The following is a 59,628-nucleotide window of genomic DNA, read 5'->3' on the forward strand; positions in this document are numbered from 1 at the left end:
TATGCAATGCCGTTGCTTTCTTCGAGGAGAAAAATAATATTTTAGCTAACCTGTTTGTGGAATCCCTTGCCCATAGGAACTCAGCCATTAGCACTGTGTAAATACCTTAGGTATTAGAAGGGGGTGGGAGACAGAAGTTCCACTTTATGAAGGATTTTGAAGTTTTGCAATTTGGCTTTGTTCCAAATCAGAACGAAAACCAGCAATTTCAAAATTCCAGGGAAAAAAATCATTTGAAGTCGTTCAAAATATTTAATGGCAATGTTAACTTAAAATGTTGCATATTGCAGTACAATATGCAATATGATCCAACAGAAAAACAATTGAAGATGTTGAACCGGGATGTTGGAAATTTTTCCCCCTTCAATGGAATTCCAGTGAAATTGACCTAATTTCACAAAGCTGTTAGATTTCAACAGAACTGCCCAGTCTGGTGGAATATGGCTCCATTGAAGTTCCTTCTATTAGACACACCGATCGAAAATAGAACCAGATCTGAATAGTGGCAGGTAACCCATTCCAGTGGTTCACCACCCTCCTAGTGAAATAGTGTTTCCTAATATCCAGCCTAGACCTCCCGCACTGCAACTTGAGACCATTGCTCCTTGTTCTGTCATCTGCCACCAGTGAGAACAGCCGAGCTCCATCCTCGTTGGAACCCCCCTTCAGGAATCCCCCTTCAGGTAGTTGAAGACTGCTATCAACTCCCCCCTCACTCTTCTCTTCTGCAGACTAAATAATCCCAGTTCCCACAGCCTCTCCTCGTCAGTCATGTGCCCCAGCCCCCTGATCATTTTCGTTGCCCTCCGCTGGACTCTCTCCAATTTGTCCACATCCCTTTTGTAGTGGGGGGACCAAAACTGGATGCAATACTCCAGGTGTGGCCTCACCAGTGGGGAATAATCACTTCCCTCGATCTGCTGGCAATGCTCCTATTAATGCAGCCCAATATGCCGTTAGCCTTCTTGGCAACAAGGGCACACTGCTGACTCATATCCAGCTTCTCGTCCACTGTAATCCCCATGTCCTTTTCTGCAGAACTGCCACTTAGCCAGTCAATCCCCAGCCTGTAGCAGTGCATGGAATTCTTCCATCCTAAGTGCAGGACTCTGCACTTGTCTTCGTTGAACCTCATCAGATTTCTTTTGGCCCAATCCTCCAATTTGTCTAGGTCACTCTGGATCCTATCCCTACCTTCCAGCATATCTACCTCTCCCTCCAGCTTAGTGTCATCTGCAAACTTGCTGAGGGTGCAATCCATGCCATCAGCCAGATCATTAATGAAGATGTTGAACAAAACCGGCCCCAAGACCAACCCCGGGGGCACTCCGCTTTCCCTTTCCTGCCTCTCCCTCCCGCAGAGTACAAACCCCACCTGGGGCATGCACTGCTCAAGATGGGGTCGTGTGCTCTTGGATGCCCATCGCTGTCTGGTAGACAACCCTGCACTGTGCTTTTGCACGCAGGGCTCCTCTCTATGAGGAACAGGGCACTTCCCAGACTACCCCAGTATCCTGTCTCCAGCACCAGATGCTTCAGAGGAAGGTGCCAGGTCCCTGCAGCAGCCAGTTGTGGGACACCTGCCCCAGGACAAATTTCTTTCTGACTTCCAGCCGTTGGGGATTGGATGGGATGTAAACCCTCCGTCTTTAGAGTTTACGTCAAAGTTTTTTTTAGTATTTACCATTATAATGCCTGATGTTACAATTGTTTATAGAAGTGTTCAGTCCCTTTCTGAATCCTGCTAAGCTCTTGGCCTCAATGGCATCTTGTGGCAATGAGTTCCACGGGCTTCCCTTTCCAAGTATTTCCTTTTCCTCTGTTTTTGAATTTTCCTCCTTTCAGTTTCATTGTTTGTGGGTTGTGAGATGGGAAACAGGGGCTCCTGGGCTACCTTCTCTTCCCCATGCATTATCTTGAGTATTTTTATCACATCCCCTTTTATTCATCTCCTCTCTCTGGTTAACAGCCCCAGCCTTTTCAATCTCTCTTCATACAAATGGTTTTCAATGGCCCTCGTCTTTCTTGTTGAGAAATTAGGTTGTGTTAGAACATGACCTTGGGGCACTGTGTTAACTAAGATGATGATAATCATGACTTAGCAGTCAGTGTAGACAGGGATAAGCCATGTTTAACATCCCATCAGCTGGTCCATTTTAAGCCTTGTAGAGTTTAACCATGACTAGCTGACGTGGTGTTAAACACAATTGTACTTGTGTCCATTGAGTGTTAAATCATGATTAACATTGCGTAAGTTAACACAACTCTTCAAGGTCATGTTCTAACAAGACCTAACTTTCTAGTGAAGACAAATCCAGTGGGATTCAGCAGAGCTGGCTGAGTTATCCATTGCAAATAGATTAGCTTAGAAAATGTAGCTTTTTTGTTTCTTTTCCCAGACTGATGCTGTTTTCTATAATGTGTCTGTCATTCGTAAATCATCACCATGTAGTTCATCATGGGAACAAATTTTGGTCCACAGGTGTGTTCTGAAGTATTAACTCTGTTTGCTATTAGTGCTGTCACTTAAGTCACATGGTAGAGTTTCTGGCCCCTGACTGGACGACTGAAATTTTTAAAACAGGAAAATAATTAATAAATAGCGAGTAAGTAACAGCAAATAGGAGCATTCACACATGATGACCTTTGTTCACATGGAAATATAGACTCGTGGTTTGGAAAACAAAAGAAGCAAAGCTGGCTCATTTAGACTTTAAAGGGACTTTTACAAAACCTAGTATGGATACAAATATTTTCATGGTGTTTTTTATTAATGCACTGACAACTGTGGGCATTGCCAGATGTAGGGTTTTTAATATGTTTCATTTATATAGCGCTTTGACTAGCTAAGGTCCTGTGCAAACTTTTATCCATTTAAACAGTCCCCTGCAGTGTCGAGAAACCCAGACATGAAAAAGAATGGAAAGAAATGTCTGAACAGTCTAGTTTCACTGAGTGATGTTGAAAAGGTGAACACATCACAGAAATTATACAAAATCTATTTGATGGTTAAAACTCTTTCCAGGTCAATCTCTGAAAATATTCTTTGTGATGCGGTGTTTAAAACACAGGATTTTTGTTTTTGTTTTTAAATCTGCACAGTGAGTTTCAACAAACCCAATGTGTAACCACTGCAAACTGCAGAAAGGCGACATTTAACTCAACTTTTGCAGAGCAGTTTCCAAACCTGGGCGCCTATGCTAGCTCATCTACTTCCTTCAGGGCCTTCAAACAGGTATTTAGTGGAGATGGGGTTGAGCAACAGAGTTCAGACCCAGATCGCAGTGAGCGGAGGGTATTTATAAATCCCTACACAGGCAGACAAACAATTAGATCAGAGGTTTCCTGAAGTTCAGAGATGTTTTGAGTTGATTGGGGCCAATGTCAATTACCATACTTGGGTGCTATGGGCTCGCTTGTCCCTTAACTAACTCCATGCCAAGAGAAGCATGTAGCTGCGCCATCCCAGGATGAGCCCAGCCTCGGCAAGGTAGGTTCTTCACCGCTTTCCCCCTTGCTCCTGGGCTGGACGGGGCGCAATCTGCTCTTGGCTTTGACTAGAAGCAGGTCACTTTCTTCCTATCCCGACCTGCTGGTTTAGCTATGCTGGCTAGCACATTGGGGGGCAGAGTCACACCATTGCCTTTTCCCCACCCACTCCCTACCCATCTCTCTGGGAGCGGGGCCCGGGAGTGAGTGCTAGGAGTGCAACTCCAGAAATACAGGGAGGCTGTGCTGGGGCTGGTGGAGAAGGGTCCTTCTGGAACACGTGAACAAGGAGACCGGCGGGAGATGAGCTCAGCTGGGAATTGGGCTCTCGCGTCTATTTCTCACTCCTCTTCAGGACAAAGGAGGGGGAACGTACACGTTATTTTCCAAAGCACACATGATGCATTTTCTATACTCATCACACTCACACAAACATCACCATAGATGGGTGTGTCACGCCCCCTTTGAGCCTTGGCTGTGATTTTCAAAGGGGCCGAAGGGAGTTAGGAAATCAATGGGATTTGGGCACCTAACCCCCTTAAGCACCTTTGAAAAGCACCACCTAGATCCCTCTTGCTGGAAGCTCGCTGAGCCAGCCAGTCTATTTGGAGCTGTGCAGGTGCGTGTTGAGCATTTCCTTCGCTTGGATGAGAGCTGTCTCGGTTGGCACCTCCAGGTGCGGCGCCACCCCTGCGCCCTCCCAGGAGGTGCCATCAGCAGAGCTCACAGATCTGGAGGTGGGGATGGTGATGTAGAGGCCGGTGTCATCCACATGATATGTCTGAGGGGGGTGACAGCCGCCGCTGGTCACTTGTCCAATGATGAAAGCTCTGCCCAGCCTCTTCATGATATACACAAACTCCTCAGCTGCCCCGGCAGTCACAGCACTGGTGAGGATGATCAAGCCCTTCTGGGAGCCGTACCGCTCACCTGCGAGAGGCAAGAGCAAATGTCCTTACAAAGTTCCACTTTCAAAAAAGAGCCAAGGCACAATGCATTGTGGGGATTAAAGGTTAACCCTTTTCCGTCCCACCTGGCATTGAAGTCCCTGAAAGAGTTTTGAAACCTTCACTCACTCCCCAGCTTGAATGGCATGAATTTGCTTTTTGCCCTCAAATGACACATGGTAAGCAAGGCCGGTCAGTTTCACTTGTGGTGCTGAGTCAGTTTCCCTCTCCGGCTCTCCTGCAGTAAGAAGACTGCCACTGTGCTTGAATTGAAAGGGCTGGGGGGGCGGAGGGATGTTTTACATTCACTGGGCTTTCCATGGAATTCAAACACAATTAAAAAAAAGGCAAAACATTTCTATTGATCAGAGGTTTTGCCAAGCCCTTTTATAGAAAATCTCTAGTTGGAATCTGAACTGACCTGGTATGTCCCTTACATAACCAGATGGGAGCAGTAGATTTTTCCCTTGGTGACAGATTTTCAAAATAGTTCAGCACACTGGGTGCTGGTTGGGTGCTAAGCTCTTGGAAAATCTGGCCCTAGGTGTTGCAACAAGAGCTGAGCACTTGGAAATCTTATCCTAAGCTTCTTTAAAAATCTGGTCTTTTTAAAGCTTTTAAAGCTTCTATAAATATCTGTCTGTCATAGGTGCCCACGGTGTTATAGTTAATGATTAGGCGAGAGCCCAGGCTGTGGCACAGTTCAAAGTCAAAAAGTGTAAAAAAAAAAAAGCAGAGAACATGCAAATTGGTCGGGAACAGTCACCAAACCCAGTGATGATGGAACCTGGCGATGTTCTGAACAAAAAGTTCTCGGCCGTGCTTGTAGCCGCTTCCATCCCTTCACATGGACCGTACAGACATTCTAGGCTTCAGCGTGACACACACACAGAGTGACAATCCTGGGATCTTATTAGATAGCCAACTCTGAGTGATAAGAAAGGGGGCCGCCTCATGCTTGAGGCTTTTCTTCCAGAATTCATTTTAAAAACAACTCATGCCACCAACAAATGAACATCTCCCAGAAGATATCCCCAGTAGTCACAGTGGATACATAGGGCCGGATCCAATTCCCACTGAAGTCAATGGGATTGTGTCCATTCTTGGGGTTCAAATGATGATTCACGCTGCTCCAGAGTGCTAACCATGTCTAATTATGGCCATCAGTGCAGCACCTTGGGTCAGCACTGTCTGTGATTTTCCCCCCCTAACATTAAGATCAGTATTTAGGGTTGTTTAGAGCTCAATGGGCACTCTTATAATCACGAGGGAGCTGGCACTGCCTAATGCTGAGAGCCCTCCCCTCCCAGGGACGACAGAGTGCTCTGCTCTCCTCAGGTCAGCGCCCTAGACCGGCTCGGACATTTGGAGTATATAATTTTTCTCTGCTCATTGCTTTTCCATTCTCCATACAGGCTGGGCCGTTTGTGGTAGGGGAACATTGTCTCTGATGGATTGCTAGGAAACCAGCATTCCAGGTGTGTGGGAAATAGGTAGAGAGTACCCGTCGACACCTGAAAGGAAAAGCTCTTGCAAAGGGCAATTGACATCTCACCTGCGAGCTGCGGCTGGGTCCAGATCTCACTTGTCGTATCATTGGGTCGATTGTAGACTTTATCCAGGAGAACTGGGTGCCCTTCATCAAAGAAATAGGAGCAGAGGGCTGCTATGGAGGAAGTGGGGCCTCCGATATTGTACCTGTTTAAAAGCAAACAAAAAAACCCTCATCCAGAACATGTAAGGAAATAACTGAACACTTGTTGCAAATAGCACAACTGCCCTGCCCATCTCTCTCCCACGAGCATCTGCTTTGTAGTGCGTTGTCACCGGCTGGCTGGCTGGCCCTTCAAGCTACCCCCAAGCTGAGCCTGATCTGGTGGCTTAATTACCATTAGTGACACAGCTGTGACAGGGTCAAGGCTGACTACAAAGAGAGACAGAACCCAGTCAGCGGGAGGAGATCCGAGACAGAAGAGGCAGGGTGTTCCCCCTCTCTGGGAAGGGCATAGTGAAGATAAGCTGAAGAGGGGGGCTGCAGGGATGGAACTAGTCCCTGTGGTGGGCCCTGGCGAAGGCAGCGGGGCAGTCCTGGATATCAGCATTCCAGGGGAGGACCATGGAGCCGAGAAGACCTAGGGAAAAGGTCGAGAGGGCTGGGAGCTAGAGGAGAGGCTGTGTGAACCACAAGCTACTGGGAAGCAGTGTAAGGGTCTAAGAGGTATGATATGGCCCATGAAAGCAACAGCATATCTGAAGGAGCAGAGCTAGCCACTTAGCCCAGGGTCGGCACCAAGAGCGGAAGGTGGGTCTGAGTTCCTCTACCAGGATTTTTGCACCTGGGATCGGGCTGAGGACAGAGCCCATGGCAGGTTTTTTGAGGAGTAGCCCCAGAGGGTGAAAGGGTCTCTTGTTGGCCTGGAAGGTGACTGAGCCAGACTGAGCTCAGAGGGCTAAGATGTGGACAGAAACAGCCAAAGAGGTGAGCAACAGTGGGCTAGAAGTGAAGACCCCTGCAGTACCCTGACCTGATGGCAGGGGGTGCTGTGGCAGTGAGTGCAATTGCTTGCACACCTCCAATAATATGGCCTAGACCTCATGGCTTCTATTTACATAGTGCATTCTGCCCCGCAGTATTTGCACTCCGAACGCTGCACAACTGTGCTTCCGCTTGAGAACCTGAAAGGGAACCTGACCAGAAACAAGACGTGAAACTAATTAGGCTTATTTTCCTGACTCACCGCCTTCCCTCCCCCCCCACCCCCACCAGCCCCAAAGTAAACAAGCAGCATCAATGGGGACATGACATTCTTATAGTTCTCCGGGTTTATTAACCTAAGGCTCTTACTAGCAGAAGCAAAGGCCTTTAAAAATGAGCCAATACGCTCAAATTTTGATGTGTAAATCTAGATGCTGGATTCCATTTTTAGGCACCAGAATAAGGGGCCTGATTTTCAGCCCCTGCACTGCCCAGGAAAGCCAACTGGTGCTGTACATGTTCAGTGCCACCCAAATATGCTGCCTGATTTGATGTATCTAAATATTGATGCAGGTGCCTAACTTAGGGCATGCAAGGCTGAGAATTTTGGCCCATGATTTTTAAACTAAGAGTCTCCTTTTTAATTCTACATCAGCAGCTCAAGATATAAGTCATAGATGTGTCACCCCAGATGGAGCTCCTGCTGTAAAGACACACCATTCCTTTTAAACCCGTCACCATTAATGACACCAGCCGTTTCTCTCCTGGAAACAAATGCCATATATGTTGTACTGCTGTGACGTAAAGCGCTCCCAAGAGGGCAATCCGGAGCGCCTCTAATCTGTAAATCTGACGGTATGCACAGCAGGTGTATACACACATTAATGTAATGTGCTACAGAGATTTAACAAGAGGCTGCTACAAGAATTTCCCTTTTGCCCTGCATCCCGGGGCCGATTTCAACATGCTGGTGTAGAGGAGGAGTGAGGGCTTGAGAAGGAGTTAATTTGTTTTCCCATTTCAATCAGAACACTGTCTGGTGCACTGTATTGGAAATGTTTAGCCCTTCCTCCCCAGCTGTCATGGTAAGGTGTTCCCCTGCTGTAATTTAACAGACCTTGTAGTAGGGTCTGGAGGTAACTGATATTTAGTGCAATCCAGCCAGACCCCAACGCAAAAAAAATGGCTCTCCAGCCCAGGGAGGGGTTAGTAGAATCCAGGGGGTGACTTCATCAGAGACAGGGAAATCACCCCAGCTTCCTACACGATGTGGGAACGGCCACAGCGGACTCACGCTGATAGCCGAATCAGCCTGAGATGCAGTTCTCCTGCATGCTAGCGGATAGAGCACTAGACTGGGATTCAGAGGAGACCTGGGTTCTAGTTCTGGCTCTGCCAGGGGCCCATTGGGTAACCTTGGGCAAGTCACTTTGTGTCACTCCATGCCGCGGTTTTCCCATCTGTAACATGGGGATAATGATACCGACCTCCTTTGTAAAGCATGTGGAGATCTAGGGATGAAAAATGCTGGGGAAGAGTACAGCGAGACTCTGCTGCCAGTATATCCCAGGGACCCAGCTGTACCTGTCAGAGCCCACGCTGACGCTGCTGCAGTTGTCACTGTAATGAGGGGTGTGCACAGTGCTGGAGTGGGGTACAGGAGGCAATGCCATGGTTAATGGATGTCACTGGATAAGCCTGGACCCTTAGCTTTCCACTTGCCATGCAGCATGAACTCCATTGGGCTCCAGTCACGGTCCCTTTCCTGCAGGACTGTCATTACGAGCTCATTGCCAGCTGGGGGCAGGAGATGAGTTCCCTCCTCCTTCCCCGCATAATGAAATGAGAAAGGTCTTGGAAGGGGAATCATGGGACAAATTCTGCTGTCTGTTACAGTGGTGTAAATTCAGAATAACTCTGCTGACTTCTATGCAGATACTCCAGATTTACACCAGTGTAACACAGAGCAGAACTTTGGTCTATATCAGGCTGGCCTAGGCTGAGGAACTTACACTAAAGAGCCTCGTGGCTGCAGCAAGGGATATTGGTAATTCAGCACATGTCATTTTCCTCATCAATAAGTGTAGAGCAATCCTGAGCGCAGAACCGCGCTGCTAGAGGTGCCGGCCAGGGTGAGGCTGACGTATTGACGAGGGCAGGTCAGACCATTTCTGACTGAATGAAATATTGTTGGAACTGAGATGTTTCAGTTTGCTGAAGACTGTCAGGCTGGGGAGCGAGGGGATCTCTCACACGCTCTAGGGTGGTGGGTAGGGTGCTGCCTGGGATGTAGGAAACCCAGATTCAAGTTTCTGCTCTGTTGGAATCAGCGTGATCTGGGAATGAAAAATGGTGCCCTGCATTAGGCAGAGCTGGGATTTGAACCAGGACCTCCCCATGTGCTGGTGCCCGACTGCCCACTCTGAGGCATTTAGACTCAGCTCTGCTTTAATGCAGGCAGGTTTGGTTTGGTTCCAATGCGGAACCCAGACAAATTTGAAACCTCAAAATGTGCTGTCAATGGGAACTGGTGTCCTCTGGTCCCACTGCAGGAAGGGTGAGTCCTGGGGTGTCCACCCCACACAAACCCTGAGTGGGTTAATGTGGGTCAGGATGGGACAGTTAACCTTAGACGCTGCACCTGGAGGGGAACCAGGGCTTGATAAGCATTAATGGCAGGTGAAGCCCAGCTGGGCTAGGAGTGTAAAGCCAGGAAGTGAGAGCAGGAAGGAGGTCTGCAGTCACTCCCTAGAGGGAAAGGGAGCTGGCCAGGGACAAGGAGAAGAGCCAGGGAAGAGTAAGTGCTGGGTCCTGCCGTGGACTGGGGACTTTGACAAGTGATTGAGAGGGGTGAAGTAGCCAAGGGGAGCAGAGGAATCTCCAGTGGTAAACCCAGAGATAGGCCAGGAGAGAGAAGAATGGGGTAGGAAGGAGCCCAGGAAAACAGCTACTGTAACAGAGATTGTGCAGACCTGGATTGCTAGTCATAGGGCTGGAACAGGAGTAGTGGGGTGGGTCTGGGTTCCCCTACCAGACACTGGGAAAGTGGCACAGGACCTGGCGACCTGGAACAAAAGACCACCTGAGACAGCTTGTCTGGTGTGACTTTGTTACCCTGGAAGGGAGGGCACTAGAGTGACCTGGCCAGAGGGCCGAGTCATGTAGAGAGAGCACCCCGAGACACAGAGAGTGAGAGAGGGGCCACAGTATGAGCAACTGACGGGAGGGGGTGAGAGCTAATCCCACACCTAGCCACACGGAGGTGCACCTGCAGTGAGTGGAACCCCTTCACTAACATCCCTGATTCCAGTCTATCTCAAGCAATTACATTCTGCCTGCCTAAACTCCCTCTACAATTGCAGGAGAATTCACAGTTCTTCACTTCCTGTCTTAAACTGCCCCGTAACATTGCTGAATGTTGTCTAACAATTACAAGCTTCCCCCCCACAGGCAGCTGCCCTTCAGAGAGAGGGGAGGTGATCCTTGAAGCCAGTTTGTAAAGGCCTTTGGTGTAGGAACCTCTCTTTGTAAATGAAAGTGATTATTTTTCATATGCCATCAATCCAAGACCACTGTAATTCAGCCAAAGATCCCTGCCCGTTTCCCTTCTGATCTTTGACTATCTGAATCATTGAGGTCACTTTCTTCGGGTAGGGAGGATGACAAACGTTTCTCACCAGGATGCTATTAAGGAGAGTTCCCAGAATGCAGATCTAGAGCAGCTGGCTGGGGAAGAGAGAGACAAAGCTACAAAGCCATCCTGAAGCCAGGCAATGAGATGACAGAGCAGCTGCCTGCCCTGCAGTGTGGATTTCACATGGTGTTGAGTTGATCGAGTCTACAGGACATGGAAGGAGCAGAAAATGTCAAATGCTTCCTGTCTGTGAAAATCCGTGGGGAGACCACTGCAAATTTTCTAGCCCACTGTTGAGAGCTCTGGAATGATGAGTGTTTTGCCAAGACAATAATAATATAGCAGCACTAACTGTCTATATGCAGTGGTGGTGCAGCTGTGTCAGTCCAGGATATCAGAGAGACAAGGCAGAGGAGGTGATGTCTTTCACTGGACCAACCTGTGGTGGTGAGAGAGACAAGTTTTCTAGCCACTCAGCTCTCACCAACAGAGGTTGGGCCAATACAAGATATTACCTCCCCCGCCTTGTCTCTCTAACTGTACATATGTCCTGCTTCTAGGAAAATGAGCTGCTGTGGAAAATCCAGCCTTGAAGGGAATGGTGGTTCAGTGATTAGAGCACTAGCCTACAACTTTCAAGACCTGGGTGCAAGTCCCTCCTTGACCACAGACTTCCTGTATGACAGGAGGCGAGTCACTTAGGTCCCAATCAATAGGAGTTAGGCACCTTTGAGGATCTGGGCCTTAGTCTTTCTGTGCCTCAGTTCCTCATTTGCACTATAGCGATAACAGCCCTGTGTTGTGTGGGGATAAATCCATTAACGGTGGCGAGTGGCTCAGATAGCACAGGGATGGGGGCCAGACCTAGATAACAATGTGATTGCCAGTCCCCAGCATTCAAAAATCAGCAGTTGGGCCCCTCAAAGAAACGTGAGATTGGCTGAAAAGTTATGAGATTTCAAAACTCTCATAAACGTTGGGTCCTTTGTATCGGGTTCTGTGCCCTGACATGTGCTTGCGTCTCCTTTTCCAACTTCTCGCTGCACCAGTGAGGGCTAGAAATCTACTTTTAAAAAAATGAAAGCGGAAATGATTCTCATAGAACCACCAGACTCCAGGAGCTGGGGCTTTAAGCAAAACACCGAATACGGTGAGACTCCTGACTGTAACCGACATGTGTGTTTCTTGAGCGTTTGAAACCGTTTCTGACACTTGGTTTATTTTGTAGGTAAATATTTGCCGGTTGTATTGGGGCCCCATAAATGGTAGTTCTGGGCTGAGGCAAGAAAACCACTGAGGGGAGTGCTGTATAAAAGAACTATTTGCATCTATGTAGATGGTTGATAAGACAAAGAGCAGCAGCAACTCACACTTAAGAATATGTAGCATTTTTCATACGTTGGGCAGCTCAGTAAAGTTGCTTAAAATTAGGCATGTGATTAAGTGCTTTGCTGCAACTGGGCTTTGGAGGGCTAATGGGGGGTGGGGGGATTGGAAAGGTGGCTCTAAGCCACCTCCATGCTCCCCACTCATGGACCAATCTGCACTGATCCCCTGATGTAACTTAGTGCAGCCCATAGTAGTATCTATTTTTCTACTAGTGAATCACTTGACCATCACCTATAATAAAATATATCATTAGCCATACATGCAGGTAAGCAAAGGCATATATAGTCAATGCTTGTATAGAAATCAGAGATGGAAAACAGGCGGGAGGTCCCAGCCCTGTGTCAGTTCAAGATTGTTTCCAATGGCAATGGTTTTCAAACTTTTTTTTCTAAGGACCCAGTTGAAGACAATTGTTGATGCCTGCAACCCAATGGAACTGGGGATGAGGGGTTTTAGGTGTGGGAGGGGCTCAGGGCTGGGGCAGAGGGTTGGGATGCAGGGGTGAGGGCTGCATGGTGGGGCTGGGAATGAGGGGTTCAGGGTGTGGGAGGGGGGGTCTGGGCTGGGGCAGGGGGTTGGGGTGCAGGAGGGGGTCAGGGCTCTGGGCTGTGGGGGTGCAGGCCCTGGGGTGGGGCTGAGAGGTTTGGGGTGCAGGAAGGGGTTCTGGGTTTGGGGGAGCTCAGGGCTGGGTTAGGGATTGGAGGGTGGGGTTGGGGCATGGATTTACCTCCAGCGGTTCCCGGTCAGCAGCGCAGCCAGGGTGCAGCGGTAGGCTTCCCGCCTGTCCTGGCACTGTGGACTGCGCTGCGCCTGAAGCAGCCAGCAACAGGTCCAGCTCCTAGGCGGAGGCGCGCAAACGGTTCTGCGTGGCTCTCGCCTGCAGGCACCGCCCCCCAGCTCCCATTGGCCAGGAACCAGTCAATGGGAGTGCGGAGCCAGTGCTCGGAGCGGGGGCAGCATGCAGAGCCCCGTGGCTCCGCTGCCTAGAAGCCGGACCCACTGCTGGCTGCTTCCAGGGCGCAGGGCAGTGTCGGAGCAGGTAGGCACTAGCCTGCCTTAGCTGGGCAGCACCACCAATGGGACTTTTAACATCCTGGTCGGCGGTGCTGACCAGAGCAATCTAGTGCCTGACATACCATGACCCAGTACTGGGTCGCGACCCAAACTTTGAAAAACGCTGTCCTATGGTATATTTCCTAGGTTTCCTATCTAGTTTTCAATGTCCCAAGTGATGGAGCAATTTCCCTTGAGACATCATTCCACATGCTAATAGATCTCACTGTTAGGAAATTTTCCTTGGATATTCACCCTGAATTTTCTTTTTCTTCATTTCATCCCTTCAGTGTTAGCTGACCTGGCATGACAGTGAACCACATAAATCTAGTTCTGAAGAAAATTCAGACTGGAACTAAGGCACACATTTTTAACAATGAGAGTAATTAACCTTTGGAACAATGTACCAAGAGTCGTGGTGGATTCTCCATCACTGGCAATTTTTAAATCAAGATTTGATGTGTTTTTAAAAGCTCTGCTCTAGGAAATAGTTTGGGGAAATTCTCTAGCCTGCGTTACACAGGAGATCAGACTAGATGATCACAATGGTCCCATGTGGCCTTGGAATCTATGAGTTCACTGTTTCAAATAAAATGATACTTAAATAGAATACATGGTGAATTTCTGTCCAGAATTTACCTCATGTCTATGATTAATGCATCTGTGTGAACGATCTTCTTCCAAACATGCTCCACCAGCAGCTCAGACACCTGGGTTAGAAGATCGCAGTCTCCAAACATATCGAATCTCAGGTAGCCAATGTTGTTTTCAAATACGTTGGTGCGGAAAGAAAATTTAATCAGATCTTCAAATACTTCTGGGGAAGGGATCTGAAAGAGTTTGCAAGAAAAAATAATCATTATCTGGCATTGCACTCTTGGCATAAGATTGGAGAGAAATCACATGTGTCAGGTTTAGCCCATGTTGGGCATATGTTAGGAATCTTATGTTAAGAATGTCATGTGGTGGGCATGTGTTAGGAATGTCATGTGGGAGACTTGTTTTAAGAGTCTGATATGTTGGCCATGTATAAGGAATGTCATGTGGTGGCCAGTGTCAGGAGTATCATGTGGTGGCCATGTGCTAAGATTCCTATACGTGGTACATGTGTCAGGAATATCATGTGGTGCCCATGTGCTAAGATGCTTATATGAGGGACATGTATCAGGAATGACATATGGTGCCCATGTGCTAAGATTCTTTTATGTGGGACATGTGTCTGGAATCTCACATGCGGGGCAGTCATTAACTTTATTTTCTTCATCTGGATGTTCCAGGGCAAACATCGAAAACAAATAATGATAAGACAAGATGTGGCCAACGAGTAGAAGAAACGTGTCCACAGGTGAGGTCTGCTTGGGCCTAATTTTAGAGGACTTCTTGGCACACTCACAGCACAACGAGGTGGTAATGGCTGGCAGGAGCAGGGCATGCAGCTGCCACCACAACAACCCCACAGGCAGGAGAAGGACAGTTGACCTGAGTTGGGTCCAACAGGATCCAGTTGTTCTCCCACCCAGCACAGCCCAGACTCAACACTTGTTGTAGGGTCCTGTCAGGTTCGAGGGCAGGGCTCTAGTCCCTGTAACCCCTGTCTATAGTGGGGCCACAGCCTGCTTCTCCAGTCAGATTTCAGTGCTTTGCCTGCACGCCTCTGAGACTGGAACATGCCCTTGGGCTAAGACTCTAGATGCACGTCCCACCTCTGCCACAACATCCGTGTGACCTTGGGCAAATCCCTTATTGCCTCATTCCCCCTATTAAATGTCCCCACCCTACAGGAGAGCTGAGAGACTCCCTTTATCAATGCTGATGGGACACTCAGCTATGGCAATGATAACAAGAACCTGTCCAGACTGAATGCAGCCCAATGTTTTAAGGTAAATGCACATTATTGATAGTGTTTTTGCCTCTGCAGGTACAAACGCCCCCTTCCTGGCAGTAGCTCTCCACATGCATCACAAAGGAGTATTATTCCCATGTTACAGCTGGGGTACAGGTTGGGGAAGCAACTCACCCAAGGTAGGAATTGAACCCAGGTCTCTTGACTGCTAGCCCACTGTTTGGCCCATTAGACAATGCTACTTGGTGGCCCAGGGCTTTGCTTCCTCTTTGCTCCTGAAGCTGATATTTGTTGCCATCATCCCAGTACCTTTTACAAAGCCAAAACTTTGTCTGCTGATCCCGAGTCCCTGCTGGTACCAGCTACTGACCTAAATGCGAGAGCTGACTTGCGGATTCCCTTTCTGCCCCTCTTTCTCTCTGCGCCCTCTGGAAAACAACCCCGCTGGCTGGGCTGCAGACATATCAGTTCAATGCTGCTGACCTTGTCACTCGCGCCAGTGACAGTCATGCAAGTTGATCTTCCCAGGGTCCTTTGATTAATGAGTCACGGGTTTAAAGGAAAAAGCCAGCATTCATTGCATTGTTCTGATGCTGCTTTGGTCTGGTGCAGAAATGCTGAACCCCTCCTTGCAACAGAGAGGTCAGAAAAAAACCCATCTACAGATGTGTTTCGTCTCAGTAAGAATTAACCTACAAATAGGACTTCATCTGTAAGCACTGGTTCCTGGTATATACCTTCACAATGATCTGGCCCCATTAGAGAATAAGGGGGGGCTCTGGGCCAGCCCACCCTGTTCCTTGACATGGTCCCTTTAAGGAATAGGTATTTAAGGGAGCAGCAGACCAGCTAATGAATGGGGGCCAGGTGGTAATCAGAGAGATATCACCTGACCAGGATCAAAACCTAGCTGTTAGTTGACTTGCTGGAAGGGAAACTCTATAAAGTGGGGCTGGAATGTAGCTGTTAGGGAAGCTGGCTTGAGCTATATCACAGCCCTGGGAAAGGAGGCTGTGGAATCCCTTAACCAGGGGGAAGGGGTAGAGAAAACTGGATATTTAGAGACTCTGTAAATTGGACACCAGGTAGGGGAATGTTACTGTGAGTACTCTGGGCTGCAAACAAGTTATCTGGGAGAAGTAAGAGGAGCTGAGGGTGGGGCCCTGCTCTATATCAGGGATGACCCACTGCCCTTAAGCATGTTGGTTAAGAATAAGCTCTGTATTTGTTCACACTTACATGGTTTATGATATAGCTTCCTACCCAGGCAATGAACATGCTGTAACCAATCTGTGCCCATTTCAGAGCTCCACATTTGTTTGAAGTGTTGCCAGCTCGCCTGACTTTATTGTGAGTCTTGTGTTTAATTGATGTTTGCCTTAAAGCCCCAGATCCTGGAGTCATGTGAACAGGAGAGCATCTCAACTTGGCCTTGATGGCTGCAGAGAAAAGCTGGAAAATATGGGTATCCCAATGGCTCAAAAGCTGAAAGGCAAATAAAAAGCTTTTTCTTTCCAATTCTCATGATTTTGAGTGGCCCGATGCCTGGTTTGTTTTTAAACATGGGTGGTTGACAATAGTGGGTTATTCCCTCTTGCACAATTGGAAATTAATGACAGCTATGGCTAAATTAAAAGGGTTGAATTATTACATATAAGCTCTCTGGGCCTTAATGAAGAAGAACACCACACGCAGTGTGGATTAGAATGAAGATTTTTCCTGTGCCAACAGACCAGGCCCATGCCACCTGAGTCACAGAATTGCTATTAACTAACTGGATAGGGTCCATGGGCCCTGTCCTGTAAACACTGAGCGCCCAAGAGTAACACTACATGAATGAGACTGTGTGGCATGATGCAGGGCTAGGATGTTGGCCTGGCCTTCAAAGGAGTGGGTTCAAGTCATGGTTCTGCCACTGATCAGCTCTATGGCCTTGGGCATGTCACTTCCTTACTCCCTGCCTCAGTTTCCTCTCCCACTCTTTACCTGTCTTTGGGGCAGGGACTGCCTTTTACTATGTGTTTGTGCAGCACCTAGCACAATTGGGCTCTGATCTCCGTGCCTCTAGGTCCTTCTGTACTATAAATAAACAACATTGCCAGCTCCAGGCATCCAAAGATGATGGAACGTACCCCCTTGCAATCCTGAGATGGCTTAAAAATCATGAGATTTTAAAAAAATACATTTGGGTTCTTTTTCTCTAGCGTGTGGTTTTTAAACCTTGAGAATTACATCCAGGTTGTGTCTTCTCTGCAGCCAGCAGGGCTAGAAACGTACTTCTTTTTAAAATGAAAACTGAGGTTCTCATGTAATCCCAGCACTCTACCAGCCAGAGCGTCAAGAAAAACACATAGTTGGGCAGTTCTAATTCCACCCAGCAGGGAGCAGTGGTGCACAAACACACTAGCCAGCCCACTGCTACAGAGCTATTTTAACAGGTATCTTGTAAATTAATATTCTGGCTGGAGCTACAGTTGGCAACATTTTTATTTCCAGACAAATACAGTGGCATGTTATAATAGAAAGGAAAGCTTGCAAGTATGCTGTAGGCACCAGATTTAGGTTTTCATACAAAATCAGTTTTACAAAACCCAAAAACGAACGGGCACCTTTAAACAGACTCTTTGTTTTGTTTTTACTTTTAAAAATATGTCTCTTGCTGCGTTGTTGCAAATCCTACATGTAACTGCATTGTGCTAATGCATGAGGATCAGAAAGAGGCAAAAGCAAGGGACATAGACTCATAAAAGATTAGGGTTGGAAGTGACTTCTGCAGGTCTGGGTCAATGCATTGCCATGGTCCAGCCAGAGTGAAATGTCAAAAGGAAATAAACAGCATAAAGAGTGAAGAGTCAATTTGATTTGTATAGGAGCCAGATTCTAAGATGGTGTTAACTGGCACAGCTCCATTGATTTTAATGGGGTTACACTTATATACACCAGATGAGAACTGGGCCCACAGTTAAATTCTTTCATTTGCTGATAATACAATAGGTATTGATTTTTTACCCCTGTCCTGACATTGTCCCTTTAAGCAAAGTGCAAAGCCTTTATTCATTAGTGTGGCCAAGCAAAAAGACATAAGCAATCCTTCCCCTCTACCACTGAACTGTCCATAAACCCCCTCGTTCCTCCCCAAGAACTGACAATACCCCAGAAAGCACCCCCAGGGTTAGAGACTGTGCATACATAATATTTACCTAGGAAAGGAAAGATTTGATATGCAAGGACAGTTGCTGTTTAAAATGAATCCTCTTACTAGAGATGTGCAGTGAGGAGGCAATCAGGGGCCTCATTCTCAGCTGGATGCACAGAAAATTAAACCCCAACTTTAGAGGGTTAGTGGATGCTTGGAGTCGAGGGCCCCATCTGTGACCCTTGTCATTTGAACTTGGGACATCACATGTGGAAAAATCAGGCAGCATGTCCTTTCTGCCTCAGCCCTGTGCAACTTATAGGGCCTGGTGTTCATTCATATGGATGTCTCAGTACGCAAATGGAAAAGTCCTCGGAGACTTTGTGGTTTGGAGGAGAGAGAGATGGGAGAATCAGCCCAGAGGATAAGCCCGGGGAGTTGGAGCGAGGGTGGCTGAATGGGCATCTGTGAGGATATGGGACGATGCTTCACAACAAAAGTTTGGGCTATGTTCTGAACAGCAAATGCATACATAATGCTAGCCCCTGGGAAACCTGACTGGCAACTAGCATTTATGCATCAGGGAACTCCAGCTAGCACTGACCTTGCTGCGATCACAGAGGAGATCTCTTTACTCGCTAAATGCTGGTTTAGTGGCTATTCCAATGGGGTGGGACACATCAGGGCTACATGCAGGTCACCTGCATCCTTCCCCTTCTTCCGCCCGCACACCATCACTTTGTTCAGCTTTATTATCAGGGTCAAGCTAAAGGGAAACCCACTTTTGAGGGACTGGCTGGCTCTGAAGGTTGGTGCCTCTCGTTTTGGGAAGGATGTAGGCAGTAAGCTGGAAGGGTTATTATGGCAGTGAATGAAAATGCCCTGGGAAAGATTCATCTACTACAATCTGCCACTCGGGAGTGCAAGCTTCAACGTGACCTTGAGGTGTGTGCTCTCTGGACGGTGGCACTGGGGTTCTCAGGAAACATGCATAGACAGCACCCCCTACTGGCAGCTAGAGCAAGGCAGAGGACAATGCCCATCCTGCACAGAGGGTCAAGAGGGGAGCGGGGCTCTGCCTCAGAGTTGAGGGGGACAATGGTGCTACCCTGGGCTGAGCCCGTTCACTGCTGGCACTGGGCCAGCTGTTGTAGTTGGCTATGGAAAGAGCAAAGAGGGGACATTGCTGGAGCTTCGTGGGCCTCTTGCTGCCCCAGTGCTCTGCACAATAGCATCCCCAGCCTCTACTGCTCCCTCCCTGTCACCAGGTTGAGGCTTTCACCTCCAGCTCTTAGTCCACTCCTGTTCTCGCCTCTGGAAAGTCCCTAAGCCCAACCTCCCCTTATCCGGCCCTTATCCCTCGTACTCTACCATGAGAGAGTCTGCTCCCAGACCTTCTCTGCTCCTGAGCTACACATTCCCTCTTGGAGGCTCCCGACCCCTTTCCATTCTCCCCCTCTACTCTTACGGAGGAGCCATCCTACCTCTTCCAATCCCTGCTCTTGACAAACAGGACTGAACAGAAGCATTACTGAGTGTGGGGTGAAATCCTCACCCACTGAAGTCCCACTGGCTTCACCGGGGCTGGAATTTCACCTTTGAGGTGCTAAGTTTACATTTTTATTCTATGAATCTGCTTTCAACAATCTGGTTTCACCTCAGGCAATAATAGCCACTCATAAATAACTATTACACGCGGGGAAGGGGGTGGGGAATTGACTTGCTGGATGGCGCTTTTAGGGACCTGACAGCAGATCACCAGTGAGGCATGGCCCATATTTTAGCAAGTAGCTCCCACAAAAGTTTCCCTTTAGCCTGGGATGTGCCCCATGCCCCAGGGCCACTGGGAGGTGAATGAGCTATGGAATGGAGAATCCATTGATTGGTTTCCCCGTTTTTAGCACAAATTCTTCCTCACAGCCAAGGGAAGGGACAACACCTCTGGGTGAACAAACCTATAACAGGTGCCCTTCCCTGGAAATGCTCAATCGTGATCCCCAGGGACAGACGCTGTGAGCATGGCACAGGGTTACCCCCCACGATAAATCATACAAGCCAAAGACCTCATAGGGTGGAAGCCCAGGGATCTCCTTCCTCAGGAAGATGCTCAACCACGTGGTCTGCTCCAAAAGCAAAATAAGGCACTCTTCCAAAGGTGACATTAAGAGCTCTAGGGGTAAGTTGTCTGGGTCAGGGGTGCTATAACCATAACCAAGGAGGGGCTGAGTCCATCTGAGATGGAATTTGAACAAGTGACTCCTGGGAGTTCCCTCCAACACAATATCAAAGCAGAGGCTTTGCTGGGACACTCCACTGTATGAGGAGCTCCGCCAGGCAAACTGCACAGCGGGGGCAAAGGTGGATTATTAAAAATCAAATTCTCGTTGAGATCATCTAGCACAGGGGTCGGCAACGTTCAGCACGCGGCTCGCCAGGGTAAGCACCCTGGTGGGCCGGGCCAGTTTTATTTACCTGCTGACGCGGCAGGTTCGGCCGATCGCGGCCCCCACTGGCCGCGGTTCGCCGTCCCGGGCCAATGGGGGCGGTGAGAAGCCGTGGCCAGCACATCGCTCGCCCACGCCGCTTCTCGCCGCCCCCATTGGCCCGAGACGGCGAACCGCGGCCAGTGGGGGCCGCGATCGGCCGAACCTGCCGCGTCAGCAGGTAAATAAAACTGGCCCGGCCCGCCAGGGTGCTTATCCTGGCGAGCCGCATGCCGAACGTTGCCAACCCCTGATCTAGCATCTATCCAGCCACGTTTCCAAGGCAAAGATCAGCCAAGCTCTCTAATGTTGATTAGGAGACCAGTTAGGAGTGGATGGTCAATATAAAGGAGTTCCCTACAATCCTGGGAGTCACAGAAAATGAGATGGTGGGTACGGTCATTTTATATGTGCAGAAGGGTAGATTACAAAATGCAAAGCATGTCTCTTGTTGAAGATCCTTAGAGCAACTACTTCATCTCAGATCGAAAAATCAATGCCATCAGGGTAGGTCATGCAACTAACGTACTTACTGAGGCCAACTTAATACAACGTGGCAAAACTAGAGCATCTGAGAAGAAGTCAGAAGTCACCTGGTATGTGACATCTTCCATGTAATCAGTGGTACGCTCCCCCCCCCGGCAACTCCTCCATGTTCACACGTGAATTCACTGGTCATGGGAGAGCTCAGCTCAGCTGACCCAGAGCAGTGGCCGTGCAAGGTCCCCCTACAAAGTCCTATATGCCCTATGCCCATTTGGGCCTTCGTCTCTGTGCTGGAGCCTGGGAAACCTGGGAGGTTTAGAAATATGGGCCAGGAATGTAGCTGGGGTCCTTAACTCGCTGCACACAGTCCTAGAACCCACGTGACAGATTCTAGCGAGTCCCTAGCTGAGCATGTGAGAGCCTTACCTGCATTGGCACGATCCCCGGGATGTGGTCCTTGGAGTGCTCTGGGATGTGGGCTATTTTCAGATGCACGTCTCCAGACAGGGCTCGCAGGTCAGCCGCCACCTTCTTGGCCAGCTCCTCTTCAGAGTTAACCATCTTGTAAGTGTCCTTGGGGGCGAGGGCGGTGAGCTTGGTTGCCACGTCGGCTCCCACGTCTGCAAAGGCGTAGTTGTCCGCCACCAGCTTCCCCACCGTCTGCAGCACGCTGGGCACCTTGGTACGCAAGGCTGCGATCTGTTGGGCTGCAGCCATGGCTTCGCTCGCCTGGATGGTGATGTGCGGCTCCACCCCCGACACGCTCCACACTTTGCTGGTGAGGGGGCTGAGCACCACCTGGCTGGGGATGGAGGCATACAGGGAGCTGTTGCCAACCCGGTAGATGCCCCCCGAGAGCGAGCCACCCATGGTGGGCTCACCAATGACCGTAGCCCGGTGCAGATCCTTCATGGAGCGGGCAAAGGCTTCGGCCGCCGAGCCACTCATGTGGCTGGTCAGGATGTAGATGTCCTTAAGGGAGCCATACCTCTGGCCAGTGACCTGGGAGAGGGTCATTACCTCAATGCTGTGCGAGGTGCTGCGGTCAAAGATGGTGTAGAGGTGCTGCTGGGGTTCGGGCTCAAAGAAGTAGGAGCTGAAGATGGGCACAGCGGTGGAGTAGCCGCCCATGTTGTACCTCATGTCAATGATCATCGCGTCAGTGCCCACCAGCTTGTCCCATACCAGGTGCACTAGCTGTGGCCCAATTGCCTTCACTGTCTCTGCCTCGGCCATCATGTCAAAGCGCAGGTAGCCTAGGTTGCCTGGCAATACTTCAACCTTGAAAAGGGCCTCGATGATGTAGGCCAGCTCCTCTGGAGTGGGGATCTTGTTGGGGGACTGTTCCTCGGGGGTGGGCTCCACGTGGCTGTGGAAGACATGCAGCCGGTGGTCCCCTGAGGCCTCCTGCAGGTCATTAGTGAGCTGGGAGGCCAATGTCTCCAAGTCCACAGCTGAGCGGTAGCCACCTTGGGCCCACTTGGTGCTTAACATGGCACTGGCCTTCCCAGCTACCTCCGGGATGGCATAATGATCCTCTAATAGCTGTCCAGTGCTTTCCACAAGTGCTCCCATGACCTCGTGGAAAGCCAGCACCTCCCTGGCCTTCTCTAGCGCCTCGTCAGCCAGCACGATGGCATCCGGCACCACGCCACCACCCAGCCAGCAGTCTCCATGGTTGTCGACGAAGGTGATGACGGGCACAGTGATGGTGAGGCCCTGGGTGATGTCGTCCTCTGGCTGCAGCAGAGGGAAGGTGCGGGTGTGTGAGAGGCTGCCCGCTGTGATCTCGCCAATCAGAGTGGCGCGGCCCAGGGACTGCATGAGGTAAGCAAATTCCTCAGCAGCAGTGGCCGTACGGTGGCTGGTGAGCAGGTAGATGCCACGCTGGGCCCCGTAGGGCTGGCCCAATAGCCCAGCCCGGCTGTTGTGCTCCTGTGTGCGGTTGGTGCGCCTGTCATAGGTAGTGAAGAGGTGGACAGGGCCGGTGGTGGGGTCCTGGAAGTAAGAGAGCAGCAGGGGCACGGCGCCTGAGGATGGGCCCCCAGGGTTGTAGCGCAGGTCCACAATCAGGTTCTCAGTGGCCTGGAGGGGCTCCCACACCTTGTGCACGATGTAGGGGCCCAGCTTAGCCAGTACGGAGGCATCAGCAAACTCATCAAAGCGCATGTAGCCCACATTGTCTGGCAGCACCGACACCTGGAACACAGTGTCCACCAGGGCCCGCTGCAACTCCTCATTATCAGGCAGGTCAGCAGCCACTGGGATCTCCTCCTCCACGGGTGAGATAGCAGCCTCGCCTGGCGTGGTGACCCGAAGCAGGAGGCGTGGGTCCTCGGACACAGCCTGCAGTTCGGCGTTGAGCTTGGTGGCTAGGTCCTCGACAGACTGGATGGAGGAGTAGTCGAAGGCAGAGAGGTGCTGCAGCAGCGCGGGCACCCTCTCTGCCAAAGTGTAATAGTCCTGCAGTATGCCCATGAGGCGGCTGATCGTACCAGGCACTTCCCTGCGAACTGACAGGATGGCCAGTGCCTTCTCCAGGGCCTGCTCCATCTGGCTTGCTACACATGGCGGCACCCCAGTGACCTCCCAGCTCTGCCCACCCCCGTTCAGAGGGCTCACAGACCGCGATACGGGCACTGTCACGTAGAAATGGGAGGCACCGATCCGTAGCTTCTGAACGTCCAGCGAGCCCCCAGCTGTCCTCTCCCCCACAATGATGGCTCTGTGCATGTGCTTGAGGATGTAAGCCACATCTTCGGCCACCCCGGTGGTGTGCCGGCTGATCAGCACGACAACATCTTTGTCCTTGCCGTACCTCTCACCCAGCACCTGGGGCAGGGTCCATATCTCCGTGGTGGTGTTGGAGGGCCGGTTGTACACCGTGTCCACATGCAGCACCTTGTCAGCTTCGTACAGGTAGGAGATGATGAAAGGGATGCCGGAGACCTGCCCCCCAGTGTTGTAGCGCAGATCTAGCACCAGGGCAGAGGTCCCCATCAATGTCTTCCACACCTTGTCCACCAGGAAAGCCCCAATCTTCTGCACAACATCTTGGCCGATGATATGATCGATCCTCAGATAGCCCACGTTTCCCCCCAGCTGTTCATACTTGACCACATGCTGGATAAGATCCAGGAGCTGCTCCCGAGTGAAGGAAGTCTCATCTTCTTGCTTTGCAGCCACGGTAGCCAACGGCTCATAGGAGATCACTAGCCTTGGGTCATTCAAGGCACCTTGCACACCAGCCGTCAAGACGTTGGCCAACAATTTGGGATCTGAGATGTCCAGGATCTCCCCACTCTTGATGGCCTGTTCGATAGCATCTTGCATCCCCACCAGGTTTTCAGGGAAGCAGTAATTATCCAGAAGCACCTTGGCCATGTCCAGCACCAGATTTGGCTGGAAGATTTCCTCAGTACATACGTTGCAGAAAATCAGAGCTGATAACAACAAGAGAGGTCCCCCAATCATTTTGAATCATTAGGGGGAGGAAAATAAATTGCACCTTGATAAGAAATCAGAGATGCTTGTAGATCTAGACACGTTCAGCTCTCCACTCACCCTCTCTGTCTGTGAATCAGCACTGAAAGCCCAGTGTTAAATCTGGGAGTACTGACTAGATAAGTCTTTTATCTGCATTAAACCTCTAATCTCATTAAACTGGAGTGCATCAGCCAAAGTGCACGAATAGATGAAGTTCAGCATCATGCCACTTTTCAAACCTCTTATGAAACAGTAATGAAGTACAGTCAAGGAGATGTTTATTCCAAGTTGTTAGACTCATAGGTCTCCTTCTGACAGTTAACTGCTTTCAGTACACCCCTGCCCATTTTAAACTGGTCCAGACTTATCAACCTCAGATCATTTAAACGCAGAGCCATTTGGTGGAGAACCACAATTAGAAGAGCAATAATCCAACCTATTATTGTCATTTGTGGCAAAATAATACCTGGAGCATTTTGAATTAGCCTAGATCAGCAGATAATTTGGTATTTTTGCCCTGGTGATTACTTAGAATTCTCTGTCCTTGGTATTTTCCAGCCCATTGTCTGCAACAGGCTGTATTTACAGCCTGCAACTACAGCGTCTCAACTGGAAACACAGAACATTTGGAAACAGCCTATTAAATGCAAGGTAACAACAGCCCATTCATTTCAGTGGTGACAATTCCCATCATTTTGAATGGGACTGTGTAAAATACATTTGCCTCAACATACTGCAGCTAAATCTGAGGTGACTTTAATCTTCATAATTTGCACTCTGTGAGGATTTACTGGTAATACCACTGGGTAACATATGGTCATGTCTGGCAACAGCTTCCAGCCAATAGACATTCGACTTGATATACTAAAATAGAACTTTGTTCTCCAATGTCTTCGGAACCCTATTGTATTAAGAGTTTGAAAGCGGATCAGCACGAGTGGGATGCAGCTGCTGGTGGCATCCATTTGAACTGTCAACATGCCGAGCTACAGGGTGACATAACAAAGACACACGACGGGGCCAGATTCTGGCTTTACCTTTACGACAAGTGCTGGTTGAGTGATGATTCTCCGAGCCATGAGGCAGATGCAAGAATAGCCCAGGGAGAAGGAGTTGCAGTCCTTTCACACTGCTTCCAAAATGAAGAATGTGCATCAACCTGTTGCCATTTTCCGGTGGGTGCATAGGGGCTCTGGCCATCCCCCCTCAGTGCCATGGAGTGGTGACTGACTTCTAGCCGACCTCTGCTCTGATCAAAGGACTACTTCAAATGGGAATTATTTTGGGGAAGTTCTATGGCCTGTATTACACGGGAGCTCAGACTAAATGATCACACTGGTCCTATCTGGCCTTGGGATCTGCTTCACCATGATTCATATTCTGCCTGTGTTCTTTATGGGCAGTGGTGCAGGCATTTTCCGTAGGCTAGTATGAATGTAGTTCATTCCACAGACGAGTGTGCATTAGCTATAAGGGTAGGGCTTAGCTAATAGAATAACCAGAGCTGATAGAAAAATGCAGAAACATTTCCATGGGTTTTTTTTGCCACAAATTTGAATTCTCCACCACTCTATAAGTTGTTTGGGGGGGGGGGGGGGAAGGCAAATCATTTTCATAGACATAGAAAAAGATCATTTCTAATAATAGCTTGAGCTAATTAAAAAATACCAATAATTTTCTCTCAGGAAATTTTGTGTGTGTGTGTGGGGGGGGGGGGAATCAATGTTGTCATTTTTGTTAGAATTTCCAATGAAAATAATTTTCTTGATGAAAAGCTGAAACAAAAAACTGTTTTCAGTAAAAAAAAAAAAATCAGTGTTTGGTAACATATTTTGAGTTTCAGTCTTGAAAAATTCTTCTGAACATTTTTTGCTTTCCATTTTTTTTAGCAAAAGAATTTTGAACATATCTAATGATAGATGCATAGCTCCCAAGGCCAGAAGGGACCAGTGTGATCATCCAGTCTGACCTCCTGCACAACACAAGCCAGAGGATCTCCCCCAAGTCATTGTGTTTGAGCTAGAGCAGATCTTTTTGAAAAGCTCCAATATTGATTTTAAAATCACCAGTGATGTAGAATCCACTATGACCCTTGGTAAGTTGGTCTAATTACCCTCTCTGTAAAAAATGTACACCTGATTTCCAGTCTGAATGTGTCTAACTTCACTTCTGGTCATTGGAATCTTGGATCTTGGCTCCCTGTTGAACCTTGGCTCATGTTTAGAAATGAATGCATGAGGTCTGGAACTCTTTGGCCAGTTCATAGATTCTAGGACTGGAAGGGACCTCGAGAGGTCATCGAGTCCAGTCCCCTGCCCGCATGGCAGGACCAAATACTGTCTAGACCATCTCTGATAGACATTTATCTAACCTACTCTTAAATAGCTCCAGAGATGGAGATTCCACAACCTCCCTAGGCAATTTATTCCAGTGTTTAACCACCCTGACAGTTAGGAACTTTTTCCTAATGTCCAACCTAGACCTCCCTTGCTGCAGTTTAAACCCATTGCTTCTTGTTCTATCCTTAGAGGCTAAGGTGAACAAGTTTTCTCCCTCTTCCTTATGACACCCTTTTAAATACCTGAAAACTGCTATCATGTCCCCTCTCAGTCTTCTCTTTTCCAAACTAAACAAACCCAATTCTTTCAGCCTTCCTTCATAGGTCATGTTTTCAAGACCTTTAATCATTCTTGTTGCTCTTCTCTGGACCCTTTCCAATTTCTCCACATCTTTTTAAAAATGTGGTGCCCAGAACTGGACACAATACTCCAGCTGGGGCCTAACCAGAGCAGAGTAGAGCGAAAGAATGACTTCTCGTGTCCTGCTCACAACACACCTGTTAATACATCCCAGAATCATGTTTGCTTTTTTTGCAACAGCATCACACTGTTGACTCATATTTAGCTTGTGGTCCACTATAACCCCTAGATCCCTTTCTGCCGTACTCCTTCCTAGACAGTCTCTTCCCATTCTGTATGTGTGAAACTGATTTTTTCTTCCTAAGTGGAGCACTTTGCATTTGTCTTTGTTAAACTTCATCCTGTTTAACTCAGACCATTTCTCCAATTTGTCCAGATCATTTTGAATTATGACCCTGTCCTCCAAAGCAGTTGCAATCCCTCCCAGTTTGGTATCATCCGCAAACTTAATAAGCGTACTTTCTATGCCAATATCTAAGTCGTTGATGAAGATATTGAACAGAGCCGGTCCCAAAACAGACACCTGCGGTACCCCACTCGTTATGCCTTTCCAGCAAGATTGGGAACCATTAATAACAACTCTCTGAGTACGGTTATCCAGACAGTTATGCACCCACCTTATAGTAGCCCCATCTACATTGTATTTGCCTAGTTTATCGATAAGAATATCATGCGAGACTGTATCAAATGCCTTATTAAAGTCTAGGTATACCACATCCACAGCTTCACCCTTATCCACAAGGCTTGTTATCCTATCAAAGAAAGCTATCAGATTGGTTTGACATGATTTGTTCTTCACAAATCCATGCTGGCTGTTCCCTATCACCTTACCACCTTCCAAGTGTTTGCAGATGATTTCCTTAATTACTTGCTCCATTATCTTCCCTGGAACAGAAGTTAAACTAACTGGTCTGTAGTTTCCTGGGTTGTTTTTATTTCCCTTTTTATAGATGGGTACTATATTTGCCCTTTTCCAGTCTTCTGGAATCTCTCCCGTCTCCCATGATTTTCCAAAGATAATAGCTAGAGGCTCAGATACCTCCTCTATTAGCTCCTTGAGTATTCTAGGATGCATTTCATCAGGCCCTGGTGACTTGCAGGCATCTAACTTTTCTAAGTGATTTTTAACTTGTTCTTTTTTTATTTTATCTGCTAAACCTACCCCCTTCCCATTAGCATTCACTATGTTAGGCATTCCTTCAGACTTCTAGGTGAAGACCGAAACAAAGAAGTCATTAAGCATCTCTGCCATTTCCAAGTTTCCTGTTACTGTTTCTCCCTCTTCACTAAGCAGTGGGTCTACCCTGTCTTTGGTCTTCCTCTTGCTTCTAATGTATTGATAAAAAGTCTTCTTGTTTCCCTTTATTCCTGTAGCTAGTTTGAGCTCATTTTGTGCCTTTGCCTTTCTAATCTTGCCCCTGCATTCCTGTGTTGTTTGCCTATATTCATCCTTTGTAATCTGTCCTAGTTTCCATTTTTTATATGACTCCTTTTTATTTTTTAGATCATGCAAGATCTCATGGTTAAACCAAGGTGGTCTTTTGCCACATTTTCTATCTTTCCTAACCAGCGGAATAGCTTGCTTTTGGGCCCTTAATAGTGTCCCTTTGAAAAATTGCCAACTCTCCTCAGTTGTTTTCCCCTCAGTCTTGATTCCCATGGGACCTTACCTATCAGCTCTCTGAGCTTACCAAAATCTGCCTTCCTGAAATCCATTGTCTCTATTTTGCTGTTCTCCCTTCTACCCTTCCTTAGAATTGCAAACTCTAGGATTTCATGATCACTTTCACCCAGGCTGCCTTCTACTTTCAAATTCTCAGTGAGTTCCTCCCTATTTGTTAAAATCAAGTCTAGAACAGCTTCCCCCCAGTAGCTTTTTCAACCTTCTGAAATAAAAAGTTGTCTGCAATGCAGTCCAAGAATTTGTTGGATAGTCTGTGCCCCGCTGTGTTATTTTCCCAACATGTATCCAGATAGTTGAAGTTGTTTTTTTCCCCTGAGGACTCCGCGGTGATAGATTCAACCTGAAACTACTGAAATACAATGAAGAGGCTGTTCCTTTGGAGGGAAGGATGGTCCAGTGGTTTGGGCACTAGCTTGGGAGACCCAGATTAAATTCCCGGCTCTGCCATAGATTTCCTGTGTGACCTTGGATAAATGACTTGGTCTCTCCATGCCTCAGTTCCCCATCTGTACAATGGGGATAATAGTACTGCTCTGCCTCAAAGAGGGGCGGTGTGGATAAATATATTAAGGGCTGTGCGGTGCTCAGATGCTGTGGTGATGGGGGCAAGCAGACAAGAACCTGAGATAAAAATAGAATCAGCGTGCCAGAAATCGGGCAAGAGAGCATGTTCTTATGAAATTTCCAGTCCAGTTTTGCAGACTCAAGAGGTTGTGACTGGCAAGCCGTTGGACCCCGAGGAAGCATCTCCTCCCTGAACCTGAACTCCAATGGCCAGATCCTCAGCTTTAGTATTGCAACACTGATTGACACCAGCTGGGGATCTGGCTCATTAACTCCAGTGCTAATTTATACCAGCCACTGTAAATCAGCATCGCCCCATTGGATTCAATGAGCCAGATCCCGAGTGGATTGATATGACCCAGTATATAGGTATTCACCCCTTCTGGGTCTTAGGCCTTGTCTACACTACGAGAGTAGTTCGATTTTACTTAAATCGAATTTTTGGAATCGATATTGCAAAGTCGAACGTGTGTGTCCACACTAAGGACAGTAATTCGACTTTGTGAGTCCACACTAACGGGGAAAGCGTCGACATTGGAAGTGGTGCACTGTGGTCAGCTATCCCACAGTTCCCGGAGTCCCCGCTGCCCATTGGAATTCTGGGTGGAGCCGCAAATGCCTTCTGGGTAAAAAAAAGGTGTCCAGGGTGCTTTTGGGTAACTGTCGTCATCCGTCCATCACTCCCGCCCTTCCGTCCCTGAAAGCGCCGGCGGGAAATCAGTTCGCGCACTTTTCTAGTCAGTGACAGCGCGGACGCCACAGCACTGCGAGCATGGAGCCTGCTGCAACCATCACTGCAGTTGTGGCCGCTCTCAACGCCTCGCAACTTATCATACACCTTTCCCTGAGGCAGATGCAGAAAAGTCAGGCGAGGAGGCTACGTCAACGCGGTGATGGCCTGAAGTCTGAGAGTAGCACAGACCTCTCAGAAAGCAGGGGACCCAGCGCCGAGAACATCACGGTGGCAATGGGTCATGTTGATGCCGTCGAAAGGAGATTCTGGGCACGGGAAACAAGCACTGAGTGGTGGGACCGCATAGTGCTGCAGGTCTGGGATGAATCCCAGTGGCTGCGAAACTTTCGCATGCGGAAGGGAACTTTCCTGGAACTTTGTGAGTTGCTGTCCCCTGCCCTGAAGCGCAATGACACCCGGATGCGAGCAGCCCTGACTGTCCAGAAGCGAGTGGCCATAGCCCTGTGGAAGCTTGCAACGCCAGACAGCTACCGGTCAGTCGCGAACCAGTTTGGGGTGGGCAAATCTACCGTGGGGGTTGTTGTGATGCAAGTATCCAAGGCAATCGTTGATGTACTGCTGCCAAAGGTAGTCACCCTGGGAAACGTGGAGGCGATCATAGATGGCTTCGCAGCGATGGGATTCCCAAACTGCGGTGGGGCCATAGATGGAACTCACATCCCTATCCTGGCACCGGAACACCAGGCCAGCCAGTACATTAACAGAAAGGGCTACTTTTCCATGGTGCTGCAAGCACTGGTGGACCACAGGGGACGTTTTACCAACATCTACGTGGGATGGCCGGGCAAGGTTCATGACGCTCGTGTTTTCAGGAACTCTGGTCTGTTTAGACGGCTGCAGCAAGGTATTTACTTCCCGGACCACAAAATAACTCTTGGGGATGTGGAGATGCCTATAGTCATCCTCGGGGACCCAGCCTACCCGCTAATGCCCTGGCTCATGAAGCCCTATACTGGCGCCCTGGACACTGAAAAAGAACTCTTCAACTACCGGCTGAGCAAGTGCAGAATGGTGGTGGAGTGTGCTTTTGGCCGTCTCAAGGGGAGATGGAGAAGCTTACTGACTCGCTGTGATCTCAGCGAAACCAATATCCCCATTGTTATTGCAGCTTGCTGTGTGCTCCACAATCTGTGAGAGCAAGGGGGAGACCTTTATGGCGGGGTGGGAGGTTGAGGAAAATAGCCTGGCTGCTGATTACTCACAGCCAGACAGCCGGGCGATTAGAAGAGACCAGCGGGAAGCGCTGTGCATCCGGAAGGCTTTGAAAGCAAAGTTCCTGAGTGAGCAGGGTAACCTGTGACTGTAAAGTTTGTGTATTGAGAAGCTAAACCTGCCCCCGTTTCTTTGCCCAGTTAATGTTGACTATCCTATCCAGTTACATACCCCCTTCACCCCACTTCCAACACACGTTTCAAAATAAAAATAGTTCTACTTTGTTAAAGCACACCGTTTTCTTTAATACTGTATTCGCGGGAATTTTTTAAAACTGGGACGCAGACTGTGGTGCGGAGCGGGTGTACTGTAGTGGCGCGAATGCAGCTTCTAAACTCAAGGATTGACAGGCTCCGCTGCGGTGGGATGGTTGTTTCAACGGAGCCTGTCACCCCTCCTGATAGGGACTGTGTGTATGGGGGGGTCTATGTGACTTTGTGGCAGGGGGAGCACGGTTACAGATCCCCTGCTGTGTGGCTCTGTGATCCTGCCTAAGGACCGCCGCTTAAGATCTGTAACTGCCCTCCCCTGCCACAAAGTCACAGAGCAACCCACCCCCCACCACATAACATGAAAACAACCTCCCAGACTAACCAGGGTAACTAGTCACTGCATCACTGCACTATGTATGTGCCCTGCTGCTGTGCCTGCCCCCGACTATATACCCTGCCAAAGGTGACTGTCCTGTCGAATTACCAACCCCCTATCCCCCCCTCCTCCAAAAGAACATGATGGAAACAGTAGTTAACAGAAACGTATTTTTTATTATCAACCAAACATGGAACTGGGAAAGTGAAACTTGGACGGGGGCTTGTGTCAGGCGGGAAGGAAAGAACTTGTCAAATTTTGGGGAATGAGAGCCTTCTGCTGCTCGAGCTCTCTGCAGGGGTGGAGTGAGAGTTAGCAGGGACTCTGCCGCCTCTCCTTCTGTGCACTTTGGGTGAGGGGAGTATGGGACTTGGTGGCGGGGGAGGGCGGTTAGAGATGGACTGCAGCGGGGCTCTGTCCTCCTGCCTCCGTTCCTGCAGAACATCCACAAGGCGCCGGAGCGTGTCCGTTTGCTCCCTCATTAGTCCAAGCAGGGTTTGAGTCGCCTGCTGGTCTTCCTGACGCCACCTCTCCTCCCGATCCATGTTGGCTTGGTGCATTCGGGTCAAGTTCTCCCGCCACTGGGTCTGCTGTGCTGCCTGGGCTCTGGAGCAGGCTATAAGCTCCGAGAACATGTCCTCCCGTGTCCTCTTCTTCTTATGCCTAATCCGCGCTAGCCTCTGGGAGTGTGATGACAGGCTAGGTTGTGAGACAGTCGCAGATGGGGCTGTGGGAATGGGAAAAAGGGAGTGAATTCCTCAGAAAGATAAATGTAGTTGTGAACAAAGAACATAGTCTTTCTCTGTGAACAAGACCATGCACAGCACCTATCACATGCGCACTCAGCACAAGGTCGAATTCTCGGCCTTCGCATTCAGTGCCTGGGGTCTTCTACAGCACATTTGAGAAGCCTCTCAGGAGAACGGAATTTCTGTTGCAGGCAGACATGGTAAGCCGTAGACTTGTGGCAGCTTAAAACTTTAATATTAGCAATGGCCTCATTTCACATTGAAATCAATGTCGGTCCCTGCTGCCAGCAATTCGGCAAGCAGGAAGTCTGCTCCTGTCCCACACCCTCGCGGCTGTCCCCGGGAACGATCCCTTTCGGCTGCCCCTCTCCCGCCTCCACCGCGTGGCTGCAAACCAGCGGTTACAGTTCTGTAAAGGAACGGCAAAGCAGTCCCAACACTAACATTCCCCTACCTCATTCAAAGCAGGTCATCATGAGCGACATCACCCTCATGAGGATCTCTGACAGCGAGAAAGAGAGAATGCTCCGGGAAAGCCTGCAAAGACCAGGGCCGTATGCTGCCATGCTGTGCAGAGCAATGATTCCAGAGTACTTGATAGTCTCGTGGCGTGGCAACGTGTCCTACTACGGAGGACCCAATAAGGCCGCTCTCCCCAAGAACCTAATGCAGCGGATTTCCAATTACCTCCAGGAGAGCTTCCTCGAGATGTCACAGGAGGATTTCTGCTCCATCCCCGGACATATAGACCGCATTTTACTGTAGCTGCTGTAGCAGTGACTAACCGGTAGAGCGGCTTGGGCAGGACAATCATGCAAAACCGGACATTGCTAGATTTTTTTTCAATAGTTGCACTGCCCATGACTGAACCGTTAAGCTAATCAAACTAATCATGAGAAACCCATTTTTTAAATTGTTAATATTCCTGTTCTGTTACAAATAAATGTTTAGATTTTTACAACACTTACTGGCTGATCCTTCCCCAGATTCTGTGTCCGGGGTAACGGCTGGGGAGGGTTGGTAGGGGATCTCTGTAAGGGTGATGAAGAGATCCTGGCTGTCGGGGAAATCAGCGTTGTGAGCGCTGTCGACTGCCTCGTCCTCCTCATCTCCTTCCTCATCTTCCCCGTCCGCTAACATGTCCGAGGATCCAGCCGTGGACACTATCCCATCCTCAGAGTCCACGGTCACTGGTGGGGTAGTGGTGGCGGCCGCACCGAGGATGGAATGCAGTGCCTCGTAGAAACGGGATGTCTGGGGATGGGATCCGGAGCGTCCGTTTGCCTCTTTGGTCTTCTGGTAGCCTTGTCTCAGCTCCTTGATTTTCACGCGGCACTGCGTTACATCCCGGCTGTATCCTCTCTCTGCCATGTCTTTAGAGATCTTCTCGTAGATCTTTGCATTCCATCTTTTGGATCGCAGCTCGGAAAGCACGGACTCATCGCCCCACACAGCGATGAGATCCAAGACTTCCCGATCAGTCCATGCTGGGGCCCTCTTTCTATTCTGAGATTGCACGGCCATCACTGCTGGAGAGCTCTGCATCGTTGCCAGTGCTGCTGAGCTTGCCACGATGTCCAGACAGGAAATGAGATTCAAACTGGCCAGACAGGAAAAGGAATTCAAATTCAAATTTTCCCGGGGCTTTTCCTGTGTGGCAGTTCAGAGCATCCGAGCTCGTACTGCTGTCCAGAGCGTCAACAGAGTGGTGCACTGTGGGATAGCTCCCGGAGCTATTAGCGTCGATTTCCATCCACACCTAGCCTAATTCGACATGGCCATGTCGAATTTAGCGCTACTCCCCTCGTCGGGGAGGAGTACAGAAGTCGAATTAAAGAGACCTCTATGTCGAACTAAATACCTTCGCGGTGTGGACGGGTGCAGGGTTAATTCGATGTAACGGCGCTAACTTCGACATAAACGCCTAGTGTAGACCAGGCCTTAAGTATTTAAATGTAACATGAACTTTCATCCCACCAGTGAACTAGGGGGTTGGACCTATTGGCAGGTCCCTGAAGCAATGGGATCTCCAATTGCACAAGAGCGTCAGGACCTCCCTTTGATGCCTGGCCCTAAAATGTACGATATGCAGGCCGAGCCTCTTGCTGCAGTGGCACTCAGGGATGTGCCAACCCTAATCACAGCTAATGAAACTGCTGCAGGCTGCGAGAGCGACTGAAACAGTTGAGCCTTTTGTGCTACTTTCAGTTTGCTCGTGAAACTCAGGGCCTGCCATGTTTATCCAAACTGATAGAGAACGCTGCCATTAACAAAAAAAAATATGCTCCTTAAAAGTTAGGATACGTCTCCTGTAAATATCCAGTGTCACCCCTGGGATTTAACTAGGGAAGGGGGAAACCACAACGACACGCAGCCCTGCAGAGCAGCAGAACAGCAGGAGGCCGTTGGAGGAAGGAACGTTCTGTGGCCCAAGTGCTGAGCACAGGATGTTCCGTCTGCTGCTGTCTCAGGCAGCAGCCGGGCCAGCGTCAGTCAGGATTCAGTCCTGCTCTCAGAAAGGCAGCCGGCTGGGTCACCAAAGGCTGGACTGAGATGAGGCTAAAGCTGCTGCTGATAATTTATTAGTAATAGTGTAGGGCGAGATGCCCGGGTGAGCCAGAGCAGGGTTGGTGACTCCTGGTGGAAAGGGGCAGAGGAAGCTTTTAGTCACCTAAAAGCTGGCACAACGATACAAAACTGATTGCTTAGAAGAGGTTGCTCTTTAACTAAGAATTCTCTGATACCTTTTAATAAATGGCATTTAGAGATGGGGCAAAACCATGGTACCTTGATACCCAGGGAGCATGCTCCAGTGGATACGGCACTGGATTGGGTCTCAAAAGATCGGCATGGTACTCCCAGCACTGCCACCGACCCGTTATGTGACCTTGGGCAAGTCATTTATTCTCTTGGGGCTTCTGTTTCCCCTCTCCCATTTGTTGTCTGTCTTGTCTGTTTAGTTTGTAAGCTCTTCAGGGCAGGGACTGTCTCATTCTAGGTGTATATGCAGCACATAGCTCAATGGGCCCCTGATCACTGTAATAATAATAGTAATTACACACACAAAACTATGTTTAAAGAACTGTACTGAATGAGGCAGGGGGACTTGTGGGAAAAATATAGTACATGATCACGTAATTAACACTATCTCATAATGCATATGCACAAGAGGCCAAATTAAGGTTGCTCAGACAACCTTAATTCTGCCATGTCCTAACTTTTGAGTGCTTGACTTTGCAACCTTTAGTAATGTGTTTTAGTATAATTTTGTGTACGCAATTTCTTAGGTTTTTATAAAAAGCAAACAGAAATTCCATCATGTGAAATCATATCAACATCCACATGGATCATCAACAGGGCTGGAACCTTTAGATCCACCACATAGACCTTCGCCAGTTGAGTTAACATTGTAACTGATAGCTATAGTAGGTTATCATCTACTGGGGACCGGCACTAGAGGGGCATGGCACACACACTTTGCTGGGGGTTTCACAGCTATTTGTTGATGGAAAAGGCCATCTGACCTCTTGTCCCCCTCCACTGTTTCTAGTCCTCCTACTTCCAGGGTTGCAATCTCCTTGCCTACCCTCCCCCACGCAGTCTATCAACCACCAGCATCCAATCCCAGTCTCCTTCACTCCTAGAATCCTTGTCCCAGTCTACGCTAGCCCCAAAAGCCATGGCTGGAGAGAGAACGAGGCAGGTAAACTTAACCTCTCAGCCTTAGATGTGGTTCCTTCAGATCAGGATTGAGGCCCACTCTATGGGAAAATTGAACTGCCTTTGTCAATCGCCAGAGCATGTCAGGCTCCAGGTTTGGCAATATGGTCCCTTTTGCCTGTATTACCTTCACTTGAAAAAGAAAACACAATATTGGCCAAGGCTGATTATGAACAAGAAAAAAAAAAGATTATTAAGAACAAAATACCTGTGATCTGAATGACACGGAACATGAAAGACTAACATGTTTTCCCTCCTGGGGTTGGGTTTTCTTTCTTTCTGTCTTTCTTTCCTTTCTTTCAGTGATGCTGCTGCAGGAGGATATGCCCATGAGCCACAGAGCAGGGTTGCAAAATGGATCCATTGTGACAGGAATCAGTAAAAAAAAAGTACAATAACCCATGTCCCTGAGAATGTGTCAGCACGGATCTTTTTTCCTGTCCATCTGTACATTAGCCTGTATGCTTCAAGCATCCACCTTTCCATCCCAGAAAAAATTAATGGTGTTGCATGTTTACATACAGTGAGGTGGCTTTTTAAAATCTTTTACTGCATAATTCAGACGTGCTCATATGGGGATAGGTGATCAGTATGAGTGAGGGCAGCACAAGCGCTAAATGATTTGCCATGACAACAAGGAGAACTCAAAGTTTCCTGGTGTCTGGAGAGGTCCCATCTCTTCACCATTTAAAGCACCACAAAGTACCAAAAAATGCACAGTGCTTTCAAAAATTTCTGAGAGTTGTTGCGTTGTCACATCAAGTTACGCTCATTGTGCTCCGTCACTTCCTGCCTCTCTAGTGTAGGAGGACACTAGGTAATGTAGCATGACATCAACGCAGCATTACCTGGCTTAGCTCTACTTCAACTTGCCATGCAAAGAAGTTAACAGATTCTCCCTGTTCTTCTCTGAACAGAACAAGACACAGATGGGAGGTTGTGTGGCCTGAGCTCTGAGAGTGGCCATGCATTTTCAAACTGAACCCAAGCAGAAAAGGTGCTGTGTACCATCCTAAACCCACATGATCTCTGTCTATCCACTGTTAAACTGATTACTTAGTTTCCTGTATCCATTTGGGGCCTGGTCTCACCTGGTTCTGAATGCCTTCATCCAGCATTGCCAACTCTATAGGTTCAAAAATCATGAGTCAGGAACCAAAAAATTGTAAGATTGGCTTAAAAGCATTTGGGGTTCTTTTTATTTGCCTTCTGATAACCTTTAGGGTGCATTTGGGTTATGTTTAAAGCTTTTCTGGGCAACCATCAAAGCTAGAAAGTTACTTTAAAAAGGTGGAAGCTGAGAGTCTCACATATTCACATGACTCCAGGCACTGGTACTTTAAGAAACATACCAGATAGCATGAGACTCATGCTAAAGCTCAAGACTTGGCAACGCTGCCGTCATCTCAGTCTGCTTCATTCTTTCATTTCAGATCGTTGTCCCCCTCTTGACGTTAGAGTGTAACAGCATGCAGGCAGAACTACAGTAGTTTCACACAGGGCATGAGATAAAAATTCTACATGATGAGTGATAAAAAATTCCCCAACTTGCACAACTCAACAGCCATGACAAAGGAACAGAAGATTTTCCAGATTGGATCAGCCAATTGGTCCATCAATTCCATTGCCCTGACCCCAGCAGTCGCCAATACCTGATGCTTAAGAGGAAGGTGAAATGACCCATTATATTCATAGCCACTTATATGGGGAAATCCTTCCTGACTCCAAGGGAACACTTGTGGTCAGGAAGCACAAAATTTGACTTACTCTTTTCTTAACATATGCATCTTACTAATACTTTTATTAGAGAAAGGCCTGAACCAAAGCCCTGTTTCTGAGCATCCTGATCCAGAATCATAGAAGTATAGGACTGGAAGGGACCTCAAGAGGTCATCAAGTCCAGTCCCCTGCAGTCCCCTTACTCAAAGCAGGAGTAAGTAATAACTAGACATGGAGTTCTCAAACTTCATTGCACCACGACCCCCTTCTGATAACAAAAATTACTACATGACCCCAGGAGGGAGGACCAAAGCCTGAGCCCACCCAAGCCCCGCCATCCTCGAGCTTCGGCTTTGGCATCAGGTGATGGGGCTAAGTCTTCAGCTTCCACCCCAGGTTCCAGCAAGTCTAAGCCAGCCCTGGTGACCCCCCCACTTTGGGGTCCTGACCCTCAGTTTGAGAACCGTTGAACTAGACCATCCTTGACAGGTGTTTGTCTGACCTGTTCTTAAAAACTTCCAATGACAGAGATTTCACAACCTCCCTAGGTAATTTGTTCCAGTGCTTAACCACCCTGACAGTCAGGAATTTTTTCCTAATGTCCAACCTAAACCGCCCTGGCTGCAATTTAAGCCTATTGCTTCTTGTCCTGTCCTTAGAGATTAAAGAGAACAATTTTTCACCCTCCTCCTTGTAACAACCCTTTATGTACTCGAAAACTGTTATCATGTCCCTTCTCAGTCTTCTCTTCTCCAGACTAAACAAACCCTATTTTTTCAATCTTCCCTCACAGGTCATGTTTTCTAGACCTTTAATCATTTTTGTTGCTCTTCTCTGGACTTTCTCCAATTTGTCCACATCTTTCCTGAAAGGTGGCGCTCAGAACTGGACATAATACTCCAGCTGAGGCCTAATCAGCATGGAGTAGAGTGAAAGAATTACTTCTTGTGTCTTGCTCACAACCCTCCTGCTAATACATCCAAGAATGATGTTTGCTTTTTTTGCAACAGTGTTATTCAGCTTGTGACCCACTATGACCCCCAGATCCCTCTCTGCAGTACACCTTCCATTTGTCCTTATTGAATTTCATCCTATTTACTTCAGACAATTTCTCCAGTTTGTCCAGATCATTTTGAATTTTAATCCTATCCTCCAAAGCACTTGCAGCCCCTCCCAGCTTGGTATCATCTGCAAACTTTATAAGTGTACGCTCTATACCATTATTGGAACTCTCTATGCCATTATTGGAACTTCACAACTGAGCCTGATGTCTATGATAAGCTAAAGCAGAGACCCAGTTCTGAACTAATCTAGTTTGGATCTGAGCTTTATAGCTTAAGCTCAGCTCTAGTTTTTTATAGATCATAAAATTGTGTGACAGTTTTAAAAAAGCATCCACAAGTATTTCACCCTCTGACCTCCTGTAGGTATGATTTTCCCACATACTCAGAAAAGACTTATTTCCTTTTACCTGTCCCAAATTTCTCAGCCCAGGCACTCAACTGGTTCCACAATAGGCAGATTTAATCATTTTCAGCTCCTGTGAACTTTCATTCTCTTTGCAAACATTGCTGTCCTTTCTCTTATAAGGCCAAACCTAAGACCGTAAGTCATTCCAAAGCTGCAATAGCAACAGAGTCATCTGAAGGTGGCAGAAAGAGCAGCTTTGTCATCAAAAAAGATCAGTCACTGACTCCATCGGTACTTTCCGCACTGTGTTGTACATGTCAAGAGGCTAAAGGCAAACCTTTGACACAAACTGATTTTGGCTTGGGAAAATGAACACGGCTATATTTAGAATATCGTATCATAGGCAGAAACATGCTTGGAAGTCATTTTAAGGCAATGAGAGTTTCCATAATGCAACAAAGAGAAGAAAAATAGATCATGTGTCAGATATAATAATTTATAGGGCCACCATAGTGATCAAATGTCGACAAGAGTGATGCTGGTGAAAGAGACAAGCTTTTGCAATATACTGCTTGAAAAAGAAGCTCTGAAGAATAGCTCTGTGCTTGTCTCTTTCACCAACAGAAGTTGGTCCAATAATAGATATTACCTCCCGCACCTTGTCTCTCTAATAGACTGGGACCAACACAGGTACAACACTGCAAACTGATGCAATTCCAGCCCCACCCCAGAGCCCATACCCCAGCAGGAGTCCTCACCCACCTCTTGCACCCCAACCCCCTGCCCAGCCCAGTGAAAGTGAGTTAAGGTAGGGGAGAGCAAGCGATGGAAGGAGGGGGGATGGAGTGAGTGGGGGCGGGGCCCCAGAGAAGAGGTGGGGCAAGGGTGGGGCCTCAGGGCAGGGGGCGGGGCAGGGGTGTTCAGTTTGGTGCCATTAGAAAGTTGGCAACCCTAGCAGGTGAGCTGCCATGTACCTCACAAATAGAAGCCTCTAACTGGGTTACAAGTAAAATGCATTGCAGCAGTACAACCAGGAATAATTTTGGACCAATATGCTGAATTATGGGCCTGATGCAAGTAATTCTCCAACGAAACTGGGGAATAAGCGTGTATTGGTGTGCATCTTCCAATCCCTGGTTTGTCCAATTTAGGTCATAAACGTCTGGTGCACACTGCCAGAATTAGCCAAATAATAATTATTAAAGCCTCCATAAAGTGTTCTTTCTTAGCTTATTATGTGAAACAATGAGAATTCCAGTGACTCCCAATACTCTTTGTTTTTTGTTTTTTGTTTTTTTTCCAGAACTCACAAATGACTTGCCTAACAGATTCCAACTAAGGGCATGTGATGCCGAAAGCCTGCCAGTTTTGAACCCAGATCAAACATATCTTGGAGCTGTTAGACATCACTCTGGTGTAGGAGGAACATGCTCAGTGTATGTTGACAGAATCTCTAGCTAGTTGGTTTGGTATCAGGAAGTAGGTCTCTGAGTGGTTATTGGCTCCCAAACTCCAGTGCACTGCACTGATGTCAAAGGACAGGCCTGTCTGACATCACAGCTAAGGCGCAGATCTCTGTGATGTCACTAGTTCAGCACTTCTAGCTGGGCTGATGACAAAGCACAGGCCTCTGTGACATCACTAGCTCTCAGTAGCTAGCTGGCTGGGCTGATGACAAAGCACAGGTGTGTATGAGACATGACCTGTCCCATGGGGAAGAAAACAACCAACCAGTCAGCTGACTCCCAGGAACCAGTCCTCTTAAGAGGCTGCTGGGGTGGATGGGTCTGGGGATTATATAAAGCAGACCCATGCCTTTGCAGAGAGGGAAGGCAGACATGCAGCACCCAAGAAGCTGGGGACTGTTGGAGGGGTGCTAAGGGGAAAACAGCTCCAGAGAGGGGAAGAAGCGAGTCACTCAACTTGGGGGGAAAGTGCTGAGCTTGGGGAGAGTTGGGGCCTGTTCCCCAGGAAGCAATGGCCCTGGCTGGGAAAGAGAATGTGATGCAGTATGACCAATGCTTGTGATTTTATTGCAACTCCAGCCAATCCAGGCAGTTTTTTGCTGCCTTGTGAAAACATGGTGAAATGCACCAACGTGTGAATTTTTCACTTATTCAAGATGGCTGCCATCTAGTACTGTCAATGAGCTGAAGCCAGCGTGATGGGCACCATCCCCCACAGCCTGCCTGCATGGGGAAGGGAGGCTGCCCTTAGTACAGTTGGCTGCCACCTCCCACTGTTTTTCAGCAAGACTGAAGCTGCCCATGGGCAATATGGCTGCAAGTCTAGGCCTCAGGGGGCTGGACAGGATATGGGATGTGGGGAGCAAAGAGACCCTGTGAAAGGGAGATGGAGTGAGTGTGTGGGGTAGGAGGCAGACTGAGAAAGACTAAGGGGGATTGTGGGGGGTAGTGGGCTGGGTAGGGGGCAGTGAGAGGCTAAGTGGGTACAGGGGATGGGGGCAGGAGGGAGGCTAAGGAGGGCTGCAGGGGGCTGTGAGGTGGCTGGGGGCAGGGAGAGACTGCGGAGATGCAGGGAGATTTGTGGGGCAGTGGGTTGGGTAGGAGTGCAGGGAGAGGCTGAGGTGGGTGCAGGGGCTGTGGAGGGCAGTGGGATGGGTGGAGGAGTCAGGAGGGAGACTGAGGGGGGGCACAGGGGGCTGCATTAATGAATGGTGTGTGATGTTTGGTATCAGCGTTGTATATGTTAGTCTTAGCTGCTATTTCCATTGTTCAGAACATGTGGGTTTTTCAGAAAAACAATGGTCCTGATTTCCCCTTGATGCTGCTGCTGCTTGGGGTTGCTCCCGCAGTGCCAATCAGCCAGAATGCTTTACAAAGCATACAGGTGGCACAGAGCAGGCGAGACAGCTCAACTAGGGTTGCCAACTTTCTGATTCCGGAAAACCGAACACCCCCGCCCCTTCCCGAGGCCCCACCCTCTGGGAGGGTTGGGACGGGGAGGGATGCAGTGAGGGGGATAGGGCTGTAGGAGCGGTTGGGATGGGGAAGGATGCAGTGATGGGGGTGCAGGGCTGCGGGGGAGGAGTTGCCCAGAGTCCGGGGCTGCTGGGGCCAGCAGCAGACTCAGGAAGATTGTCCCGGGCTGAGGCGGTGCTGCTGCCGGGTGTGGAGGCGGTGCTGCCAGGCCGGGCCCGCCCCCAACTCCCCAAGGTGGTCAGGGCAGACTGAGCACTGAGTTTGTCTCATTCTCCTCCCCTTCTCCCCAGCAGGCCCATTCCCAGCACTCAGAGATGGGGATACATACCTCCACCTACAGAGTGCTGGCAATGGGGCGACAGACCATGGGGTCGCCGCAGGAGCACGTGTCGCAGCTCGAGCCCAGCCACAGGAGGAGTGCGAGGAGGAGGGGGCTGGCAGCAGTGGGAGAGGCGCGTGCTACGACCCCTCAACAGCACCCTGCCAAGCAGCGCTCACGAGTCGCGCTAGTTTGGCCTCTGCCGTGACCCGGCCAATGGGAGCTGCGCCTGCAGGCGGGGGGTGGGGCAGCATGCAGACCCCCGTGGTTGCTCCTAAGCCTAGGAGACAGACATGCTGGCTGCTTCCTGGGAGCCGCCCGGCACGGAGGCTAGCAGGGAGCCTGCCAGCCCTGCTGTGTGGTGCCGCCAACCGGACAGTCAACAACGGAGCTGCCAGGATCCCTTTTTGACCGGGTGTTCTGGTCAAAAACCAGACACCTGGTCACCCTAAGCTCAACTCCAAGCCAGGCCCAGGCGTGGGGGCATTATGGAGTAACAGTTCTGCAAGGGGGTGTGTGCGTGGGATGGCTGGCGAGTTCCAGGGGTCACTGCTCACACAGGCGCACAGGGTTCTGAATGCTGATCAGAGCTGGATCAGACTCAGGTTTGTGAGCTGTTAGGCGGATGTACAGTCATGCATAAAAGAGCTTCTTTGTCTAACACAAGTTTTCCTCACCTTAATGTGAAGAACAACACTGGGGATATGCCTTGAGCATTTGTGCCCTGGAGGGATTGTTAGCAGTGGGGATTGAACCCCAGACCTCTGGTTCTAAACACATGAACTGCTACTGACTGAGAAGTAAACACCCCATTTCATTAGCTGAGTGGTGGGTAATGTTTTTATCAACCTCTAAGTGGCTGAGCCACCACTGGAAGGGGACAGAGCCCCCTACAGGAGTGGGGTATGCACTCATCTCCAGTGCTCCCTGGGTGCCAGAGGAGCCTGGGAAGGAGGAGACTAATTTAATTTAGAGCAGCCCTGAGGTTGTAAGCTGCACCAGGCTGGGTTAGAATCAGGGTGACATAAATGTGGCACAATTGCAGCACCCTTTGCTAGGCTGTGTCAAGCACTGCGCAGACATGGCCCAGGATCTGCTCCAGCGTTGTGTGATGTCTTGCTTAGAGTTTTGTCAACTTTGGCTGCTAGCTATCAAAGTTTTTTGGGGGGGAGGATTTATAGATATAGAGACAGATGGATTAGTGAAGCTTGGAAATGGGCAGTATTAAGGGCTAGACAAACCTCTTAAACCAGCTTCTGAAGCTGGCAAAACTCTTTCCCTTATACTTAGTGGAGAAGCAATTTATATAATCTAAACTTATGCCATGAATTAGGGGTAGAAGAATTCCCCTCCCACCCCCACTTCCCAAAATGTCGTGATGTGTAAAAAGATGCAAAAGACCCCATAGCACTCACTAGACCGGGGATGTCCTGGCTAAATCTGAAATGGGTGATTCCATCCTGTCAACCTAAATCTGCCCTTCATGGTTTCCTTTGGATATGGTAGATTTCCTTTCCTTCCTAAAATTAGTAACCCCATGTTCCTGTGCACTGTTAACTACTTGCTACCTTCTGCCAAAGAGGTAGCTGCATTTCAGTAGAGATGGTAATCGGTTTTTAAAGCGCATTTAGCATTATAGGACATTGGGATGAAATGTGATTTTATAGGAACAATGAGGACACAGTTCTGTGCTTTACCATGCCTGTTCTCAAATGCCTCAAGGAGCCTCCAGAAAAAAACACTAATAAAGTCAGTAATTAATTAATTATTTTATTTAATTATTCTACAAAATCCTGAGATTTTTACTCAGGCAAAGCTCTCAGGGGGCCATTCCTATAGACAGGGATGACCCTGGCCATGCCCCCTATCCTCCAATCAGTTGGCTGTATATCAGTTCCCCACCAGGCTGGGATTGCCTGATGCCTAAAGAATTTCCAGCTTTCAGGCTGTTTTGCATCACTTTAGCAGCCTTATTAGAGGCCAGGATCTGGCTCTGCGACTTTCTTGATGAACTAGTTTCACTGATGTAAATCCAGAGTGCTCAATGGAGTTACTCTGCAATTAGGCTAGAGTGGCTGAGATTTGACTACGGGTCCAAAAATGTGTATTTTGGCTTTTGGGCCCAATGAGCTCTGTAAACAAATATCAACATACAACGTCAGGCTAGACAAAATAGAAATGTCGATGGTCAGTACATTTCTCCCAGCAAGTATCAGGAAAACAATGTCTCTTTCCTCCCCTTTTTTATTTGATTCCGGACACCATCCTGCAGTTGCAATGGGAATGGAATCAGGCCTTGTGTTTGAACCACATGGGAGCTATCAGCTACCAGCACCTTGACATGTCATGGCGTGTTTCTGGAAGTATGCACAGGGGAGAAGAAAGGCTGCTGTCATGATCAGGCTCTTAGGAGACAGTAGGGAAACCGAGGCAGCAGGAACAGTGGGTGCTTAGAAGGAGGGGAGTGGCATTAATGAATGGGAGTGAAGATAGCAGGAGATGGGGAGGGAGCAGAGAAGAGACAATGGAAGACAATGGAAACCCAGATGGGGGCGAGGTGGAAGGTGGGTGATGGGCATGCATGGCTTCAGATCCCAGATCTATGTCTTGCAAGCCAGTTCTGAATGAAAGGGCTGTAAATCAATCCCAGCATTCTAGTGAATCAAGCTTTGTTCTCGTGGCTTATGATGTCACCAGAAGCTCTTGATGGAATAGCAGGCAGCCATGATAGAGGTGGCTGTAATTTACTCTGTATCAAGTTAAGAATAGTAAATAAACTGTGTATTGGATTCTAGAGCGGAATGGCTCTTGCCAAATGAATTTGTCTTACCCTCAGGCTGCCCTGATTTAAAACACATGTATCCATTTAAATCACATCGCCAGCCATACATTCAGCTACTGTTCGTGTCTTATCTCCTTGATAGCTACATCAGTTTAAACTGTTGGCTAGTTTATTATGGGCTACAGATATAGAATTTTGTACTCTAGGATTTTCTTGGGAGGCTTTGCACGAGAAGCAGAAATGCTTGGGGGGGGGGGGAGAGGCAGAAGGGGAGAGGAAATAATTGCTGCATGTGCAGTATTTAAACCAACCACCTGGGCCCAATTAAAAGCACCTTTGGTTTTATTCAGGGAAGACACTCACTGAATTCAATAAGTCTTGTTTGATTAAAGGCATCAAGAATGGGTCCTTGATTAGTGGACAAAAACCTGAAGACTGGAGGAAAATTATATGATGAGACGTTCCCTTATGCTGCCATGTCTTACCAAACATGGTTCAGCTTCTACCCAGGGAAGAGAGGATTTTGGATGGAAAATGACAAAGATTTTAAAAAACAGCAGCATAATGTTAGGCTTCTAAGTCCACACTAAGGCACCAAAGAAAATGGCCTGCTTTTCAAAAGTGCTGAATGCTCCACAGCTTCCACTGACGTCAGCGGGAGCCGGATGCAGCTTCTAATTATTAATCTCGTTTGCCTGCATATTTTCCTGCGGAAGTACTAAGAATGTACAGCAGGTCCAAGTGGCTCTTTATCTGTGTGTGGAGATAAGAAGGGATGCAGCTCCTCCGAAGAAACCGTGTCTTAGAGGCGGAAGGCTGCACTTCTTATCATTCAAGGACGTGTGGTAAAGGGGTAAAAATAGGGCCATGGAGGATAAGAAAGCTGAAGCAAGGCACCTGCCACATGCAGAAGGGAGCCACTGGAAAGGATTAAGACTTGAGAACCTCAGCTGGAATACTGCAAACAGTCACTTACAAGCAGGGCCGGCTCCAGGCACCAGCTTACCAAGCAGGTGCTTGAGGTGGACGCTTCGGAGGGGGGTGGCACATCCAGCTGTTTGGCGGCAATTTGGCGGACGGTCCCTCACTCCTGCTCAGAGCGAAGGACCTCCCGCCGAATTGCTGCCACAGATCACGATCACGGCTTTTTTGTTTGTTTGTTTGTTTGTTTGTTTGGCTGCTTGGGGCGGCCAAAACCCTGGAGCCGGCCTGCTTACAAGGAGTAAGTCAGAGTCATAGACATATAGGGCTAGAAGGGACCTCAAGAGGTCATCTGGTCCATCCCCCGCGCTAAAGCAGGATTAAGTTTGTCTAACCTGTTCTTAAAAAGCTCCAATGATGGGGATTCCCACAACTGCCCTTGCTAATCTGTGTGATGCTGGCAGACCATCCCAAGGTCCCCATTTCTCACTTGAACACTGCCAAATACATAGCTGGAATCAGTTTGGCTCACCTGTGTGTTAAAATCGGTAGGAGAATTATAAGAATTTAATCTTTATTGAAATGCTTGTGAGTTGCTGCCTGCATTATTGTGGAACATTAAACAGGACAAAAGGCTTTGTTGCTCTGCCCTGCCCCCACCATGAAGATGAGTCATGCAAGTGGATTCTGCCCATCAGCTGAGTTTGCAGCTCAGCACATATGGCAGGAAGGGAATAAAAACCCCAAACAGAAGGAACTGAGTATCTCCATGCCGCCTTGACTCTGGAGGGCAAGGTTTCTAGGCATAAGCAAGAGGTTCCCCAGTTGTTTAGCCTGGCTTAGCCTTAGCTACTTTAATCTTGTAAACTCCACCGTTTCCTTTCCCTATTAATACATCTGTATATTGTTTGGCTACAAGCATTGTCTTTGGTGTGAGATCCAAGCTGCAATTGACCCAGGGTAAGTGACTAGTCCTCGGACTGGGAGTAACCTGAATATTGCTGTGATTCTTGGTGTAAGGGACCATCTATCACAAAGACAGTCTTACCTGGGTGGCAAGACAGATTGGAGTATCCAAAGGGACTGTCTGTTTCCATGTTAAGGCTGTTACAGTGCTTGAGTAGTTTACACTTGATAATTGGTTGGTGAAATCTAAGGATGGAACTCACAAGCAGTCTGGGGTTTGTGCCCTGCTTCTTAACAGTCTGCCCTGAGGTTACTACAGTGAGTAGGCAGCCTGACAACCTGTTCCAGTCTTAACTATACTTATGGCTAGAAAGGCTCCTATACAATCTGGGTGGGGGGAGGCACCTTAGAACGTGGTCCACAAAAGCCAGCACGCTAGGCTGCCTAAGCTCCCCCATGAAGCCAGCAATCAGAGATCTTGACAAGAAGGTTGTGTCCTAATCCCCAGTGCTCTCATGGAGCTCAGTGACGAAGGCCAGACTTCAGGGAAGCACCTGTCTCTGCTGGCTCATGGCTTAGGTGGGAGATAGGCACCTAGGAAACCTTAATGGCAAAAACCTGGGTGCCAAGTGAGTTTAGGTGTCTACAGGGTTAGGCAGCAGCTGAGCAGGGTTTTTAGAATCATAGTGGTACCTGAAACTGGGATTTAGGCACTGGGTTGTAGGTGCCTAAGTCCCTTTGTGGATCTGGGCCTTAGAGCCTCAGTTCCCATTAAAATCAACTGGGCTTCTCAATCCCTTAGACTGCTCTGACAATCAGGAACCAGGTTGGCAAATCCTGCGATTTGCAACCACAAGGTTTAATTACATTAACAGAAAACCATATTCAGGTTCTGCAAGATGAATTGCTGTCTGTTATTAAATAATGAATTGGGCTTTCAATCGCACAATATTGTAACATGGGTTTCATTGTACCCCGTTATGTGCAATTTATTTACAGTGACTGCCATTCTGGAAAGCTTTAGTTTTAAAAACAAAAAAGCTTGCCTGTGTGGATTTACATTTACATCATTAATGTACAGATTTACACAACAGCAGAAAGGTTGGATCTTACTGTCAAAGCTGCTGCCCTGTACTACCTGCACCCGCATTCTGCTACTTTCATCCCCTCGTAGTTATATTTCAAAGTGGGTACCCCAGCATCATCAGTGTAGAGGATGGAAATCGAATCCAGTTTGGTAGGAACACAACAGGCCTTGGCAGCTTTCTTGGGGTTTTTGAGGTGCACTAAGGTTTGGACAATAGCATGTTTCGTCGGGGTCACGTTGTCTGTCAGAGGGAAAAAGCAGCCCCCTTTGCATTCAAATGCATCGTAATCTTTGGGCGCAATGATCCAGGAATCCCAGCCAATGTCTTTGAAGTTCACACGGAGGGAGGTTCTCCGGCAGTGGTTGGTACCAGTGCTTCTCTTGCTTCTCGATGAAGGCTGGTGGAGTCCAGGGACGGATAAGGATTTCTCCTCTGCCTCCTCTTCCTCTTCGGGCAAAGTGCTGTTCTTTGCTAACTTCTTTAGCACACTCTCCTGCTCATGAACAATCATCTCCCGGAGCTCCACTCTGGTCTCCTTGGTCCCGTTGCTGCGGTCATTGGAGAACACTATTAACAAGGGCAAATTTTTAGTGTCGGGCATAACACTGATATCCAGCTTCCCACAAGCGAAGTCACCCAGGGTTTTTCTCTCAACAACAACTTCAAGCTTGTTTTTAGTCTTTGATTTGTCTGCCCTGACCCATCTTTTCACAGCACTGGACACCTCAAACATTTCCCATCCACATTCCTGGATATCTTGGGTGGCAAGGAATGAGTTGGTGCCTTCTGGACTTTCCCAGAGGTCTTCATCCAGAACATCATAAATGACCATGTTGCTTTCCAGTCTAGAGAGAGGCCCAATGTCCCTATTACAGGATATGTGGATTCTCAGCTCAGCCCTGGTGACGTCCTCGTGCCGCGGGATAGAGACGTTGAAGAGTAAGATGTGTTTCTGAAATGGGTTTTCTTCCGGGGAAGCCAGAGAAACAACATCTGCAACAGGAAATTAAGAAATGCTGTCACCCTGCCTCCTATGAGAGAGGCAAACCCAATGAGGATGAAAGCACTTAGCAAGCTGCATGCTATATTTCAGAAGAAATGCCCGCCCTCTACTAGGAGCTGCTGGGAGTGAAGTTACACCATGGCCACTAGCATTAAATAAAATGGACTGGCTTCACTCCAGAGTTATGGGTTTAAAATCCAGATGGCAGTCCCTAATGGTGGCAACTCCACTGGGGATCAAGTTGCAGTGGTCCACAGTAACCACACCTTCAGTTATACTCTGTATGTGCATGAGTGTGGCATGCTCACACATAAGGAGCCAGCACAGCCCCGAAAGTAGGTGGTGTTGGCTCGTAATGAGGACATGACCGGGGCAGCGGGGGAGTGTGCACATGTAGTGGCTTCCCATAGAGGCTCTGCCATGTGGCCTTTCTAACGAGCACTGGCAGGAATTAAAGCTGTAAACCTCCATGGAGTTTTGTAATACAAATCCCACTGCCATTACCTTGCCCTTGGTTGAATCCCCTTCCAATGGAGGGGGATTCTCAGGTGTAGGGAACTGTAATTTATATCTCTAGTTTATGCCCCCTGGGCCAGCTTAGCTGAGTTCCCCAATACCGCTAGTGCAAAAAACATCTTGCACTGGGAAGAATTAGAGAAGACAATCAATCCTTTAAAAGTCTGAATTAGAAGCTCCAGGTTCTGGCTAGCTTGGTGGATATGGAGCTTTTCACCTCCAAGTCCCTGGTTCAGTTCCAGCCCAGATTGGTAGGGCTTGATATTCAGAGGTAGGTAGAGCACCTGTAATTCTTCCTGAAGCCCATGGGAGCTGGAGGTGCTAGGCATGTCTGGAAGATCAGGCTGGTTGTGTTTTGGAAAGTTACCCCCAGCTTATGGCTGTCTACTGGTCTATGTAAGATGAGTGGATGGGTGTCAGTCCAATTTCTAATGGACAAGTGTCCACCCTGCCAAAAGCATCTTCACAAGGGCCAATGGGAGCAGAGGATGCAGCCATGGAGACTGCACTCTATAAGGGTCCTTCTGCATTGGGTATGGCTGTGGGGGAACGTGGAGATGGCTGTAGTGCTGTTTGTGCTGTGTCTAGTCTGTAAATAAATGGAAGCTTGGATTCTTCTTGGCTGGTTCCTTTTGCCAGCAATAAATTCACTTAAGCCCCCCACGCCCCACTTTTATTGCTTCTTTTGATGGGGCTTTTTAAATCTTTGAGTTGTATGTTATCTTAGATGGACACAGTGCTTGCTTTGTAATGAAAGAGGTGCCGGAGCTCAAGCAATTACGTGCTGGGGCTCAAGCAATTTTTTTTTATATTCATAACTAATGCAGCAAACCCAGATGTGCTGGGGCTGAGCCCTGGCACAAATTAAGCACTGGATGGATGGATATTTTACTGATGGACTAAGCTGAGCAGGGCCTGAACCTTTTGGGCCAGATCCAAACACTCCAGAACTCTGAGGGTGAGAGCGGGTGTTCATAACTGAAATCTGGAGCCATATTTCCCACTCGACTCCTATCTTTGTAAAGGGCTGGAGCAACACCCTGGAGCTTCAAATGTTCCAAAATCTAGACCCAAATTGTGCAGCTCAGTCCAAAATCTCTAGCTTTGAGAAACAAGTGCCGGGTTACCAAGTTGTGGTGACTCAACTGAATCAGTATGAGAAGAAAGGGGAGATGGTACAATGTGAAATCAAAGAAAAGGACTTAAGACCTTGAAAATTATAATAAAATAGGGAGCGGTGGACAGGATAACAAAACAAACTATGGCTGGGATTTTCACAGAAACCTAAGGGAATTAGGTTCCCAACTCCCTTTGAATTTCAATTGGATTTGAAACTGACTCTCATGCTTCTCTTAAAACCCCAGCCTATATGCTTAAAACATCTCATACCTTCAGTACTGAAGCTCCGCACAATATTGGATGCAGGGATGGAAGACTTGTCCTTGGCATATCTGTTGTACAGGTCAATCATGAATTGTGGTGGTTCCTCTCTAGACCTCTCTTGCGAAGGGACACCTGATAAGTTCAAACTCCTCAGGAAATCGGCTTTCATGTTTTCCAGGAAGGTTTTAAAGTTGAAATGGGTCTCACCCTCCACCTCTCCGGGATCACCAAAGGATTTATCAGAGTTCTCCATAGCTGATAATTTGCCCCAGGCTTCCAAGGGCTTGCCTCTTGCCAAACAAGTGATGATGTTGAAAACAGACAATGCAGCCATCACCCCAAAATAGTGCATTTTTCATCTGTTCACTTTCCAACGGAGAAGGGAAAAAAGAGAGGGATATTCCAGTTGATTAGAGCTCTCCTTTCATTTAGAGGCAGAAGAAAGGGAAACAGAAGGCGAACAACTTGAGCTCTGTTGCAGTCTGTTGCAAACCCCAGCCTCTTGTCAGTTGTCAAGCCTTATCTTAGCCATTGATGCCATGCTTCAGTTCTGTTATCTAGCAAAGCTCTTAAGTTAATGAAGATTCTATAAACATCTGAAAAAACAGGCTGGACACTGTATACTATAAAGAATTCACATTTCACCTCAGTGTCATTGCTTAATTATGTTCTTTGCCAATACTGAGAGGGCTTCAGAGGAACTTTTTTTTGGGGGGGGAGGGTGACGGGGGAAGGAAAAAGACTCTGGAAAAAGAAAAAAATAGGGAGTAAGAACAAACAGCTCTATTAGCAGGGAGCAAATATCACCCCTCAAATCTATACCATGGTCCCTTAATGCATGTCCTCCAAAAATCAGTCATCCGGTGGAACCTTGTTCTACAAGCTGTGATCTCATGACAATGCAAACAGCCTTAAAATTCCCTTCCATTTATCAGCCAAGAGCTATTATTTGTACACAGTGAAATATCTGTTTTGTGTCAAGTTTGCCTCAAATTGTTTGCTGGCTTGTCCATTTTTAGTTTACATCCTTTGGTGGAGGGGGTAAAAAAATTCTGTCTTTAGCTTATGTTATGTAATGTATTTTCCTAGATTCTTGTACATGAGGTCGTTGGTTAAACTAGTTCACTCCTATGTCACTGCAACAATAACTGGTTGTTCTTGAAGATAAAGCCAGGCCTACTAAGCCTGAATGAAACATAAAGTCCCTATGAAGACACTGAAGACTAGCCAAGGATATCTTTGTGTGCCATGTGAATATAGGCCAAGACAAAAATAAGAATTATGACATATTTTTGGGTGCCTTAAGGAGGAAAAACTCCAGTTAAAATATTAAAAATATTACCTGATATTTAATCTAATTTAATTTAATCATTCTAATGCTCTAATCTAAGTGTACATAATCATTTTACCTAATCTATCTATGTATTATTTTTAGAGAACCAATTAACCCCTAGTGCCTGGTGCTATGTTGTCTCATTGGTACTATGAGATCTCAGATCACCTAAACAAAATATCTCACTGCAAAGACTCATGAAAGTTTCTGCCTCTCATGAGACCTCTAGGTCTCATTGCTGGTCATTCTTCAGATTTCTCACAGGGCATATCTAGCCCATTGCATAATGCAAACTCTCCGTAATTTAGTTACTTCCACTTGTTTCTCTTCAAAGGAGACCTAGAATCCTTGGTTCTGGTTCCTGCAGCAGTTCCTAGGAGGTTCATAGATTCATAAAGTGTAAAGCCAGAAGGGACCACTATATCACCTAGTCTGATCTCCTGTCTATCACAGGTCATTATATTTACCCATGTACCTGTGTGATAAGCCCAGTGGGTTGCGTTTGACTACAGCATATCTTCCAGAAAGGCATCCAGTCTTGATCAGAAGACACTAAGAGATGGAGAATCTATTCTCCCCTTGGCAGTTCATTCCAGTGGTTGATGACCCTCTCTGTTAAAAAATTGTGCTTAATTTTCTCATTTGAATTTGTCTGGCTTCAGCTTCCAGCCATTGGTTCTTGTTATGTCTTTCTCTGATAGATTAAAGGTCCCCTGAGAACCTGGTATCTTCTCCCTGTGAAGGTACTTAGACACTGTAATCAAGTCAGCTCTTAATCTTGTTGATAAGCTCAACAGGTTGAGCTCTTTAAGTCTGTCACCCCAAGGCATTTTCTCCAGCCCTCAAATAACTTTTGTGGTTCCTTGCTGCACCCTCTCCAATTTTTCAACATCTGTTTTAAAATATGGACACCAGAACTGGATCCAGTATTAGTCTCACCAATGCTGTATATATAGAGAAAATCACCTCCCTACTCACTATTCCCCTGTTTATGCATTTAACTATACATTAGCCTTTCTTGTCACAGCATCGCACTGGGAGCTCATGTTCAGTTCTTTGTCCTCTCTGACTGCTAAATCCTTCTCAGACTCACCACTTTCAGGACACAGTCCACCATTCTGTACATATGGACTGCATGGCTTGTTCCTAGACGCGGAACTTTGCTTTTGGCTGTACTAAAATGCATTTTGTTTGAAAGAGCCCACTTTACCAAGCAATCCAGATTGCTCTGTATGGCTGCCCTTTCCTCATCATTAACCACTCTACCAATCTTTGTCATCCGCAAATTTATTGTCAGTGATTTTTTTTGTATGTTTACTCAGATATCATTGAAAATGTTGAATACCGTCAGGCCTAGTAACAATCTCTGTAAAACAGCCCTGTTCAACGCTGATTCCCCATTGATAACTGCTACTTGAGATCTGTCAGTTAGCCAGAGTTTAATCCATTTAACACATTCTCTATTGATTTTTGTATATTGCGAATTTTGTAAAATCAGAATGTTGTGTGGTACTTGGTCAAATACCTTAGATAAGGCAAAGTATATCACATCCATGCAATTACCTTTATTGACCAAAGTTCTAATCTGAATATAATCAGGTTTGTTTGACCAGACCTATTTTCCATAGAGCCACATAAACAGGCATAACTTTATTCTCATCTTTTTGTTCTTTAGGAATTGAACCATGGATCACTTTGCCATTATCTTGCCCAGGACTGGTTTCCTGTTAACCAGCCAATAGTTATCCAGGTCATCTCACTTGTCCTTTTTGAATATTGGCACAACATTAGCTCTCCTCCAGTCTTCTGGAATTGCTCAGGTATTCTACAATTTATTAAACATTAACATCAGTGGGTCTCCTCAGCCAACTCTTTTCATACACTTGGTGCAAGTTTGCAGGGCCTGCTGATATAAAAAAATGTTTACCCCTCGGAGATATTTTCTAATATCCTCCACAGTAACTAACAGACTGGAAAGTATTTTCTCAGTTAATTTGGTCATCAGTGAAATGGCTTATGGGATGCTCTTAGCAAGAGAAGAGAACCTGAATGGAAGTGGGTTGAGCAAATCCACTTCAAAAGAAGACTGGACACAGGAAACAGGAGCAAGGCTGTCATTCCCCTAACTGCAGCTGGTGACATCTGCACCATTAAGAATTATTTTAAATGGACCAGAGATGACATCTTAAGTTAAGAGTAAGTGCAGTTGCTAAAATGATCATATTACAGCAAAGTCAACTGCCTAAAGGATCGAACCAACTCTCATTGGTTCAGACCCAACTCCTAGTAAACCAAAGTGCTTAACAGCAAATATTTTTATATTATGGTAACATCCAAAGGCCCCAGTAAGGATTTCAAACACAGCTGCTTTTAGCTCCTAAATCCATATTTAGGCATTTAATAAATTCCGGATGTTCTGAGCAATTGCAAGTCCCACTGCAGTCAACAGGAGCTTCAGTTCCTGAGCACCTTTGAAAGTAAGGCCACTACAAGCCTAAATACAGATTTAGGGGCCTAAGTTTTGACACCAATAATTGAAATTTTTGGCCACCATCATTGAGTCACAGGACAGATGCTGCTTGGAGATGGGTGTGTGCACACATTGGCACTCATTTTGAAGGATAGATTTTGACCCAAACTTGCATGTAGAAGGGGGAATGCTGTATTGGGTTTAAATAGCAAACAAGTAGAATCTGAAGCCAATGACGGGAAGTATGCAATGCTTGATGGCTTCTGTCCACAGAAGTTCATTCAAACCTGGAATTGGCATCACCCTACTGCCAGGTAGGAATGGAGCAGAGTACACTGGAATTATCAGAGTGTTTGCCTGAAGCAATGTTTTTTCAGGTGCTCCAATTCCAGATTCCCCTCCACAGTACTATTGCTCAAAGGTCATCAGCTTAGGATCTAGATGTTCAAGTGACTAGTGATTTTTGGATGCCAAATTTGACATGCCTTAAAGGGGCTTGACTTTGAGTTGGTAAATGCTCAGCACTGTCTGAAAATCAGGCCTCTTCACAGATGTCTCAAGTTGGGCAACCAAACATTAAGGGTCTGGAAATCAGTAATCAATTTTGAAAAGCTGGGGTTAGGCCTTAAAAACATAAAAGATTTGCCAGTTCAGCTCTATTGGCAAAGCCTCCTAGTGGAAATGCAGCTTGTAGCAGGCAAGAGTTCTTTTGCCAGGATGGCTTATACCAGTTGTAATAAATGAAGCGGGGGGAGCTCCCTTTTATGGATACCCAGCCAGCCAGTTAGCTATAAAGTCCCTGCTTGCTTTACCTGTAAAGGGTTAAAAAGTCCCCAGGTAAAGAAAAGGGAGTGGGCACCTGACCAAAAGAGCCAATGGGAAAGCTAGAACTTTTTAAAATGGGAAAAAAGCTTTCCCTTTGTCTCTCCGTTGTTCTCTGGGCTGCAGGGACACGGAGCAGCAATGCTATAAGTAGAAATGCTGTGTAAGGTTTGAACCAGGTATGAAAAAGTATTTTCCATACCTAGAAGAAATAATCTGGATAGGGAATGTTTAGTTAGACGCTATCAGGTTTATTTTTTATTTTGGCTTGTGGATTTCCTCTGTGCTAACCCTGGATGCTTTTGTTTGCTTGTAACCTTTAAGCTGAACCCTCAAGAAAGCTATTTTGTGTGCTTAATTTTTGTAATTGTTTCTTTTAAGATCTAGCAAAAAGCCTAAGTTCCAGATGCATTTTTTCCCTTTTTATTTTTAATAAAATTTACCTTTTTTAAGAACAGGATTGGATTTTTGGTGTCCTAAGAGGTTTGTGCATGTTGTTTGATTAGCTGATAGCCACAGCTAATTCTCTTTGTTTCTTTCTCAGCTCTTGGTGGTGGTGGTGGTGGTGGGGGGGGGGGGGGGGGTGAAAGGGCTTGAGGATACCCCACAGGGAGGAATTCTCAAGTACTCCTTCCTGGGTTCAAAGGGGTTTTTTTGCATTTGGGTGGTGACAGCGTTTACCAAGCCAAGGTCAGAGAGCAGCTGTAACCTTGGGAGTGTGTGATACAAGCCTGGAGTGGCCAGTATTAATTTTTAAAATCCTTGCAGGCCCCCCACTTCCTGCACTCAAGGTGCCAGAGTGGGGGTTCAGCCTTGACACCAGTTCTCTGAGCAAGGTATCCAACTGTGCCTAGACTAGGGCTTTTGCTGGCATAGCTATGCTGGGCAGGGGTTGTGATTTCTTTTGTTCACGCTTCTGACATAGCTCTGCAGGCATAACTTGTAAATGTAGACCAGGTCTTATGCTTTTTAAGTGCACCCATTGTGTATAGGGGAGGATTTTTTTACCTGCAGACCACAGGCCTTATGTGGATCAGTGAGCTGTGTCTCACAGCTGCCTGCATCATCGTGATTTGGCGAGCAAGTCTGTGTCTCAGAATGTACAGTGCCGGATGTACCCCCATTGACTTCAGTGGAGTTATTCCTGATTTATAGCAAGATAAGTGGGAGGAGAATCAGGCCCTGTATTTTTAAGTGAGACTCTTATCAGCACCCTGGCCTAAGATGTAGATACTCACATCAAACAAAAGCCTTTGGATCTTACCCTTCTATCTAAGGTACTTACATTCTCCAACACCTGCAGTGTTTTCCACACAGGGACATTCAGCAGAGAGCAGTGAATTACACTAGGTGTAATATTCACCCCCACAGTGGGGAAGGGCAGTACAAGTCTGGAATTAAATGGTGCATGAGCTTTGGACAGAGGAGCCGGTCTAGGGAGATTGTGCAAGGTGATCTCACCACTATGGGGCCACATTCTGCTCTCACTTACCCCCATGGACTTCAGTGGGTGGAGTTAACAACAACAACAACAAAACCTACAATCCTGGTCCTATAGTCTCACTATACAGCAAGTCAGTGGAAGTGGGAAACAAGATGGGGACAGTCTCCTGGAAAGCAGTGATGCTAAAAAAGTGGCTTAGAGAACCAATTGAATTTGCGTTTCAGTGAAATGCTGTAACTAAGCCCTGGTCTACACTACAAGTTTAGGTCGAATTTAGCAGCGTTAGATCGATTTAACCCTGCATCCGTCCACACGACGAAGCCATTTTTGTCAACTTAATGGGCTCTTAAAATCTATTTCTGTACTCCTCCCCGATGAGGGGATTAGTGCTGAAATCGACCCTGCTGGGTCAAATTCAGGGTAGTGTGGACGCAATTCAACGGTATCGGCCTCCGGGAGCTATCCCACAGTGCTCCATTGTGACCGGTCTGGACAGCACTATCAATTCAGATGCACTGGCCAGATAGACAGGAAAAGCCCCACAAACTTTTGAATTTCATTTCCTGTTTGGCCAGCATAGCGAGCTGATCAGCACAGGTGACCATGGAGTCGCAGAATCACAAAAGAGTTCCAGCATGGACTGAACGGGAGGTACTGCATCTGATCGCTGTTTGGGGAGATGAATCCGTGCTATCCAAACTCCGTTCCAAAATATGAAATGCCAGAATATTTGAAAAAATCTCCAAGGGCAGAGGTTATAACAGGGACCCGCAGCAGTGCCACGTGAAGCCTACCAAAGAACCGGAAAGGCAAACGGCCGCTCCAGATCAGAGCCCCAGACATGCCACTTCTATGATGAGCTGCATGCCATTCTAGGGGGTGCCCCTACAACTACCTCACCTCTGTGCTTCCCACCTCCCCCACCCCTCCCGGGCTACCTTGGCAGTTATCCCCCCATTTGTGTGACAAATTAATAAAGAATGCATGAATTTGAAACAGCAATGACTTTATTGCCTCTGCAAGCAGAGATCAAAGGGGGGGAGGGGAGGGAGGTTGGCTTACAGGGAAATAGAGTGAACCAAGGGGGTGGGTTTTCATCAAGGAGAAACAAACAGAACTTTCACACCGTAGCCTGGCCAGTCATGAAACTGGTTTTCAAAGCTTCTCTGATGCACAGCGCTTCCTGGTGTGCTCTTCTAACTGCCCTTGTGTCTGGCTGCGCGTAATCAGTGGCCAGGCGATTTGCCTCAACCTCCCACCCCGCCATAAACATCTCCCCCTTACTCTCACAGATATTGTGGAGCACATAGCAAGCAGTAATAACAATGGGAATATTGGTTTTGCTGAGGTCTAACCGAGTCAGTAAACTGCGCCAACGAGCTTTTAAACGTCCAAAGGCACATTCTACCACCATTATGCACTTGCTCAGCCTACAGTTGAATTGCTCCTTACTACTGTCCAGGCTTCATGAGCCATGGGAGCAAGGAGTAAGCTGGGGTAGGTGCGACCGTGTGGTACTGCCGACTGGGAAAGCAGAAGCCTCCAGCTGGCATGATATTCCAGGCAGGACTGTATCTTCATTAGACGAAACTTAAAGAAGAGAATGATCTGGAGTCATTCTCATTTTTGTCCAGGCGCCCCGACTGACCTCACCGAGGCCAGCCAGGAGCATCTATGTCTGCCCAGGCGCCCCCGACCAACCTAACCGAGGTTGACCAGGAGCACCCACTAGCAATCGTGTTGCACCGTCTGCTGTCCACAAGGCAAGGCAGGGCAAGGGGATGCTGCTGTATAGCACTGCAGTACCGCGTCTGCCAGCAGCACCCAGGAAACATACAATGACAGTAAGCTGAGCGGGCTCCATGCTTGCTGTGGTATGTCGTCTGCACGGGTAACCCAGGAAAAAAGGCGAGAAACGATTTTTTTGCAGTTGCTTTCACGGAGGGAGGGAGGAAGGGGGGGCCTGACGACATGTACCCAGAACCACCCGCAACAATGTTTTTGCCCCATCAGGCATTGGGAGCTCAACCCAGAATTCCAATGGGGGGGCGGAGACTGTGGGATAGCTATCACAGTGCAATGTTCAGAAAGTCGACACTAGCCTCGGAACTGTGGACGCACACCACAGACTTTATGCGCTTAGTGGGGACACACACAATTGACTGTATCAAATCAATT

At 47.8% G+C, this 59,628-nt stretch overlaps 2 protein-coding genes across 2 annotated transcripts; both read right to left on the reverse strand.

Moving 5' to 3' along the window:
* Positions 1-4,090: 4,090 nt before the first annotated feature.
* Positions 4,091-24,410, reverse strand: RBP3 (retinol binding protein 3). Its single transcript, XM_054033287.1, has 4 exons — positions 21,363-24,410; positions 13,628-13,818; positions 5,992-6,134; positions 4,091-4,419 (listed from the first exon to the last, which is right to left on the reverse strand). The coding sequence occupies exons 1-4, from the start codon at positions 24,408-24,410 to the stop codon at positions 4,091-4,093; spliced, it is 3,711 nt and encodes a 1,236-aa protein (XP_053889262.1).
* Positions 24,411-48,320: 23,910 nt separating this feature from the next.
* Positions 48,321-51,850, reverse strand: GDF2 (growth differentiation factor 2). Its single transcript, XM_054035264.1, has 2 exons — positions 51,388-51,850; positions 48,321-49,472 (listed from the first exon to the last, which is right to left on the reverse strand). Exons 1-2 carry the CDS (start codon positions 51,731-51,733, stop codon positions 48,526-48,528), a joined length of 1,293 nt encoding a protein of 430 aa, XP_053891239.1. The 5' UTR covers positions 51,734-51,850; the 3' UTR covers positions 48,321-48,525.
* Between the last annotated feature and the right edge of the window lie 7,778 nt (positions 51,851-59,628).

Source organism: Malaclemys terrapin, chromosome 7 (genome assembly GCF_027887155.1).
Source record: "Malaclemys terrapin pileata isolate rMalTer1 chromosome 7, rMalTer1.hap1, whole genome shotgun sequence".
NCBI classification, from domain to species: domain Eukaryota; kingdom Metazoa; phylum Chordata; order Testudines; family Emydidae; genus Malaclemys; species Malaclemys terrapin.

Excerpts from the sequence above, each read along its gene's own strand:
- RBP3 (XM_054033287.1), bottom strand. The coding sequence starts at position 24,410 with ATGATTGGGGGACCTCTCTTGTTGTTATCAGCTCTGATTTTCTGCAAC. Across the intron at positions 13,819-21,362 it reads CGGGGATCGTGCCAATGCAG|ATCCCTTCCCCAGAAGTATT; the intron begins GTAAGGCTCTCA and ends AAACTCTTTCAG. Across the intron at positions 4,420-5,991 it reads GACCCAGCCGCAGCTCGCAG|GTGAGCGGTACGGCTCCCAG; the intron begins GTGAGATGTCAA and ends TGCCTCTCGCAG.
- GDF2 (XM_054035264.1), bottom strand. The coding sequence starts at position 51,733 with ATGCACTATTTTGGGGTGATGGCTGCATTGTCTGTTTTCAACATCATC. Across the intron at positions 49,473-51,387 it reads GCGGAGCTTCAGTACTGAAG|ATGTTGTTTCTCTGGCTTCC; the intron begins GTATGAGATGTT and ends TTCCTGTTGCAG.